The sequence below is a fragment of the Bicyclus anynana genome, chromosome 8 (genome assembly GCF_947172395.1).
Source record: "Bicyclus anynana chromosome 8, ilBicAnyn1.1, whole genome shotgun sequence".
In the NCBI taxonomy this organism is placed as follows: Eukaryota; Metazoa; Arthropoda; class Insecta; order Lepidoptera; family Nymphalidae; genus Bicyclus; species Bicyclus anynana.
Window position 1 is genome coordinate 14,589,156 of NC_069090.1, and position 72,089 is coordinate 14,661,244.

At 36.0% G+C, this 72,089-nt stretch overlaps 3 protein-coding genes across 3 annotated transcripts; all 3 read right to left on the minus strand.

The window, feature by feature from the left end:
• Positions 1–8,952: 8,952 nt before the first annotated feature.
• LOC112048922 (alpha-tocopherol transfer protein-like) lies at positions 8,953–27,939 on the minus strand. Its single transcript, XM_024086629.2, has 8 exons — positions 27,792–27,939; positions 20,626–20,777; positions 19,552–19,711; positions 17,431–17,489; positions 15,199–15,395; positions 12,996–13,106; positions 11,353–11,455; positions 8,953–9,917 (listed from the first exon to the last, which is right to left on the minus strand). The coding sequence occupies exons 2-8, from the start codon at positions 20,774–20,776 to the stop codon at positions 9,766–9,768; spliced, it is 933 nt and encodes a 310-aa protein (XP_023942397.1). The 5' UTR covers position 20,777; positions 27,792–27,939; the 3' UTR covers positions 8,953–9,765.
• A 3,320-nt stretch (positions 27,940–31,259) lies between these two features.
• LOC112048923 (alpha-tocopherol transfer protein-like) lies at positions 31,260–46,024 on the minus strand. The gene is made up of 8 exons (XM_024086630.2): positions 45,841–46,024; positions 36,575–36,727; positions 35,799–35,958; positions 35,277–35,335; positions 34,494–34,690; positions 33,689–33,799; positions 33,050–33,152; positions 31,260–31,650 (listed from the first exon to the last, which is right to left on the minus strand). The coding sequence occupies exons 2-8, from the start codon at positions 36,711–36,713 to the stop codon at positions 31,499–31,501; spliced, it is 921 nt and encodes a 306-aa protein (XP_023942398.1). The 5' UTR covers positions 36,714–36,727; positions 45,841–46,024; the 3' UTR covers positions 31,260–31,498.
• A 13,430-nt stretch (positions 46,025–59,454) lies between these two features.
• Positions 59,455–70,362, minus strand: LOC128198297 (alpha-tocopherol transfer protein-like). Its single transcript, XM_052882793.1, has 5 exons — positions 70,112–70,362; positions 69,219–69,356; positions 65,582–65,705; positions 63,213–63,441; positions 59,455–62,398 (listed from the first exon to the last, which is right to left on the minus strand). The coding sequence occupies exons 1-5, from the start codon at positions 70,345–70,347 to the stop codon at positions 62,124–62,126; spliced, it is 1,002 nt and encodes a 333-aa protein (XP_052738753.1). The 5' UTR covers positions 70,348–70,362; the 3' UTR covers positions 59,455–62,123.
• Positions 70,363–72,089: the final 1,727 nt, after the last annotated feature.

The following is a 72,089-nucleotide window of genomic DNA, read 5'->3' on the forward strand; positions in this document are numbered from 1 at the left end:
TATTATTTATATTAGATCCTATTAGAGCAGCTTTGAATACTCCTTCTAATATAGAACTAGCTGCACTTCTAGAGAAGCCAAGGTCTTTAAGCGAGTTATAGAGAGATTAGCTGGTAATCCTCTCGCACCTACTTCTACGGCGTACAGACGAACTACATAGCCATTTATAGTTTGTTCAATTGTTAGATCATAATATTTATTCACTTTTATACATTTATTATAAAATTGTATTATAAAATTCACAATGTAAGTGCATATGTGTGGGTGTTTGTGTTTGTGTATGAGTTAGTGGGTGTGTGAATGCCTGTGTGTCTGAGTGAGACAGTTAAGATTACGAGGATGGTTGGTGTTTGTTGATTTGAGCGTGTTTATGTGTAGGGTTCAGATGCTTTCTATGAGCTGTAACAATTTCTTTTTTCAATTGTCCTTTGGAAAGATGAAAGAGGTCTAAGTTAGAGAAATTCTTGTTGTAGGTTCGAGACAGTCGAAGTGATATTGAGTTCTGAGCGTAAAATGTATTGCAATGATGGACGCCCAAAAGACGAATGGTTTGAGGTTTAAAAGAGGACGCGTTTAGTGAAAAACCTGATAGCAAAAGAGGACAGTCGACACGGCATGTTTATGATAGCCTGCAACAAAGGCATAACACTTTGATTTCTCCTGTGCTCCTAGTATATAGGAGTCAGGCAGGAGATATATAATAGTCGTACAGGCAGACTTACGACGCAGATGATTCGTTAGTAAACAAAAACGTCTGTCTTAAAAGGCTTCTAATATTTTTTCTTGATTTTTTAAATTTGAGTGTACAAAAACTTCGAGTGTTCTCTGATGTATTTTCTGGCTTACCTGTTTTGCGGCTTTAAAAAAAGAAAAAAAGGGGAAAAGGTACAGACAGACTTACTTTTATAATTTACTTACAATTTATATTATTAGGATATGTTTGCTTATTTTGTCATTGTTGGTTCACTGCATTGTATATCTTTACCTATAAATTAATTTGTATGATGAAGCTATGGATAGATATGGTCGCGCTTTGCGAAGCAAAATAATCATATAGGAGTATGTAAACAAAATTACTACCTACTTACATTTAAAATCACGACACGTTTTTCTTTGAATTATCGTTTGCTATAGACATAATACTATGCTTGTTTGCAAAACAGACAAGACGGTAAATATGTGTGCAATAAACACAATAATAGAGAGCATGCAGCCAGTAAAGTGGTTACAATAACACAAAGTTGTTTTGTAGTAAATTCGAAATAACTGCAACATAATTTTATATTTACTACATAGCAGGTACATACATTCGTTCGTTCGTTATCAACCCATATTAGGATCACTGCTGAGCTCGAGTTCCTCTCAGAATGAGAGTGGTTAGGCCAATAGTCCACCACGCTGGCCCAATGCGGATTGGGACTTCACACACGCAGAGAATTAAGAAAATTCTCTGGTATGCAGGTTTCTTCACGACGTTTTCCTTCACCGTTTGAGACACGTGATATTTAATTTCTTAAAATGCACACAACTTAAAAGTTGGAGGTGCATGCCTCGGACCGGATTCGAACCCACATCCTCCATAATCAGAGGCAGAGGTGATGTCCACTGGGCTATCACGGCTCTCGGTACATATATTACGAACAAGCAAATGGTTCACCTGATTCAAAGGTCATATTTATGATGTTACACATGTAACAGGCATCGCAGAGATCAGTGTGCCTAGTGGGTGTTTTGAATATTTTCATACTGTTACTATCGCGTTGACGTAAACGCGAATTTATATGGAATTGAAACAGTTGTGTTATAGTGCCAATAGATGGCGCTGTCTCAATTCCTTAGAAATTCGCGTTTACGTCAACGCGATCGTCACAGTATCAAACTGCCACTAGGCCCTCTGCACTGCTACGTTTTCGATATTCCTTGGTCGCCAACTAAGGTTTAGTTCCCCTTTCCTGATACGCAATACAAAGAATGGAATGCTCTTCCAGCTTCCGTTTTCCCATCACCTACAATATGGGTATCTTCAAGTCAAGAGTGAATAGGCATCTTCTAAGCAAATGCGTTCCACTCTATGCTGCATGATCGCCTTACCATCAGGCATGATTGCGTTTGCTTTAATGAAAAAGGGTAGTAAAAACGTTAATAATAGTAAAAACATTTTGTAACAGACGTCATCCGGGGAAATACCTATTACCACCATGCTTATTTCCGGTAGGGTGGTAGCCACAGCCCAAACCTCCCACCAGTCTGACCTGGACCAATTAATAAAACCTCAATCGGCCCAGCCGAGGATCGAACCCAGGACCTCCATCTTGTAAATCCAGCCTGAATGCGCCACGGAGGCCGTCAAAGACCCTTTTGCTGTCTACTACCCAAATCAAAAACCACCAAGGTTTTAACTCTACACTTGCTTACTGTAGTTAAGTATGGTAGGAGCTGATTAACTTTGATGGCCGTGGCGCAGTGGTATACGCGGTGGAGTTCCTGGGTTCGATCCCCGACTTGGCAGATTGAGATTTTCTTAATTGGTCCAGGTCTGGTTGGCGGGAGGCTGCGGCCGTGGCTAGTTACCACCCTACCGGCAAAGACGTACCGCCAAGCGATTTAGCGTACCGTTCGTGTAGAAACTGAAAGGAGCGTGGATTTTCATCCTTCTTCTAACAAGTTAGCCCGCTTCCATCTTAGACTACATCATCACTTACCACCAGGTGAGATTGTAGTCAAAGGCTAACTTGTGAAGAATTGAAAAAAAGTCTTAGCTTTTATAAAATGACAAAGATCTAGCCATCACAGACATGTACATGATCACATTTTACACAAATTTAATAACACACATATGTAAGTAGAGAGACAAAAGAAAAAAAATAAGTAATTGTAAAAGTAGTTTATTGCAACTAGCAAGTTGTTGCAATGGTACATAAAATACTTATTTTATAATCCATCATCGATGAATATAAATAAGGGTTCGTATTCATTTTTAAACCTCAGGGTAAAGTATCTTTTCCATTACTATATTTTTCGCTTTTTAGTTTAGTAAAAACATTTTTATAATTTTGAAGACGGTTGTATTTTTTTAGTAAATACAAGTTGCTGACCGTTTTGGCATTAAATTACACAAACCAAAATTTTTAGGGAGCTCTTTACACGACGAAAACGATTACAACAATGAAACATCAATTCTATAAAAACAGTTATAAACACGTTAGATCATTGATTCTTGGTTTTTGACAGAGGGGTAACATAGAAGTGAAGAATAATCGAGTCAGGTTTGTAAGGCATTAGCTTGCCTGGATTTGTTGCCGCGGATACCTGCCTTTAAGCACTGACGTAAATAACACATAGTATACATCAATGTCTTTAGGTAGTTAATACGCGGCTTAACAGATAATGGTAAGAGATGGCATTACATTTCGAAACGTTCAGTGTCTTTGTTTGTTTGTTTGGCTTGTACTAAACGACCTTGTATGCAATTACCACTATGCTGTACTGTACACTATATTTGTGATACTTAATAGGAAATTAGGTTGTTCTGTGTATCTCATCATCATCAGCCGATGGACGTCCATTGCAGGACAATAATATTTTGTAGGGACTTCCAAACGTCACGATCTTGAGCGGATCTCCTCATTTCTGATTCGATCAAGCAGAGATACTCCTAGCATAGCTCGTTCCATCGCTCGCTGTGTGACTCTGAGCCTTCTTATGAGGCCCATAGTTAGCGACCAAGTCTCGGAATCATAGGTAGTCGGGGTTGGCAGCGGAATCTCTGCCGGAGATCCTTATCACCTCTTGCCCCGCCGTTACCGTAACCGCTGCCAACGCCAGGAATAGCGGGGCTGCCGGGGACTAAGGGCTGTGTTGTGTTTTTACGGTCCATGACGAAGTTTTGCCCAGTACTGACCACGCTGGGCATGCGGGTTGATCAGCGCAGAGCTAAACTACTCGCTAAATATAGATGTTACAATAATAAATTGCTTTACTAAGATAAAACAAAAATCCGTTAAAATAATGCATTTATTTGCGATGGGATGGATGGCTTTATTTGTGAATGGGGCTTTAAACAATAAGGATTTGTATTCATTAAGTAATAGCCAAAGTTTTATTACGAACTCATTGCAGTTTATGTTTGCCTGGTACCGTTTGTTATGATAAAGGTAATGGAAACAGCTACCTAAGCGACCTAAGTGACAGATGGCGCTGTCGGTATCAACACTAAGCTCCGTATAAAAACTAACTTAAAAATAGAATATTGATTACTTTTCGCATAAAAATAAGTGTATTGTGTGTAGAAGTGAGACTTACCCATGTGTGAACGTTATCTAAACTTAGTTATTGTGTTCAGTGAAAATAAACAGTAAAACATTTTCAAGCTTAACCGTTAACAATCAGTGTACAAATCAATAGACTTTGAAGACTAAAGCTGGACTATGTGAGTTTCCCGTGTTATAAACTTAAAAAAGGAAGGACAGTGAATAAAATCGTTATTTATAATAAAGTTTTTAAACAAATTAATGAAAAAGTCACTATTTGTTAAAACGGTACGAAAATAAAAATTTACTAGTTGCGACACCTACTGGAATGCCTTATAACTACGAGGACGCAATCAAAGACGTCAATCAAGTATTACAAGAACTTGTGAACAGATGTCGCTACTTGTATATTTAGAACTCACCAAGCACCATAAAATTATTAACAGCGAAATATAACTCTGCCAATATTGCATATTTTGGAAAGTAAACCGTTTGAAATTGATACAAACAAATTATATTTCACAACAATATACCTATATACAACATCGTTCAATTGGAAGATTATTTTCGACATAATATGTAACTGGATCTGTGGCGCAGCGGCTACCTACGTTGAATTACATACAGCTAGGTCGCTGGATCGAATCCTGGTCATAAAAAAGAAATCTTGTTTTTATAATTATTTAAGTAAAAAAAAAGTAAAAGTTACACTAGAGAAATAAACTTCGCTTAAAAACAACATCTACAACTGAAAAAAAAAAAAAAAAAAAAAAAAAAAATGAACAATTTAGAACAGCTACTTCGCGAACTTAGATGCGATATCAGGAAAGACTCAGAGAACTCGTTAAAAATAGTCGAAGAGCGCATCACAAAATCAATCAATGAAAATATAGATAAGAAATTCCAAAATATTCAGTCGCAGATTGATTTAATAAAGAAGAATAATGATGAGCAAAATGAAAGAATTCTCACATTAGAAAAAAAGATTAGAAGCAAAAATTTAGTCTTTTTCGGAGTCTCAGAAGGCGAGAAATCGTATGAAGATTTGGAAAATAAAATCTTAGACATTATTACAAAAGAAATGAAAGTAGACTGTTATAGAAATGAAATTGAATTAGTAATGAGAATGGGCAAACGAACGGAAAATAAAATAAGACCTATTGTGATAACATTTACTACATATGGAAAGAAACTTTCTGTCATGAGAAACAAAAGAAACCTCAAAAACAAAAACATCTATTTTAAGGAAGACTATCCACAGCAGGTTTTAGAAAAAAGAAAGTTACTCCAAGATCAATTGAAAAAAGCCCGTAGCGATGGTAAGATAGCATATCTTCGTCAGGATCGATTGGTGGTATATGAACCTAAAAAAGGCGATAACTATACGGTAGATGAAGCCAGAAACAGCCAAAATTTGAGAAAAAGGGAATTAGAATCTACCCCTCCAAGCAAAATGAGCAGCCCTTATCAGCACCAAACTCTACCAGCTCCAAATTACCACTTGGCGAAGAAAAACAAACCACATAAAAAAGGCCAAAGCTCCATGAATTGCTATCTACAGAAAAATAGCGATACTTTTCAAAAACACTCTACTTCCGCTGCTCTCTTGAGCGATAACGAAGACTAGCAGCTAGCATCGCCTCCCCAATATACCGAAAATAGCTCCGCTGTCACCGCACAGCAAAGCAAAACTGCCATTAAAAATTTCAATAAACCTTCCCCAGTACGGCTAGTCACCGCGGGGATAGTAGACTATAACCCTCCAAGTTGCAAAAAATACTACATTGCCACTTTTAACGCAAGATCAGTAGCAAACGAAGCAAGATTAATAGAATTAGAATACGCTATCTCATTTATTAACTGGGATATAATAGGTATTTCCGAAGTAAGAAGAGAAGGATTTAAAATTATTGACAGGGGCAACCATGTACTCTATCATTATGGTAAAATACAAGGTGAGAAAGGAGTTGGATTCTTAGTGAAAAAACAAAAGAATACTGTAATACATGACTTTGTCGCAATATCCGAAAGAGTTTGTCTATTGCAAGTTGAGATTCACAATAAACTGTACTATTTAATACAAGTTTACGCACCTACGGAAAGCTGTAACGAAGCTGAAATCACAGAGTTCTATGACGACCTACAAATAGCTATGGAGAAATGCACGGGCACAATAATTTTCATGGGGGACATGAATGCAAAAATAGGTCAACCTAAACCGGATGAGCATATAATTATGGGTCAATATGGATATGGTAAAAGAAACAGAAGAGGTCAAATGTTCCTAAATTTTTGTTTGCAGCACAAACTAAAAATCATTATTCATAAAACCTAATAAGCTAAGGTGGACATGGCTTTCGCCAGACGGCAAGACCAAAAACGAGATTGACTACTTGACCACAAATGCTCCGAAATATGTAGAAAACTATTCCACAATTAGCAAATTATTACATCCAAGCGACCACAGGTTGATAAGATTAACATTAAAAACAAATAGTGTAAAACGATCTCGGGCACTCTGTAGAACAAAACAATCAAATAAACATCTAGATCACACGACTCTTGAAAAAGAGATCTCTAATTTACCGAACGATCTAAACATACCTGTGGAGACATACTATAATTTATTTGAAAAGGCATTTTTAAAAAGCTTAAAACAATGCTCTTTATCAAAGAAGGATATACACATCATTACCGAAGACATACTTAACCTGAAACGCAAAATCATTCTCCTTAAAAATAAAAAAAATAGAACGAAAGAAGATAAGAAAAAACTAAGTTATACCTATAAAGAAATAAACAACAAAATTAAACAAAACATTAAAGACTATAGACAAAATACCCTAGAGCAATTTATTGTAAAAACAGGAGGCACAAAAAAGGCCTACAAACATTTAAATAGCAACTTTAGACAAAGAATGACGCAACTGCAAAACACTTCTGGTTCTGTTGTTACAAATAGAAAAGACATAATGAGAATAGCTACCCAATTTTATGAAGATCTATACAAAAGTACAGAACATGATGATATTTCTGAATCTACCCGATTAAACAATAGCGACCCAGTTCTACCATTTATAAAAGACGAAATAGAACTGTCAGTAAAGAACCTAAAAGTGGAAAAATGTCCAGGGCCTGATGGGGTTACAAATGATATGTTGAAAGCCGGTTTAAATATTTTAGTTGATCCACTTACTACATTATTCAACCTAATTTTAAGACAGAAATCGATTCCTGATCAGTGGACAACTTCAGAAATAATATTACTCTACAAGAAAGGAGACCCAAAACAAATATCAAATTACAGACCCATCAGCCTTATATCGTGTGTTTATAAAATCTTCGCAACAACTCTACTACGACGTATAACTAAGATTATTGACGAAAACCAACCAGTTGAGCAAGCAGGTTTTATGAAGAACTACTCAACGATCGACCACATCCACACTTTAAAAACTATTATAGAAAAATACACGGAATATCACAAACCATTATATATAGCTTTTATAGACTATTCAAAAGCCTTCGATTCCCTGTATCATAGTTCTATATGGCAATCACTCAACGAGCAGGGCTTGAATGAAGAGTATATAGAGCTTTTAAAAGAAATTTACAGAACTAGCAAAGCTCGAGTGAAGCTTGAAGAGCCAGGACCATACTTCAAAATAGCACGTGGTGTAAAACAAGGCGACCCGTTATCACCCAAATTATTTATCACTGTTCTAGAGAGCGTTTTCAGAAATCTACAATGGGAAAACAAGGGAATAATGATAAATGGCAAATATCTGTCGAACTTACGTTTTGCTGATGATTTAGTTATACTCTCTGAAGACCCAAATGAACTAGAAAGCATGCTACAGTCTCTCAATCAAGAAAGTACGGCTAGGGGTCTGGAAGTAAATGAAAACAAAACAAAGGTTATGACAAACAAAGTTGAAGTACCTATCTATATCACATCCTCTAGATTAGAATATGTCGAAGACTATGTATACCTCGGTCATTTAATTTCCTTCAAGTCTGGCACAGAAAAAGAAATAGATAGAAGAATAAAAAACACATGGAATAAATACTGGGCCATGAAGGAAGTTTTCAAGGGAAACTTACACACAAAATTAAAAACAAAAGCAATGGACATTTGCCTTACACCTTGTTTGACATACGCAGCCCAAACCTGGCCAATAAATAAAAACACCCTGGACAAAGTGAGCAAATGCCAAAGGGGCATGGAGCGTAGTTTTTTGAAACTAAAATTAAGGGACAGAGTTAAAAACGAAGTCATCAGGAAAAGAACCCAAGCTAAAGATGCTGCTCGACATGTTCTCCGCCTTAAATGGAAATGGGCAGGCCACATACAAAGAACATCAGACGATAGATGGTCCCAAATTGTTACAAACTGGTACCCACGAGACTCAAAACGCAAACGGGGTAGACCATTAAGAAGGTGGAGTGACGATATAGTCAGGGTTGCAGGTAAAACATGGCAACGAACAGCCAGAGACAGAATACAATGGCTACAATTGGAGGAGGCTTTCACTGCTTTATGCAGTCCTTACAAAAAAGAATAATGAAATGAAAAATTAACATTACTAACATAATATATAAAAATTAGATAATATCAACTAACCTACTAACAATCTATAAAACTTGTAAACCTTAATAATAATTTTCAAAAAATGTCTGTAATTGTAAGGAAATAAAGCTATTTTTATTTTTATTTATTTTATTTAATGGAAACAGCTGCAACATACACTGAATGAATTTCTGCTCTCCTAGTAAATATTATAATATGTTGCTACAAGTAAAATTCGTATTATTAATTACAAGACGAATTAAGTTTATTAATTAACACATTAAGTAATTTATAGTGCTAGTCAAAAGTGAACACAATAAATATCCTGTTTTTATTTCAGTTATGACGATCATCTCAACACCGATCAAGGGTTATTTTTTACCGACTTCCAAAAAGGGCCTCCCCCTTTTTACGTTCGGCTGTATGTATGTTTTTTTTTTATGTATGTAAGCCAGTGATGCTTTAATTCAAGCCGTTTAAATTACAAAATGTTTGTGGTTCTTTTAGAAACGGCTTTAATTAAAACACGACACTGGATTGGCACCGCCTTCAAACTGATCAGAAGGTAGGACATAGGAAAGAAGTTATTTCTTGCTTTTTAGTTTAGGTTATTTTTTGAGCTGGAAGTCGGTTGAATTTTTTTATTCAAATTTTTATAATAGTATTATATAATATTTTATATTATTAACAATGCTTTTGTATTAAATGAGAAACTATCACAAAGCATTTGTGTTACGTCAATATGGTCTTTATACAAGGTCAATATAGGAGAGAGACTAATTAAAATTAATAATCTAAGATTACCTATAACCAATTTATGCACATAAAGTTTACCTAATTTACAATTATCTTAATGTATAAGAGTTATGATCTAAAGATGGCTATACACATCCAAATAATATGTTCTGATGTTACAAATTGGATACTTAATACAAAGTGTTGTCATTAATCTATAGACAGCTGTCTAAAGGAGCCATCAATTCCGAAAAGTTCATCATAATTAGTTGGGTTGCCAGGTCTTAAAGCCTCGTTTGCCTTGATCGCCTCCTGTTGTTTGAACCACTCTGTGTAGTCATCTAATTTCTTCATCCAAGCACCTGCAATTTAAAAATATTTAAATCATCATTATTAACCCATATTCGGCTCACTGCTAAACTCGAGTCTCCTCTCAGAATGAGATGGGTTAGGCTTATAGTCCACCACGCTAGCCCAATGCGGATTGGCAGACTTCACACACGCAGAGAACTAAGGAAATTCTCTGGTATGCAGGTTTACTCACGATGTTTTCCTTCACCGTTTAAAATAACTAGCCGTGATAGCCCAGTGTATGACCCCTGCCTCCGATTCCGGAGGGTGTGGGTTCAAATCCGGTCCGGGGCATGCACCTCCAACTTTTTAATTGTGTGCATTTTAAGAAATTAAATATGACGTGTTTTAAACGGTGAAGGAATATTTAAATAATGGTATGAAATGCACTTTTGTTTTCATCTTGAAATCATGAGTAACTAAGCGCTTTCTAGACAAGCGCGTTCCATCTCAGTCTGCATAGTTATTTAGCCAAAGAAAATACATAGTAGAGTCCTTTTCATGAAAGAAGTCCCGCGGCTAAAACCTAAACTATAATAATTAACAGCGCCTTACATAAGTGACATTAATACCGACTTTACCAAATGACTATGAGCGCCATTAAGACATTAGCGTCGCGTCTGATAGCCCATTTATTGAGGAAGGCTATGATTATATTTTGGCTGGTGGGAGGCTTCGGCCGTGGCTAGTTACCACCCTATCGGCAAAGACGTACCGCCAAGCGATTTAGCGTTCCGGTACGATGCCGTGTAGAAACTGAAGGGGGTGTGGATTTTCATCCTCCTTCTAACAAGTTAGCCCGTTTCCATCTTAGACTGCATCATCACTTACCATCAGGTGAGATTGTAGTCAAGGGCTAACTTGTAAAGAATAAAAAAAAAAAAAAAATTTTATCTCCGTATTCCTACAGGAACAGGAACCACGCGGGTGGAACCGAGGGGCGTCAGCTAGTGTTCTTTTAATTTGTGATCTTAACTTAATAAGAACATTAAACAGCGGTTTGTGCTTGTCAATGCCGCAGTGCTACTTGAAACAATAATTGCAAAATAATTCCATCAGGCGTTTATTTTATCGTATTCTTTTCAATTGTCTAACTGCCTTATACCTACAAGTATTTTTGCATAATGCTAGGTGAAATATCATTCACTTGAGTTCTATTTTCTACTGCAAAGGCGTATTAAACGAATTCATCTTGATAATTTTAATTTGAAATTAATTTACAAAGCCACGAAAATCAAGTCCGACTGCAAACAGTGCTTAGCTTCCAACATATTTAACATGTGACACGTAGTGTAATAAACTTTATAAAATTATTCATCAAAATAAACTAAAGCACTTAAAACACAGTGAAATACGATCACAAAAGTATTGATATAAACCATAACTCTTTTGAATTCGCTAATTAAAACATGAAAAATCAGGGATATGCTAAGAAGAACCACTCACTGTTAACTTCATTCAAAGAGCAACCAGTACCACCAAAATCTTCTGGCAACATCTCTTCTGGAACGTAATTTTTTAGCGTATTCATGTCAGAGTGAATGAAAATCTGAAATAAAAAAAACATTTGTTTTCACACTAATATTTTATAATATAAAGGCGAAAGTTTGTGTGTATGTTTGTTCCTCCTTTACGCTGCGGTTACTGAAGCAATTTGTCTGAAATTTGGAATGGAAATAGATTTAGCTCTGGATTAACCACATAGGCTACTTTTCATCCCGGAAAAAATCCATGGTTCTCGCGGTATTGTGGCAAACTGAAGATCACACGGCCGAAGTCGCGGGCGTCCGCTAGTAAAAATATAAAATTAAGGTTTAACTTTGGCTAAACTAGATAGTGATTAGCTGATTTTACGTCATTTTCGGCAGTCGCGAATAATGATCATTAGCCGTGAATATAGAATTGGGTCGCAATTACTTAATACGCAAATATTGAAAACACGAATAAAGGAAGGAATAAGGAACTTTTACTTTAAACAAGTTTCCTTTAATTTGAATTTTGCTCTAAGTAGTGTAATTGTATGATATCCTAGTAAAACTGTTTATATTTACTACGATAGTAGATATTGCTATTTCATTAACCGTAAGTTTCGCGAGCCTCTCAAACTTTCGAGGAGGTAGGTACGAGTAGAAGTGGGATGAGGCAGCGAGAAAATGGGTGAAAACGGGGAGACTTGTTTATTCAGAACTCCTCCGTATCCATATTCGCCTAGTACTGATTGTTTTGATAGTGACACGTGATTTATGCTGACATTTTAAACGCGTTGTTCCCTCATACGCTGGTATTGATTTGTTCGAGATTTCTATACAAATTGCTTCGACTAAAGTATTGTTTCGTTTAAATTATTATGAGTGTGAGTAAAATTGTTCGATTTTTGAACAAGTATGGATTTTTAACATCCTAAAAGTAAGTCACACATCGATTCGCGCGTCATTAAAAATAATTTTGGGTTTTTTGAGCACAAAAAACGATATTTCTTTATTATTTATTTAATAATTTTTATTTATTATTTATTTAATAGGGTCAGTCGCCCTATTATTTTTGTTATACCACAGTTCTCAACATTTTATTATCTTGATTATATTGTCTCCAAAACATCAAATTAAGTAGGTTCTAAAATAATACTAAACTATTTATAAAAATAGAGAAAATGTATGGAAAATGCGTATGACACAAAACTGCATTATTACTGTGCAAAATGATGCGATTTATTTTAAAGCTTCTTTTACGGTTATGTTTAACTGGTAATAAATGTTTTCATTTTCATATTGCGTCACAGGGCAAAGAGGGCGGGAATTTTTGATTGGTGGATGGGTTTCATTCATCCTTCGTATGATTGGATCTATTTGTTTTGGGTACCTAGGTATTGTGTTTACACTACACAAAACAAAATATTGGCAGCATTGCGTGCTTGTGTACAAAGGGACGCTATAAAAGCGCTTTTACGCTATTATTTCAAAGCTCTTTTGCGATCCTGTTTGCCTGGTACCGAATGTTTTTGTTTGAAAAGGTTAGTAAGATTCTATTGGTGGATAAAAAAATAATTATGAGGAATTTTGGTTATTTAATTTTTTTGTTACGTTACTTACTCTGTTCTTAATCTTATCCTTGAGAAAAGGCTTGATGAAATTAATGAGGGTCTCAATAACTGGTGATGTATTCACGACGTGCACTTCTTTCAATTTAACTGGGTACGCCTCCTGAAATATACAGAGAACGAAGTTGATAAAAATTGCTATTATATTGTGTTAAATGAAGCTTTGATAGCCTCTAGATAGAATGGATAAGACCTCTGTCTCCAATACCGGAAGGTTCGATCCCCAGCTGGGCAGATTGAGATTTTCTTAATTGGTCCAGGTCTGGCTGGCTGGTGGGAGGCTTCGGCCGTGGCTAGTTACCACCCTACCGGCAAAGACGTACCGACAAGCGATTTAGCGTTCCAGTACGATGTCGTGTAGAAACCGGAAGGTGTGTGAATTTTCATCCTCCTCCTTAGCCCGCTTCCATCTTAGACTGCATCATCACTTACCATCAGGTGAGATTGTAGTCAAGGGCTAACTGGTCAAGAATATAAAATAAAAAAGAATATAAAAAAAAGGTGGTCAAATCCGGTCCGGGGAATGCACCTCCAAATTTTCAGTTATGTGCATTCTCATCATCATCATCAGCCGATGGACGTCCACTGTCCACTGTAGGACATAGTCCTTTTGTAGGGACTTCCAAACATCACGATACTGAGCCACCTGCATCCAACGCAGCCTGCGACTCGCTTGATGTCGTCAGTCCACCTGGTTGGGGGTCGACCAACACTACGTTTACTAATGCGGGGTCACCATTCCAGCACTTTGGGACTCCATCGTCCATCGCGGCTCTTCGAAGTATGTACCCCGCCCATTGCCTTTTCAGCTTCGTAACTCGTCGGTGACTTGAATAAAACAAACGAACTAAGTATTTCTCTAGCTGTCGAATTGTCACGTTTGAATTTGTAACGAAAATAATTAAATCACTTATCAATATTATCAGTATATTTCAATTGCCCACTACAGTGCTAATGATAATAATCAACAAGACAGTTAAATAAAAAATGCATTTTGTTTTTAAAAATTATCGTGAGAAATCGAAGAAATAGGTAGTCAACTTTGTATAAGTACTAAAAATGTTAAATCTAGGTATTTATTAAACACTAGCGGATGCCCGCGACTTCGCCCGCGTGGAAATTAGTTTTTTACAAATCCCTCGGGAACCATGATTTTTTTCGGTATAAAAAGTAGCCTATGTGTTAATCCATGCAATAATATATCTCAATACCAAATGTCAGCTAATTCGGTTAATTAGTCGAGGCGTGAAAGAGTAACAAACATTCATATCATTAAAATCATCAGTTTTCGCAAATCTCGGGAAACCATGGATTTTTTCGGAATAAAAAGTAGTATGTGTTAATCCAGAGTAAAATCCATTTCCATTGCAAATTTTAGCCAAATCGCTTCAGTAGTAGCGGCGTTAAAGAGTAACAAACATCTAAACATACATCCAAACATCCATATAAACTTTCGCGTTTTTAATATTAGTAGGATTTTTAGTACCTAAGAGTATGTTATAATTAATCGTGTACTCGTAGTTGTAATAGGTTAGGCTGCCATTGTCTCGGCTGTTAAATCTAATTTTAATTGCACTTTGCCGTCAAAATATCAAAGTAACAGCAACTCGAGCTACTATTTAAAGCCTGCATTGTTGTTTTTGTTAATATTCTGATTAACTGAAGTACATTAATCCAATTTGACAGGCAGTGTGCAATTAAAATACAGTCAAAAACACCAAACAGAAAAAAAAATAATAAGTAATTTGCATTTTATGTCTGCAATGTTATTCATACATATAAATAACTTCTTCTTCTTCTTCTTCTTCTTTAACAAAAAATGTAAAAATTCGTATTTTTTTATTGATTTATGACTTTCTATACAAACCAACCCCTATTTCACCCTCCTCTATTTTTTTAGGGTCAAAGAGTAGGTACCCTATGTTTTTCTCCAAGGTGCGAGCTTTATGCATGCAAAGTCTCAGCCCGATCTGTTTAAAATTGCCAAAGTTTCATACAAACTTTCATCCCCTATTTTATACCCTTGTGGGTAGAATTGATCAAAATCCTTTCTTAGCGGATGCCTACATCATAACATCTACCTGCATGCCAAATTTCAGACTCGAAGCTTTATACTCCTCTCCTATAAGTAAAGGATGCTTAGCCCAAAGGTGGACCGTGAAATTAACTGATATAAAACCAAAAAGTCAACCAACCTGTACACAAATCAGGAACTTCTTGATTGCCGAGGGTGATAATTTGGCTAAATGGCTAGGCGACACCACCGAAGCATCCAGGATGTATATATCCCCACCAACCCCTTCCAGTTCCTCCTTCAGACGAACATCCCCCATCATTAGCGCCAGCTTGAACACGTTGTTGAGCTGGTCTGCATCAATGTTCTTGTCCAGACCTTGAATTTAAATTTTAAAGTATAGGCGACATTTTAAAAAATGATCATTAAATACTCCCATTCTCTATGATCAGTCTATGTTAGGGATGGATACGAGTAGTCTTAATCGCCGGATCGGTGGACTTATCGGTGTTGAGTGCGATCCTTTTAATCGTGGACTATTCAGGTCTTCAATAGCTTCAAACAAAAAAAAACGTAAAATGTGATAAGTGAGTAGAAAGAAAGAAGAAAGAAAGTTTTTAATAAACTCACTCCTAACACCATTCATGACTAAATGTAGATATTTAAAAAATATGGATTAGTAACTAAACAAAAAATTTTTTGTAGATTTTTGAATCTCTATAGATTTTTTTTATTATGTTTAATCAAGCGCTTAGCTGCAATCACGCCTGATACCTATTCACTCTTGACTTGATGATACATTCAATATGAAGGCGGCGTGGAAAACGGATGCTGGAAGAGCGTTTCACATTTCACAGTGGGAAGAGGAACTAAACCGCTTAGTACGCGTCCGAGGAATATCGAGGAGCGTGCAGACCTCTGCAATACCTAGCAGTCCTGTGATACGACGGCGAAGGTGACACAAGATTATTCAGTTCCTGAGCGCTCTCCCCAAAATATATCTTGTAGAATACCGATAAACAGGCAACCTTTCAGCGATGCTCTAAACTTTTAGGCTTAGAGTTTGTTATTGCTTCATTTCCATTAAGCCTTTTGGCATGTTTATCCACTAAATCCAAAGCAGTGAGCTGCAGGCAAATTTGGCGGAACCATCCTACAAATGGGAGCACTACTCCATACACTCTCCACACCTCCTAGAGGAACCTGAGTCTGAGGATAGAAGCTTTTCTAGTTTGAAGTACCGTTACACTTCGTTAAGAAAGCCGAGTTTTGTGGCAGCTGTTTTGCTGTTTAGGCTCAATGAATCGCCCAAATCTTTATTGGTTAATCCATGGAATAATCTAACCAAAGATGTACAATAAACAAGATACTGTTGAAGTAGCATTCCGTAGAGATTCCGTAATCTGTATCTTAAAATCTCATGTAATGATATCCACTCCAGCGTAACGCCATTCAAGTATTAAGATAAGTCAGTATAAATAGTAACAGATATGGATATAGGTATAGCAGCTTCGTAGTAATCTATCGCTAGAGACCCTTAAAGTTCTCTTAAAAATCTTTAACGGTGTTTTTCGAAGGGTCGTGTTTTTTCCTATCGTGTAAGTGACTTAGGCTTCTAATGGGACCTCAGCGGCGTCACCGGGATACGCATAAGTATCGCCTGATGATGGTAACTAGTCAAAACTGCCTAGAAAAATACGTCTAACTGGAATGGTTAATAAATCGAATTCCAGATGTCAAAACAGGTCATAGGGATCGAAAATCATTTTCTGTTCATGTCTTGAACAGACAGTCAGTACGAGAAAATTGAATTATTCAAATTATCTTCACGGACGAGAGACGAGAGTTTCATTAAAATTCGTCGAGTAGTTTTCGTTTCTGTAACGAACATACAGACAGACAGACAGACAAAAATTTTACTGATTGCATTTATAACTAGTAGACGCCGCGCGGTTTCACCCGTGTGGTTCCCGTTCCCGTAGGGATACGGGGATAAAATATAGAATATAGCTTTCCTCTATGAATGGGCTATCTAACACTGCAAGAATTTTTCAAATCGGACCGGTTGTTTCTGAGTTTAGCGCACTCAAACAAACAAACAAACTCTTCAGCTTTATAATATAAGTATAGTTGAGAGGGTTTAGGCTAATAGTCCACTACTGGCCCAATGCGGATTAAAAGACAAATAAAGTATATAATATAATAATAAAATTAGTTGTATCAGATTCACGTTCGTACACGATCAAGATCTTTGTGTTTTTTTGAAAATTATGAACACTTAAACACACAAAAAGTTTTGTTAATGACTTGCCTCTAACTTAATTACTTGTAAGTCGTTACTTTAATGTCTCATTGTATACGAGTACTTTGGGTCTGAGAAGTTTTTGTGTTATTTTTCTTTACAGATAGTTACCTCGACATATAGTAACTCGACGACCGCTTGGAGTCAATCCGGGTAGAGGAGCACCTTGCCTAAAAAAAAAACATAAAAAAAAAATAAAAAAAATATATAAAAAAAGAAATATAAACTAGAACACTTAATATATACCATAACCCATATTATATACTCGTACCATGCGTATTTTTTTAACTGAAACAGTTTTAGGAGTTATCGCCTGTTTTATCCTGGATTAGGTTATACGAGACTCTGAGTTCACTTTTGGGCACGAGTCTCCTCTCAGAATGGCGGGAGTTAAGCTAATAGTCCACCACGCTGGCCCGATGCGGATTGGCAGAATTACGTTCATTTCTTATGAATAACGTAATTGAAAAGTTGGAGGCGTATGACCCGGATCGGTTTCGAACCTAGCCCACCGAAGGCAAAACTCTTATCCACTGAATTATCACGGGTAAAATAGCAGTAGTCATCTGTTATCGCCGCGTTGTAACGACTTGCGGTACAGACGTCCGTACGAGTTCGAGCCGTCCACATTTCTTGTTGTGTAATTCTTTATGGGTTACATGGAATAGGCTGGCAGAGTGACTTGAGTGGAAAAGGGGAGTGTTTGTTAACAGTCAAAGAAACCTTTAACCCTACACACAACGTTCACAAGTGCGTGACTTCACTCAAGGTCATTCTCTGCCATTTTAGGGTCTTATTTTGATTACAGTTTAATTTGTTAATTGAGTTGTCCTGACAAATGTTGTAGGTAAATAATAACCTTTGTTCGACAAAACAATAAACAGGAATATTAGATTGGATACACATTCCATTTCAGTTTCAATTACTCACGAACACACACACACACACACACACACACACACACACACACACACACACACACTCACACGCACATACACGCACACACGCACTTGTACGCATGCTCATGCAAACAATTTTATTCTTATTTCTCACTTATTTTGCATGTTAGAATTGTAAGAAAATTATGTATTATTTGATTTATGTTAAAATTATTGTTTTTGTTTTATAATTATAATAATATTATAGTTAAGGAAGAGCGGGGCTTTCTGATACAGGTCTAGTACTTAATAGAAGGTCCCAGCCCAATCAGCTATGTAAACTTGATAAAACAATAAATTTTCATTTCATTTCAATTTCATTTTCATTTCATTTCATTTCACATTAGTTCTCTTATTTTTGTAATCAGTTCTGAGTCTGCTAAAACAGCTAATCATAAATAAATGAAATAACATTGAATGCTATTTTGAAAGTAACGACAACTTACAAAATATATATGAATTAGATCTATCGAGATGCATTTGTCAATAGCTTTCAATGTAATCACGTCAGTAATGATGAAATCTTGAGTGCCGAATTTGTTAACGTTGAGATAAAATGAGGCTTCCGAATGGTTGATAAGAAAAATAAAAAATAAACAACTATTGCCCACGTTTCAAAAGTGTATTGAAAGACAAAAAAAAATTAAAAAAAAGTGTGTGTCAGCTCCAACGCACGAATGGAGTTTACTCTTTCAGATCGATCTGTCTAAATACGTGTATGGAATTGGACCACGTTGGTGGACTATAATTAGCCTTATCCTTGTCTTTGAGAGGAGACAACAGTGAGCCGAACTTACGTTGTCCTACTAATATAATAAAGGCGAAAGTTTGTGTAAGTGTAAAAGTATGTAAATATGTTTGTTCCTCTTTTACGCTGCGGCTACTGAAGCGATTTGGCTGAAATTTGGAATGGAAATAGATTTTACTCTGGATACATAGGCTACTTTTCATCTCGGAAAAATCCACAGATCGACGCCCCGATCCCGGACGAAGTCGACAGCCGATAGACGTCCACTGCTGGACATAGGCCTCATGCATGGACCTCCCAGCACAACCTCGAGCCGTCAGCATCCAGCGGCTCCCTGCAACCCGCTTGATATCCTCGGACCACCTAGTGGGGGGTCAACCAACACTGCCGGTGCGGGGTCGCCATTCCAGCACCTTGGGACCTCAAAATCCATCGGCTCTTCGAACTATGTGGCCTGCCCATTGCCACGTCAGCTTCGCGACTCGCTGAGCTATGTCAGTGAATTTGTCTATATGACGTAATTATAAAATTTCGAATTTGCCTTACACTTTGGTGACCAGTTCAGCTAGCTCTGGGCGGTTCACATCTCGATTAGTGAAAAACTCCGGACATGCTGCCCTCATAGTGAAGTACATGTCAAGTTTCCTTTTGCATTTTTCCAATGAGAAACTACAGCCTCGAAGGAATGTCATGATGCGACCGTCATCTGTTAAAAAAAAGAACTTTAGAACAAGAAATAATCTTTAATCCAACCTTTACAGTAGTATCGCTGTAAAAATGGAGTAACTTCTCCCGTTTTCCCAATATTTCCCTTCACTGCTCAGCTCCTATTGATCGTAGCGTGATGAAAAGTATACTATAACCTGCCCAGGAGTAGGTATGAAAAATAATTGTATCGAGTTTCGTTAAAATCTGTCGAGTAGTTTTTGTTTCTATTACGGACATACAGACAGACAGACAAAAATTTTACTGATTGCATTTTTGGCATCAGTATCGATCACTAATCACCCCTGATAGTTATTTTGGAAATATATTTTATGTACAGAATTAACCTCTCTACAGATTTATTATAAGTATTAGATAATGGATGCCGCCTTGTCCGTCTAGCGGTTTGTCTAGTGACTCTGAGCCCTCTTTTAAGGCACGTACGTATAATATGTTAGTTATTAACGACGGCCACAGACGGTCAAGTGTGTGTCAAGTGTGTCGAAATGTGGTTAAGTATATGTGAGGTTTCTATGTTTTTTCAGCAGGCGTCGAGGTTCCCGATATCTAACGTCACCCGGACGTGGGTTCTGAAACTAACATACTTGGTTGGGAGCGTCTGGACTGATTCACTCCAGGTCCCGGTTTATCCCTTCCCGAACGGCCTCCTAAGCCGAGGTACGAGTCTCATAGCAGACACCCTTAAAGAGTCGTTCCGCCTTCTATCTTTATTTTAGCCTTCGGGTCTCATCAGGTGATGCTTCTGCAACCCCCCGTCGATGTCGTCGTAGTGGTCCCGTAGGGAGCCAACGGCATTTACTCAACAAGAAAAAAAATCAGCAGGCAGTGCTACTAACTTGATCGTCAATGGCTAGCGTAAAGTATTATAAACTGCGATTGAGTCATGCCATTTACCCCATTGATCAGGAAGATGCGGTTGCTTCCGCAGCCACTCCTTGATCGCAGCAAGGTCGCGGTCCCGGGTGTTCACGTCCTCGTTCAGCTCCACCCGGATTTTCTTCCACATCTCTCCTGAAGGCTGGACTAGCGTCGCTGCCGATGCCATTCTGTTGAAACCAAATCTTTGTAACTAACTGAAGTCATTGATTATACAGATAGGTTACTATCACACTTGGTTACTCTCATTTATTTATTTCTCCTTTTTTTAATTTTTAACTATACAAAATAAACAAAAAACTTATAAAAAAATTAACCCTCCCGCTGCGGGACATTTGACTGCCCAAGCAACCGGTGGTCAGGGTGAGGAACCTTCTCACAATACGCGCCGTCTCAAGAATCACTACCTTCTGTATCCGACTCTTGATCCAACTGTTAAGCGAAAGCTTCTTAAGGTCACACTAATATTATTAAGGCGAAAGTTTGTGTGTAAGTGTGTATGTTTGTTCCTTCTTTACGCTGCGGCTACTGAAGCGACTTGGTTGAAATTTGGAATGGAAGTAGACTTTACTCTGGATTAACACATAAGCTACTTTTCATCCCGGAAAAATCTATGGTTCCCTCGGGATTTGTGAAAAACTGAATTCCATGCGGACGAAGTCCGATAGGATGCTATGGTAGTAGCTAGTTCGCTGTCCTGTTAGAATCTTATTGCACTGAATTAATAGTTATAAACTTACTTAATTAAACCCTCAATAGCTCAGTGGTAAAGGGGTCGGATTAATCCCCGAAAGAAAGATGGTGGTTCGTTCCCGGCCGCTGGTCTTTTGTCGTACCCACTTATAACATTGACTTTTCCGACTAACTGGAGGGGAATGACAATAATAGTCATATCTTATAATATATGGCATCTATTCTTTAAAAAAGGGTTCCTTGTGGAATACGGGACCCTAAAAAAGATATGAAAGCTTGATTTTATTAAACCAAATTTAAAAATAAATTGCCGGTGCTTGAACCATTTTCCTTCTCTGTTAATGTAATTACATTTTTAAACGAAACCGCAACCGCATGAACCGGATTACCTAATTTAGATTTTATTTGTTTGTTAAAATTTCAGTCAACATTACTCCATAAACCGCGGTGGTAACCACTATTGTATGAAACTCACTCGCGAATGTTTTGTGCTTATGATTTTGTAGAATATAAAGTTATAGTTAAGAAAAAAGTACAAGAGAGACGGAAGAATTCATCGTGCGGGTGCCGGTCCCATAGTGCGGTATAGACTAAAGAGAATACTGCAAGCAGATGCCCGGACTTGTAATCGATAGAGGTAGGGCTAAGAACTTCCTCTGCCTCCAACTCCGGAGGGCGTAGGTTCGAATCCGGCCCGGGGCATGCACGTCCAACTTTTCAGTTGTGTGCATTTTAAGAAATTAAATATCACGTTTCTCTAACGGTGAAGGAAAACATCGTGAGGAAACCTGCACATCAGATAATTTTCTTAATTCTCTGAGTGTGTGAAGTCTGCCAATCCGCATTGGGCCAGCGTGGTGGACTATTGGCCTAACCCCTCTCATTCTTAGAGGACACTCGAGCTCAGCAGTGAGCTGAATATAGGGGTTGATAATGATGATACTAATATTATAAAGCTGAAGAGTTTGTTTGTTTGAACGACTGGTCCGATTTGGAAAATTCTTTCAATGTTAGATAGCCTATTTATTTAAAAAGCTTATAGGCTATATATTATCCCCGTATTTCTACGGGAACGGGGACCACGCGGGTGAATCCGCGCGATGTCAGCTAGTAAAATATAAAATAACAATTTTGTGGTGAAGAACAGGTAGGTACATTACCATGAATCATAAACACTGGAACGAAATAACTTTTTTTTTAATTTGAACACACATAATATCACTAAGCAATCCTTTTTTAATGTTTTTATTTTATTTCTAACAGAATTATAACTTCACTTTTCTCTAATTTCGTACACTATTTACTACATCGATCAAATTTGAAATTCAATTGTTTTAGTACTTGTCACTGACAGCTCTATCTGCCGCCATGTTGGATTTTCACTCAGGTAATGATGAATGCTACACATGTTTGTACAAGCTTATCAGTACCACTTCACTTTATCAAAACCGTATGAGTGGATAGTTTAGATTATTCATTTCCTCTTTCACATACTAAATAGTTAAACATAACATCTAATATTATAAAGGCGTAAGTTTGTGTGTCAGTGTCTATCAGTATGTTTGTTTTATACACGAAACTGGGCGGATTTAGCTAGAAGAAGAAGAAATACTTTATTGCAGACAATCTAAAACAAATTAAAGAAGAATAATTAAAACTAAAACTAAGCTTATAATGGCGGCCTTTTAAGCAATCTCTAACAGGCAACCCCTGATGACAGGATTTACGAAGAAAGAACGGGAAGCTACTATTATCCCGGAAAAGTAAATTGCTCATAGTAAAAATCAATTTCTTAGTTTACGCATATGAAGTAATTAGTTAGTTGGTAATATAATTATTGAAAAGCACGCTATGGTTGTCTTAAATGTTTTATGGGTCTACGGTTAAAAGACCGAGAAGTCCTAGGTTCCCTGTTAGCTGAATTAATTTCAGCACAGATTTCAGTTTAATTGTAGAAGAAAGGCCAAGTTTAAAAGTCGTGGCAAATATAGTTCAAAACAATTTTGTTACCTACTCTAAAATATGTTTGTTCGTTTGAAAAAAGTTTTGTAGGACTCCGTTCTAAAGGTCTATATTAAAATGTTAAATTTTTTGCAGGGTTCCGTTCTAAAAGTAAAAAAGCAATACTCGAGGATCTCTGTTTTATCCGTCTGTTTGTCTGAGTTTTTAAATAAATGTTTTTTTAAATAAAATCTATATTCGACCATTCACTATATTTATTGATGTCAATAAAAACAGATAGTATTTACCTTACCTCAAATAATATTTATATGTATAATGCACTGTACAATAAAAAATATTGTTCATCATTCATAAACGCATATGTGCAATTGGGCTACTTTATAGGAAAATGTTATTAAATAAAAATCTTTATAAAAAATTCCCGAAATAAAAGGTAAGACAGACAGACGGACAACAAAGTGATCTTATGGGTTCCGTATTATCCTTTTGAGGTACTCTAAAAATGTATATCCTTTGCATACAGAGAGTCTAAACTTCCCAATATCACACCAATGCCTCGCACTGCCGATTTCCAATATTAAAGAATCCAATAACCTTGGAGGCAATTTCACACCGGCAAAGCGGTAGGCAAATATTTCCCAACCCAATATCGGTGCTCCTTTATTTGGTAAAAAACAACGCATACAAATGTATTTGTGCAAGTTTCTCAAGCAGGATGGTAGGTACTAGCTGGTACAAGGCAAGGTGGTATACATTGCCAATCGGTTCTAGCGCAATTGGATTTTGCAAGCAGCGGTCGACATTCCAGTATTTGGTGCAGCTAAACCTGCCTAAACGTTTATTAGGCCTTTTACTTTTTAAGTACCTTTGGGCTTTAAGAAGGATATAAGTATTTAACGTAGTTCAACTTTTAATAACTACCTCGTTGGTCAAGCTGTCAGTCTGTGGTAATCATTATTAACCCTTAGCTGTAGTGGTGGTAAAAATTTACACTTATACTCTATAGTCATGGGTCCACTGGACCCGCCTATTTTTCATGTTAAATAAAATAAAAATACATTACAATTTTTAAGTTTTTATTTTTACTAAATTTTACTTTGAAATGTTAACTGTTGTATTAAACAAAGTCAAGAACAGAAACTTCTACTATTATTCATAATGGTATTTCTTTAAAACAGACGTTATTTAAAACATGCTTTCGAAAAATAATCATATAAATAAAAAAACACATCAAGGTCTTCTCAAGATACTTTGGCATATTTTTGGAAGGTACCTAGGAGCGGGGGGTGTTGAGGCACAGGTCGTGATTTTTACACACGTTCAAAAATTCAACATGGGTCCAGTGGACCCACGACTATAGTTAAGGGTTAACAATCATATTCTCACTCTCAGAGTCTATTCTTAGAATGTGAGGGGTTAGGCTAATAGTCTACCACACTGGCCTAATGCAGATTAATTATCAGACTTCACACACGTAGAGAATCAAGAAAATTCTTAGGTATGCAGATTTTCTCTGCAGAAAAAAGATTCTAGGCTCCAGCCTACTTAACCTGCTGGCAAATCCGATACTGATAAAGTGTGTCCAATGTAACGAATGACACCCAGAATTGTATCACGTCCTTAATAGATTAAAAAAACGTGTGCGTCTCAGGACGCTCGACAGACTGCTATATCCACAAGAGAAAGGGAAGCCAGAGTGCCGCCGTAACGCGTTACGTTACGAAGCGGTTTGCCCTCCCATAAGAAGTTATCACTTCAAAAATTTCCACGCAGTATCCGACACTCATAGTTCAGATTTAGTAAACAAGAATTGAATCCGGATTTTGATTTCACAATGCGTCCGAATCGACGTCTTGAGTGTTTTTATAGAACAAGACGTGCGATGGTCAGACTTTTCTCATTTTATGTAATATAGAAAATAAATCTATACTAATATTATAAAGCTGAAGAGTTTGTTTGTTTGTTTGTTTGATTGAACGCGCTAATCTCAGGAACTACTGGTCCGATTTGAAAAATTCTTTCACTGTTAGATAGCCCATTTATCGAGGAAGGCTATATTTTATCCCCACATTCCCAAGGGAACGGGAACCACGCGGATGAAACCGTGCGCGGTCAGCTAGTCAGAGATATAAAAGTGGAGGCACAGCGGCTGGCGGGCAGAACGTTTCTTCCCGGTTTACAGCTTTCGGCGGACGCGGGGTGTGCCACTAATCAGATTTTTAGTATCTACATAGCACCCGTGCAAAGCCGGGGCAGGTCGCTAGTAGTAGACAATATAAAATCTTTTTTAAATCTACTTCAAAGGTGCATTCTTCTAAAAAGCGGAAAATAACATCGTACCTATGTCATTTTTATTGATCGGTTTGAAAGTGGTGCTATTTTACATGTGCATCGTACCTATGTCATTTCTATTGATCGGTTTGAAAGTGGTGCTATTCTAAATGTGCTTTTTATTTTACATGCATCTTTAAAGTCGGTATTTTTTTTTTTTGTAGAAAAGATTATATTTTTCTGTTTTTAGTATAACATAGTGACCGTAAACGTCACAGTATGGGAAATTTGGTTCACTTATTTCAGCGATTTTGGTTTTAACACAAAAATATTAAACCGATTTTCGTAAAAATTAAATGCGAGCAATCTGGAACTATACCTACTCTTTCAAACAAAATAGTAACTTTCAAAATTTATTAACAAATGACGATATTATGAGGTATCAAACATTTTAAGAAAACTAAACATACTCGTCGAAGAACCTCCTCCTTTTTTGGAAGTCGGTTATAAATTAATCGATACCTACCGGTTACGATACACACAATAACACAATGGACGCTGGTTATAATTGGTACTTGTACGTAAGTATAGACGTGGATGGAATAAATAAGTTGTGTTATTATACGAAGGCCCAAATTTAGTGCTTTTAAAATTAAGTACGCTACTTACGTCTATAAGAATCTTTAGCATTCAGTTTTGGTATAAACTCGTATACAATTATTTAGCAACAATGCTATAGAACATATTGCTAATCTTCACGCACACATGATATGAACAAAAACGATTTACAGCTCCTTATAAATCAACTAGCTGACGCCGCGCGGTTTTACCCTCGTGGTTCCCGTTTCCTTAAGAAAACGGGGATAATATATAGCCTGTAGCCTTCTTCGATAAATGGGGTATCTAACACTGAAAGAATTTTTCAAATCTGACCAGTAGTTCCTGAGATTAAGTTCAATCAAACAAGCAAACTCTTCAGCTTTATAAATTAGTATAGAGTTTATATGATTACTCTGAAATCTGAGTAATAAACAGTGATGTTGATTCTCCAATATTAAATTGATGAGGCAAAATATTTGCTAGGCAACCTAATGAAGAATATAATAAAAATAATTAAAATTAATTATATTAATCAATAAATATAATTAATTTTAATTAATATATTTAATACTATTAATTGATTAATAATGCAACATTTTCCGAGGATGATCCAGTTCCAAAGCCTACTTACTTATTACCAAAATTCAAGGGTTGACAGGTTTATTTGGTCAAAAGAAAAATAAGGTCATTATTAATATTAATAATAATCTTCCGCATAGAAACATCATCACCATCTATTCAAAATATCACTAATTAAAAATCGGTCCAGGCGTCTTTGAGTAATCGGTGTACATACATGAAAAAAATACCGACCGAATTGAGAACCTCCTTCTTTTTGAAGTCGGTTAAAAAACAAATCCATTTCGACTCCAAAACTGATTATTATCTAAATAAAATAAAATCGTACCACAGAATAAGTCGCATACCATCAAACCAGAATGATAGCTTGTTACGCTGCTTGTAAAAGTCGGTTAGCTAATTTTATAAGAAAAAAATAGAAATAGCTTTATTTCTGACACAACCGATAAACAACAAAGGTAAATGGATACAATCGGATATTTTACGACAGTATTATCTCAATCTTTGCCTAAATAATTCTTAATGATCTAAAAAAAACTAAATAGGTAATTTTTGTAAACAATCAAAATTGTAGATATAATGATGATTATTGCATGATGATTGCGTGTTGTATCGATATAATGATAATATTTTGAAGTCATCATTTTTCATGATATTTTCCTCAATTTTCCAAGGCTTATTATAATGCACTTAGCAGAAATAAGATGGTACCAAATTAATATTGAGCATTAACTTATTGTTAAGTTTCAAGCTCCGTTATTTCAAATCGCTAGGTGCATAGTTTTCAATATTTTAATTACGATAAAAAATGTCTTTATCGGAAGTTAGTAGAACTTAAAATATGAAAAAGTTGACCTATTTTGATTACCAGCTTACTTAGCCAACATTACGATAATTTGTGAAAAATCAAAAACTTGTAATAAATTTTTTTTTGTGATAATACTTAAGCATTTGTAGTATTTCATTTAAATATCAATAGAAATAATTTGTTAAATTATTACACTATCCTTCTCATAATTAATATTATTTATTTAATCAATAATTTAATTTATTTGATATAAGTTAAATTCAAAACTCACTTTGCGATTCCAAATTTGAAACTTCAATAAAACGAGTTATCACCGCACCGGTACCAAAACGTCTCGCGCTATAAGCCTCCCAACCTAACTGAGTACCTTCGACGGTTTAACTTCAGAATCCATGTTCTTTGAACCTTGCAAAGGTTGCGACATTGTTGTCTAGTCTCTACAGTGATCTCAAATTATTGTAGACGCTAGGTTTAGTTTTTCCTGTTCGTGAAAAGTTATGGTAAAACAAAGCTATGACGTTGGTACGTCATACGAGTAATTGTGTTTAATGGAAACTGTATGGGAAGATTGAAAACCAAGTATATAAATAAAAAAAATTGAAATGTCTTTTTGTTGTCCTTTATAATATCAACACTACTTTTAGGTATCATGCACAGAATAAAGAATGATACAGAATGAGTCTATACAAGCAACGCAGGCTGGTGAAACCCATAAAAAAACATCGCGTCTCGTTGACATCTGCATATACAATCTTTCTTCAAAATTTGTATTTCAAGATTTAAGAACAACAATTACGTAAATTGATATCATTATAGAAAAATAATCAACAATTAGCTTAAAAATACTCCATCTTATTTTTATTTGTTTTTGTGAACAGTTTTAAAAATATTTAAAAACGTAAGACGCCATTTTTCTTGAATACTATTGAAAATTACTAATGTGACGCTTCGTGCTGTACTAACTCGAGAATGTATTTGTTTTTGAATTTGTATTTGAAATGGCTGCATCTTTGCCGTGTTCCGTACGCTCATATTCTTTAATCTGTGGTATCAGCCGTGATATCCCAGTGGATATGACCTCTGCCTCCGATTCCGGAGGGTGTTGGTTCGAATACGGTCCGGGGCATGCACCTCCAAGTTTTCAGTTGTGTGCATTTCAAGAAATTAAATACCACGGTGAAGAAGAAGAAAAACATCGAGAGGAAACCTGCATACCAGAGAGAATTTTCTTAATTCTCTGCGTGTGTGAAGTCTGCCAAACCGCATTGGGCCAGCGTGGTGGACTAACCCTTCACATTCTGAGAGGAGACTTGAGCTTAGCAGTAAGCCAAATATGGGTTGATGAATGATGATGATGATCAGGTATCAGCGCTGTATGTCCAATATTCGCTAGCTGCGTGCAGCAGAATACTGAGTTGGAACCTTTTTCAAGGTTATGCCAAACATGACATAGTTTAATTACTGTGACATAGTGGGGTTTAGACTACTTTTGGTTTTTGTCTATTGCTCAAGGTATCAGGCACTACAATAGTTAAGGTGTTAAGTGTTGCACAATTTTAAAATAAATGCTTAAAACAGCGGTAACGTAACGTAACGCATTACAGTTGATGTTGGCACGTTTGCCACTTGCATTTGACAGAACGAACTTCGGACTGTTTTTACGACCACAGACTGTTGTAAAAGTTTCTGTGTTGTTGCTGTCATACAATCGTTTTAACAAAAAAATTTAACCGACTTCGAAATCACAAAATTTATCTAAAAAGCGAAAAATTACATCATATTTGCTACTTTCTGATCACTTTGAAGGCGGTGCCAAGCGGTGGCGTATTAGTTAAAGCCGTTTCTAAAAGGACCACGGTGTTTAAATCCTAATAGCTTATGATTTAATCGGCTTAAGTTAATGCATGCATCTGTGTTGGCACCGCCTTCAAAGTGATCAGAAGGTAGCACATATGATGTTATTTTTCGCTTTTTAGTTTATTTTTGAAGTCGGCTCAATTTATTTGTTGAAAAGATTTATTATTTAGGTTATTTTTCTGTTTTTAGTGCGTCCTAGCATTTAAGTAGCATGTAAGTACCTACACTTCACCAGAAACTATCTTTATTACAAAAAGCATTCGTTCTACTTAGCTATACAAAAGGCGAAAAAAAAATCGATTACAGTTACTTAACCTACTTCTTTTGTGTTGATTAGATAACAATACGCAAAAAGCAATTCGAAGCATAGAACCACGCAGCGATAATTAAAATCGATAAACTGGAAACAGTTCGATAAATCGATGTCATAATCGATTCGCAATACCATCTTGCACTTCGCCCCACTTCCTCGCTCTGATTCACTCGGTGCTGCAATATTATCCGTTTATATCTACGCCTGTTTTCTAACATATTCGTATGTAAGACAAGCGGACGCCCGCGACTTCGTCTGCGTGGAATTCAGTTTTTTACAAATCCCGCGGGAACTACGCATTTTTCTGGGATGAAAAGTAGCCTATATGTTAATTTAGAGTAAAATTAAAGGCGTTAAAGAGTAACAAACATCCTTACAAACTTTCGCGTTTATATTATTTGTAGGATTTGTATATAGGTATGGTATAAGGTATGGACGTTGTGGTCCCAAGGTGCTGGAATGGCGACCTCGCACCGGAAGGCGCAGTGTTGGTCGACCCCCCACTAAGTGGACCGAAGACATCAAGCGGGTTGCAGGGAACCGCTGGATGCTGGCGGCTCCAGCAGTGGACGTCCAGCAGTGGACGTCCATCGGCTGATAATGATGATGATGATGATAATGATGATGATGATGATGATGATGATGATGATGATGATGATGATGATGATGATGTATATAGGTGTACGTAAAAATAATAGTATTAATTAATATCTACTAATACTATAAATGTGAAAGTTTTGATGGATGTTTGTTACTCAATCATGCGAGAATGGCTGAAGGGAATTTGATGAAATTTGGTAGGTACGATCTTAGAGCTAGATCATTACAATCTGGAGCAAGCCAATAGCTAAGTTCCCGCGGGATGTTGTGCTGAAGTTCGATGACCTCTCTGGCGCAGTTGGTTTATCATCAGAAAGATCCTGGGTTCGATTAACAACTCGGGCTAGTGGTTAGGTCTAGCCGTAGAACGCTCGAAATGCTCGCTAAAAATTGTTCTCGTATTTTTTTAATATGTAACATTCGCACGAATGCTCATTACAAGTGAATGCTCAAGTCTGTCAGCACATTTATGTTCAAATTTAAAAATGCATCCTTGTAAATACCTTCACAAAACCACCGAAAAATTAAATGTTATTTTCTAAAATAATTGTATTATAATTGAAATTAAATTCGGCAGACGAACCAAAGTCACTGACATAGCTCAGCGAGTCGCGAAGCTGAAGTGGCAATGGGCGGGCCACATAGTTCGAAGAGCCGACGGACGTTGGGGCCCCAAGGTGCTGGAATGGCGACCCCGCACCGGAAAGCGCAGTGTTGGGCGACCCCCCACTAGGTGGACCGAGGATATCAAGCGGGTTGCAGGGAGCCGCTGGATGCTGGCAGCTCGAGATCGTTGTGCTTGGAGGTCCATGCAAGAGGCCTATGTCCAGCAGTGGACGTCTATCGGCTGATAAGGTAAGGTAAGGTAATTGAAATTAAAGTTTTTGTCCGAAAACGCTGTCTTAGGTTTTAAGTTAATTATTAAAATAAAAGACAATTTTTCTCAGAGGTCGTTGAAATAAAACGAAATTGTATAAAGATTAATATTTAATAAACGTGATAAACACGGTAATTACAACAAAAAAACATTAATGAGCAAATCAACTTTGGTTGAAAATACATTTTGAGTATTAAATACTTAGAGAAAAGTGTGAAGGCGACAGTGTAGAGATGCTAAAATCCGAACAAATTGAAAACAATAGTCTAACCACAAAAGGTTGTAAAAAGGTACCATTCAAACTTGGTCGGATATTTTTTATAAACTTAACTTAATCTATGACTAACTGACGGAAGGATCCATCAATTCCGAAGAGTTCATCATAGTTGGTAGGTTTGCCTGGCCTTAGGGCTTCATCTGCTTTGTATTGTTCCTGCTCGGTGAACCAGGGCGTGTACTCTTCGAGTTTTTTGACCCATTCATCTGTAATAGAACATGACAGTTTTCATAATAACTATTATGGTTAAAATTTGACTTAATAGTTGGATAACATGAACATGAATATACAAATGATAACATTTCGAAAACCAAAAACCACGTGACCTATCGATAACGAATGTCATCTCCGAAGCGTTAGTGTTTTTAGAATAAATGTATACGGTAATTTGGCTACCCGTCATGAAGAGAGAAGTGAAATATTATCAGAGTTATTTAAAGCAATGGTACACAATGTTTTTGAAAAAGAATTCCCGGCTCGACTAATAACATCTAAATTTTGATAACTTACAGAAAATCAACAACAATAGTGGGGTTCTTCAAGATAATCCCACAATGTGTCTTTAAAGTCAAAAGTGGCTTGATAATTTAATTTTAATTTTATATGATTGATGTTTAAATCAAAACGTAAACAAAGAAAAATAATAAACTTAAAAAATCAGTAGAAGAACAAAGATGAAAATCTTAATAAATCAATTAACTAATATTCCCAATATATCAAAATATTTAATTAATATTTTGATTTTATATATTATTATCTAAGTGTAATATATCTTCTACATCTCTTTTTATGTGTACACCCGTCATTATGCATTATTCCTTGTATTTTATTTTCTCTTTTTTCGATTGGTTGTCTGGAAGAGATCGCTCATTAGCGATAAGGCCGCCAATTGTACATTAGTTTTTAAGTTAATTTCTTGCCTGTTATTATTATTTTTGGTGTACAATAAAGTATATTTCATTCATTCATTCATTCATTATTCCCAAGTGTGATAAATATCCAACTTTAATTTAATTACCTAAGTAATTTATCATTACCAGAATTCATGTTAACTTTAGCAACGTCCACTTAAAGTTACATCTCACAAAATACAAATAATGGACTAATTTTATGATCAATCAAAAAAAATCAATCAATGTAAAATTTGACTAAATAAAGATTTTTGTTAATTTGAGTATTTTGCGATGATTTAAGAGGATCTTATACTTTGTCCAAAGTAGCTCATCACCATAACCACTAACATCAAACTTTTTACTGAATGAAAAATGTTTTTCATGACACACACTCGTAGGTGCATTTTAAAAGAATATCTCTCAGACAGATTTATAGAAGGTAAAACGACCATGGATTTAGTATATATCTTATACTAAACTAGAAGTTTTTGTCCGTTTTTTTCACCATTCAACTACACAAAAAGGTATTTTTACGGAGGTCTGTAACCAACAAACACGATTACAACTATTTAACATCGATTCTATAGAGACAGTTTTTATAGTTGCATTAGATCGTCGATCATATACTTTGACAGAAAAGTAACACCTAGCGAGGCAGGTCCTATACAATATTTGGTCTGAGAGAATATCCGGTCTTCAAATAGGAACTTACTGTGAATATCAGTCATGGGACCGGCTTTTCCTCCATATTCATTCGGCATCATTTCCTGTGGAACATGTTTATAAAGATCGCTGACATCACTGTGGATGAAGATCTGCAAATTAAAATGAATTACATTAAAATAACTCAAAAAATCTAGTAGCTTGAATTACAAAAGAGTTATTTTTGATGAGTCATTTTTACCAATATGGAAAACTAAAAACACCAACAAAAAATATCACAAAGGTAATGATCATATGGAATCGCCATTTTTCTTGTTGTGTGACGCAAATTAAAGTATGCTATGAAAGATCATTTGTTATTGAATGTTATTATTTATCTACAAGTGTTTTTGTATCCGTGAATGAGTTTTTGTAAAGAGCCAAATCATACGTCAGCAGTACTCTTAATTATTTTGACTATCTATACTAATATTATAAAGCTGAAGAGTTTGTTTGTTTGTTTGATTGAACGCGCTAATCTCAGGAACTACTGGTCCCATTGAAAAATTCTTTCAGTGTTAGATAGCCCTTTTATCGAGGAAGGCTATAGGCTATATATTATCCCCGTATTCCTACAGGAACGGGAACCACGCGGTTGAAACCGCGCCGCGTCAGCTAGTTTTAGTAATAAAACTAAAAAATTATTTACCCTTTCTCTGATCTTCTCTTTCAGGAATGGTTTGACGAAATTAACAATCTTGTCCACAAGTGGTGAAATGTTTATCACGTGAACTTGCTTCAGTTTAACTGGGTATGCCTCCTGTAAAAGATTTTGATTTCAATAAAATATTTTGCCTCACATATATTCATCATAATGAATAAATCAAATTTTTGAACTATCAACTATTTTTTAATATCTAAAGACAAGACAAGACTAACAATGTCAATCTATCACAATATTATAAGGCTGAAGAGTTTGTTTATTTGTTTGGCTGACCGCACTAATCTCAGCAGCAGTTCGATTTGAATTTTTGTTAGTTAGATGGTCCATTTTTAGAGAGGTTATATGTAACATCACGCTACAACCAATGAGAGCAGAGCCAATGAAAAATGTGTCAAAAACAAGAAAAATTCCGTTGCTTGCGCTGCGTAAACGACCAAAGTTACGCAAAAATTGACGGAATAGTTACTCCTTAAAAAGTTCTAAAAGTGTTTCCACATAGACGAAGTTGCAGATCTTCGCTGATTTTAGTTAGTAGTATTGAGAGAGGCTTTATTTTATAACCTCATGCTAAAACCAATGGGAGCGGAGCCAACGACAAATGTGCCAAAAACTAGAAAAATTCCGTTGCTTACTTAAACGATCAAAGTTACGCAAAAATCATGTAGGACGGGAATAGTTACTCCTTAAAAGTTCTAAAATTATTTCCACATAGACGAAGTTGCAGATCTCCACTAGTGGAAATATGGAAGCAGTGCTGCATTAAAGAAATTGTCACTAAATTATTCTTTACCTGAACACAGACTAAGAATTTCTTCACCAAAGTGGGTGTAAATTTGGCGAAGTGATTGGGAGTGGCTACAGAAGCGTCCAGAATGTAAATGTCTCCAGCCACGCCTTCCTTCTCCTCCTTGAGCCTGACATCTCCCAACATAAGTGCTAGCTTGAAAGCGTTTGCTACATTTGGTGTTTGCACTTCTTTTTCAATACCTGAAATCAAACATTTAGACATATAACTAATACACTTTATATAACTTTTTTGTTTCATCAATCAATTTAATATCCTTCATCATTTCTATCACAAAAGGCGGATGACAATAACAATAAAATAATAGCTTTTGATGATGGTGATGATGATGATAATGATGATGATGATGATGATGATGATGATGATGATGATGATGTTAATGTGAACAAATGATCGAATTTGAGAAGAGTTGAAAATTTTGTGACGGTGGTTGGAAGTTACAGCACCTGAAGCCGTTTGTTCCGGCCATTATCATAATTAACACCAGATAATGATTTTTAAACATTATCATCTTAAGCCGATCAACCCGCATGCAGCGTGGTGGTTCTAAGCTTCATATGTCCTCTCCTAAAAGGGAGGTCTGGGTCGGTAAAAAATGGCAGATAAGGAATTTAAAAAATGGGACTATCAAGGGATGTCCCCTTACTCTGGAACTGATTAAGCAGGTTTTTTTTCGATAAGGCCCGTAGCGTTTTAGAGGAGGAGCTTCATCAGGTGGAGCCTAAAGGCAGAAGTAGAAGAAATGGTAAGTAAGGTAGTCTGACATACCTCTCATAAGTACCACACGACGGCCATCAGGCGTTAGACCAGGAAGTGGCGGCATTTGACTGAAATAAAATGTTCTTATATTATTTTAAGTTCATTATCAACCCATATTCGGCTCACTGCTGAGCTCGATTCTCCTCTCAGAATGAGAGAGGTTAAGCCAATAGTCCACCACGCTGGCCCAATGCGGATTGGCAGACTTCACACACGCAGAGAATCAAGAAAATTCTCTGTTACACAGATTTCCTCACGAAGATTTCCTTCACCGTTTGAGACACGTGATATTTAATTTTTTAAAATGCACACAACAGTAAAGTTGGAGAGGCAAACCCTCCGGAATCGGAGGCAGAGGTCATTTCCGCTGGGCTATCACGGCTCTTAATTATTTAAAGCCTTTAAACAAAAGAATCAACCGTTGCTTTAATTATTTAACTGATGTTTTTTAATTCTTTTAAAATTAAGTAAGGATTTTTTGTCTCAGTTTTTTCGTAGAAACAGAGCAAGAAGAGGTAAAGTAAAACTTACACTATTTTAGTGATTTCTTGAAGCTCGGGGCGAGTGATGTCTCTGTCAGTGAAGAACTCGGGCACGGCGGAGCGCATGGTGAAGTACATGTCCAGCTTACGCTTGCACTTCTCTAGAGAGAACTTGCAACCGCGGAGGAAGGTCATGATACGTTGGTCATCTGAAATGGAAAAGTGTAATGAGTTAATAAATAGTTAGTTACCAGCATACATAATCTAATTATACTAAAAGAGAAAGGTCACAAACTTCCACGGTCGTCATCAACCCATATTCGGCTCACTGCTGAGCTCGAGTCTCCTCTCAGAATGAGAGGGATAAGGCCAATAGTCATTTACGGAGGTCATGGTATACCCACCCGCTGGACTATTGTCGTACCTACTCCTGACAGTAAAAAAGGAAGAGGAACAGGAATCTTCATCATTATTATCCCACATTCGGCTCACTGCGGAGCTCGAGTCTTCTTTCAGAATGAGGGGTTAGGCCAATAGTCCACCACGCTGGCCCAATGCGGATTGGCAGACTTCACACACGCAGAGAAAATTCTCTGGTAAATTTAATACTTACCAGAGCTAATTTAAATTTAATACTTGCATGCCCCGGACTAGATTCTAACCCACACCTTCCGAAATCAGAGGCAGAGGTCATATACACTGGGCTATCACGGCACTACATGAATCATGGTCACATTTAAAAGATACGGCAGATATAAAAGAACCTTCTGAAGTAAAATGGATTTCGAATCGCAGATAAAATGCTTGTTATAACGGGGTTCTCACCAAATTCGTCGGGTAGATGAGGTTCCTTCTTGAGCCACTCTTTGATGTGTGCCAGATCCTGGTCGCGGGTGTCAGGGTTCTCGTTCAGCTCCTCGCGGATCTTCTGCCACATCTCCCCAGCGGGCTGTTCTAGGGTCATCTTGGCTTCTGGTTCTGGAAGGAAAGCGTCGAATTGTCACAACAGGAAAAAGCATTTTACATTTCTCTTATTGTTGAAGAACATAATTTTTTGCGACTTTTCAGTAGATATATAACCAATACTGAGGAATGTGGATGAGGAAGGCGGAGGATTGTGTGTGGTGGCGCGCTCTAGGAAATGCCTATATCCACCAATGGACGGATACAAGCTGATGATGATGATGATATCCAATACTGAAGTAGTTTTTAAATTAATTAAGGGCTATCTAACATGAGGCTAATAAGTTTTTCTTTTATTCTTTACAAGTTAACCCTTGACTACAATCTTACCTGATGGTAAGTGATGATGCAATCTAAGATGGAAGCGGGCTAACTTGTTAGGAGGAGGATGAAACCGACCGACAGGGGTGTGGAACCCTTTTCGGTTTCTACACGACGTCGTACCGGAACGCTAAATCGCTTGACGGTACGTCTTTGACGGTAGGGTGGTTACTAGCCACGGCCAAAGCCTCCCACCAGTCAGACCTGGACCAATTAAGAAAACCTCAATCGGTCCAGCCGGGGATCGAACCCAGGACCTCCGTCTTGTAACTCCACTGCGCATACCACTGCGCCACGGAGGCCGTCAAAAGGCTAATAAGTGTAAAAAACAACTTACTCTTGTATTTAGGTATGTATCATTATGGTTACCAATCGAGGTCAAAGAAATCAGTCACCCTACTTATTAGGTTGTTTGCGTAACTATTTCTAAAATAGGTACTCATTGGTCCTTTAGGAACCTAATATGGGGTAATAAGAATATAATTATTGATCAACAGTCCTTGTTCCGTATCAGGAATAAAACATTGACAAATAATCTAATGAAACTTATTTAATATACGGTCTTTACTTTATTAATAATGAATAGACACAGTTTTCTGGTAAATACCTAATTAATGCGGAAATATAGGTGACTTTTCAGCGGATGACTTACACCCGTTTCCCATAACCTACCTTTAGTAAGCGATAGATAGCTTCTGACAGTTGTTATCTATCTATCTTCTAAAAGGTACAAGTAAAGGTATGAGCCGCAAAAGTACTAGTTTTGTTATTTTGGAACTTCCAGAAAAACCGTGAATTCATACGGACGGATTCGCAGGCGTCAGCTAACAACATTTTTTACATAGCCCTTGACTACAATCTCACCTGATGGTAAGTGATGATGCAATCTAACTTTAATCCCGGCAACTTGTTAGGAGTATACTTTGAAACTCCTAACACCCCTTTCGGTTCTACACGACATCGTATCGGAATTGAAGGCACGTCTTTCCCGGTATGGTGGTAACTAGCCACGGCCTCCCACCAGCCAAAAATATAATATATGGACGCTCTGAATAAACCACTTAACACTTGTAACACTTTCGTGAAAAAAAAAATACAAAATTCGCGGTTTATGCAGCGGAACGTTCGTGCAAAAACCGCTTTTCAACTTAGCTTTCACCGTTTGGTGTTAGGAAATTCCTCACTGCGGTCATGAGAAGCGCTCTGATAACCCACTAATTACTTGGTCGAGTTGGAACCAGCAAATGCCTTTTGGCCGTTTCTCTTTATGAACAGAGAGATTGCGATGACCAGACATACCTCAATTAAAAAAAAAAATTAACAATACACACAATATCACTACTTTGTCCAAAAGCAAGCGTGTTAAGGGTACTGAAATAACAGATTTTATAATATAAATAATTATCATCATTATCAACCTATATAATAAAATTCCGGAGGGTGTGGGTTCAAATCCGGTCCAGGGCATGCACCTCCAACTTTTCAGTTGTGTGTATTTTAAGAAATTAAATATCACGTGTCTCAATCGGTGAAGGAAAACATCGTGAGGAAACCTGCATACCAGAGAATTATCTTAATTCTCTGCGTCTGCCAATCCGCATTGGGCCAGCGTGGTGGACTATTGGCCTAACCCCTCTCATTCTGAGAGGAGACTCGAGCTCAGCAGTGAGCCGAATATGGGTTGATGACGAAGTACGGTAAACAATTATGGAGTCTAGACTGTGGTAGCTACAATATTTCCCGGTTTACGTACGTACGACCATGACTGATAGTTAGCGTTTTGACTCAATTTGTCAAGAAATTAAAAAAAATAAAAAATTGTATGTGTCTCTAAAAATATTTTTTTTTTAAAATAGTGTCAACAAGCCACCGCTATTGTACTTACCTATCGTATAGAAGCATGGGCTAACAGACTTTCGGGTTTTATAATATGTAGGTAGGTCTGGCTATTACACACTCTCGTCGTTGAAACCAGCAAATGCCTTTTGTCCGTTTCTCTTTACGAAGACGTCCATTATACGATTAATCATCAAATTAATCCATGACTGACCAAATGAAATGGCCGAATTCTCTAACGGTAGCATGGAACGCATAATCATATAAAATTACGTGCGAGATAATTACAAGCATTATTTTCGTATGCTGTTATATTTTTTAACTAACCGACGTCAGAGACTTTGTCTGCGTTTAGTTTTTCACAAACCCCGCGGGAACTATAGACTTTTCCGGGTAAAAAATAAAAGTAGTATGCGCGATCTTGGGTTTGTTCCCCGGTTGGGCCGTTTGAAATTCTCTTAACTGGTCCAGGTCTTCTGGTTTTTTTTTATTTCAATTGGTTCAGCTGGAGGCTTGTGTCGTGGCTACTACTACCCTACCGGCAAAGACGTACTGCAAATCGATTCAGCGTTCGATGTCGCGTAGAAACCGAAAGGGGTGTGAATTTTCTTCCCACCCCTAACAAGTTAGCCCGCTTCCATCTTAAATTGCATTATCACTTACCACCGAGATTGCAGTCAAGGGCTAACTTGGAAAAAAATCATTCTACAAAAACGGATCGTCTTCGACGCTTCGGAAGAATGCGGCCTATAGGGACATATAATTTATAATATTTACAACTTTACGAGATAGGGTCAATGTACATTAAAGTACAATGACCACTACAAAAATTTGTAAATAATACCCCTCAGCTCTGAGGAGATTTTTAGAACCAAATCAACAAATTCATTTAAACGCCGCGTACTTTTGCAATTCAAGGGAACACATCGATAGCTTCAAATTTTTCTGTGGTAGCGCCATCTAGTTCCAACCCCATAAAGTTACAACAGTTCTACATATCAAGAACTAAACTAGAAATTTTAGTTAATAAGGTTGTTGTGTGCTGTGTTTGTGGCGGCATCTGGTCAACGGTTCCAACTGAAAACCAGCGCTGCATGCTCTTTTTATTTAAAGAGTATGTAGCATTATGCTGAGTTGGATCCGTTTACTGGGTTGTGCCACACATCGCAGGATATTGTTCAAGAACAAATTGTGTTGTGTGGCATAATTCACTAATAAAGCTTTTTTCTTTCTTTCTTTCTTTCTTTCAAATTGATTCCCACGCATTAGATATATGTGTCGTACGTAATAATTTAGATAATAAAAAAGTCTTCTCTTTTTTAAAAGAAGAAAAAGCAATAACTAACTTTCGAAGACAGGGACTGTGACAGTTTCTGAATTGATTGCCTCGCTTTCCAGTTAGAAAGCCATTTTTTGAGAACATATTATCCAAAAACGGGAAGACCGTTAAGTAGTTAATAATGTTTTATCTATGCTCTAAGGTAACAGTTATAAGGATACAAAATTACAGGAAGATTCATTTGATAATATAAATAATAAGGCAAATTATTCAGAAACCCGCAATCATACTAAAAGCTAAATTTGTTTTCAGACGCTTTGCTGAATATGATCTAATTATTTTACAGTTTGAAATTAATTTGAAATTTAAATATGCCTTCAATTTCATAATATACTGAATATGAGCGCCATCTGGCCGTGTTTTAAACAACAAGGCACAGCCTCCGAGATTTTCACTAAAACTATATTCTGTGGTAAAACTACAGTAGGTTTCAAAAGACACATATAGGTGGCATTAGGTTAGCATCGCGGAAAAGTGTAGGTACTCGTATAATAAAATAATTATGATCCTTAACTTGAACCTTAAAAGTATTACATTGATATATATTGTATTACATTGATTCCATAGACCAAATAATTAATTCGATTCAATAAAAAGATAACTGGAAGTTTGTTCTGAATTATGATTAATTAAGTTAGGCTATTCTCCGCGAAAGACCAATTATTATCATTAATTGATCAAATCGTAAAATCAAGTAAAGATTGCAGAGTCGTAATCTCTTGTGGATTTACGCGTTTGGAATTTGAAATTAGATTAAAATTTGGCGTTGCTTTTTTGTATTGCTTTTCAAAGAATTGCAAAGAAAGTACTTAAAATGATTTACAAACTTTTTCAGTACCTATATTAAAATGAATCATTTCAAATTACTAGGATTGACATAAATAAAGGTGAAACAAACCAAAATGTTTTAAATTTGGAGCTAGTTTCCGAATAGCAATAAAATTGCCGATCGTCGATGCTAAGAGAAACAACATAGAACGTAGATAAATTACTAAAGCTATGGATAAAGCGTAATTTGCCAGCTTTTACGAAATTTACAAATATTTATTAATACTGATTTCATTAGAAGCAACTGTGAAAAACATTATGTAAGTTGTAACGAAACTGCACATACTCGTAACATAACACATGTAGAAATATTTCCGCATATAAATAAAGATTATGTGCGCGTATTATTTATACACAAAAATTGTAAGTCATGCCCATCTAGAACCGTTGCTTATTAAGAGAGAGTTACCAAGAAAGTGTTTCGAGAGAAAATTGCATTTAGAAAACAGAATGATCCATATCTTCTCTTTTCAGAATATCTATTCATCTATTATATTCACAAGCAAGTTAGATGATGTTAACCAAATCTAGTATTCATTTTCATTTAGACGGTTTTGCATGTTTAAATTTAAATATTTGATTTTTCACATTGCATTAACGAAATGTGAAAATTTATCATCAGCTTTTTATTAGGGACGTTGGGAATTGATTTTTACTTTTTTGAATTCCTTTATAAATATGCTTCGATAAAGAAATTTCAATCGTAACTAGCTACATTTCGATCAAAAACGACCGAAGTACCCAATTATTATAAAAACTAGTAATGCTGCATAAGTTTCCATAGTTACAGTCATTTGTCCACGGCCAAAAAGAGCAAAATTATCAAAAGCAATCCAGACAGCATTAGCGCAAAAACCATAATCATTTTATAAACGTTTGAGTCATTGGGTAGACTTTTTAAGACATCACGTTTTCAATTGCACTACCTATAATATTTCCTACCATGTATAGTGTACCGTTATGTACGGTGCACACATTTTCTTTAAAACCTCGTGGAATTTCTATCTTTATTTCTATTGTCATAGAGACTACAGTTAGAATGTTAGCCAGATTATTGTTGAAACAGAGGTGATCTGTACATCCTTTATTTAATGATAGGGGAGCACGGATGTAATGTCTGAGATACAGTTTTGTTTTTTAAGTGTTTGAATGTAAAATATTTTTTATTTGACTTTGATTCTTTACTTTTTCTTTGTGCACATGCCATTCTTTCACCATTTAAACGAGTTCGTATTCCAAATATTCAAGACTTGACTGCTGTTGGGATTTCCTGCCATAACCTAATGATTCAAGATTAGATATCCAGCTCGATTTAACTCAAGATTATATATTTTTTAAATTAGGCTTTCGTCCTTAATTAAAAGTTGATTTCATTGTCACTTAATAGCAGATGAATAAGCGGTCAAGCGTTAATTATATCCATGGTATAAATAAATTATAATAAACTTTAAAAAGATAAAAGTATTTAGATCTAACAATCACCACTTAGACATCATTGTGTTATAGTCTTCGTCTTTACACTTTCAGCAAAATCTTACTGTAAGGGCTCAGGATTTACTATCTTTAATTAAAGGAGCCAGAGATTTGGAATGTAGATTCACCACGCTGTTAACAAGTGGGATAGCGGTGTGGAATTCTATTTGATTGTGTCTAATTTGCTTGAATATTAATTCACAGTTCAAATTACACAGCGGGAACATTCATTTTGTGTTTTTAGTAGATTAGGGAAAGATACATTAAATATTATATTATGATCAGCGAATTTGTATTCCGGTTTTGTAATTTATATCATCGTTATCAAGGAAGATAAGTGAAGTTGTAAATTCAAATGTTAGTCCCCTGAGAGGGTTCTGTGAACAATAAAATTTCTAAGGGGTCGTTTAGAGACCGGAACGGGCCTTTACAATTCCCATACCCCTAATCTTTTTCAGTCTATAGTGTCATTTATCAAGTTAAGGAACGTGACTCTGGTTAATACATCACAAAGTAAAGACTTTTGGAGCTTTTTGTTCCATTTGTTAGGAATATCTAATAACTGAAAATTGATTTTGAATCGTCAGATATTTGGGCTGGGGTTATTAAGGCGTTAAGTGTAGTCAAAAACTTGAAAGTTACGAGGGTGGCAAATGCGTTTTAATTGTAATTTAACTACAAGTTTTTAACTGCAGTTAAATTTGGCAGATATGATTAAATGACCAGAGAATCTCCTTATCAAAACAAAGTTAGCCAATGTCATGTTAGATACGATTTAGATATAAAGTCAATGATATTAAATACTGTTAGATATGTTACTAGCGCATGAAAAATGAGGCGCTCAAAAGAGGAAATTTATACACAACTTAATGTTAGTTGTGGTCAACAATGAACGTTATTTAAACGAATACCTAAATATCGTCTATAATGTCGAATTGTGTGTTCAGGAAGTATAAAAACTATATACCTATACATAAATATAATATAATGGAATTAATGACAAAATTGTGCATGTGTGCGCTCAGTGTTGTAGCCTATTATTTAGATAAATTTTTGCGGTGATTTTGTAGGGACCTAACCGATCTAAAGTATAAAATTATCATTATAGAAAGTTATATTAAATTTAGTTAAAAAAAATATAATAAGCAAATCTAAAGCTTTCAATATTACAACCTGAGGATTATTAGGTTGTCTAAAAACCAATGTTCTAAAGATATTTTAGAATTATTGAAGCGGAAATACGACATATTATAATAATAAAAAATCGTGTAGAACGAAACGTGTTATGACCTTTCACCGACAAGGAAAATGATCGCCAGCATCTCAATTGTCATTAAAAAACAATTACCAAAAGTTTGGCTGTAAAATAAGTCGTGGCTCATAAAACGAGAATGATGGTTTTATCGTCGTGTGATTTTCTATTGTGCGTGACGTGTGTAGGAGCATTATGTTTTTCTTTGTTGTTTTTCGTAAGGTCCAGCAAGTATTTTTCGTTTTATTTCGTTAAGTAAATATTTTTCATGACATTGTTTGTATATTATTTTCAATAAATAGATCGTTCTATACCTACTATAAAAAAGTGATTATGATTCATATTTGCCTATTTTTTTTATTGAGTTTTGGGTTTTCTTGATTTGATTCGTATTTAAATGTAGCAATGATACAGGAAATATTATTCAAATCAATCTAACCCTGTAAATGTGGGGGTGGTTACAGACATGAGATGATTTTACTGTACATCAAGTCATCTGTGTGTTACATTAATTTTAATAATACTGTTTTAGTCTTAGCTGTTATTACTCAGAAAACTTGACAAAAAAGGAAAATCAATTTTAAAACATTAATTATACATATGTACTTATAAATAAATTCCGTACAACACTTAAATCTGTATCTTTTAATACTTAAAAGGTAAATGAAATCGATGTATTATAGCAGTACATATTAAAAAAAATAGTATCTTGGTGATCTTCTACTTTGGTATTAATCTTGAGATGACCAAGATTCAATTCTGAGTTTGTAGCACACTATGAGATGTTTATTTTTCTTTCAAAATGCAAATTTACGAAAACTTCACACCCAATCATGCAGATATTTCAATTTTCCAGAAAGCATCCCAGCATTTGCCTCACATTAAACTATGTTCTGGTTAACCGCAGGCAATAGTCATTATATAGCGCATACCGCATAGGCGCATAGTCTACGGTATCTTGCAGTTTCTCTGAGCGGGTTAACGACCACTGAGTCATCCCATCTTACCACCAAGAACGCGCGCTAATAAATATTTAATACTGAACATTCTTTTTCATACTTTCTTGCAGTTATCGCTAATCGTTCGATTGTTATGCGATGTAATTGTGTAAATGGTTCACTTAAGTACTCACGATTGTACATTTGCATGGCGAGTTTGTATTGTAATGTTTTTTAACAATTTTTTTTATTGTGTAAACATACTAAGTTGTTGATGTGAAAGTTTGTTTGCTTAATTGTTTGTTACGGTGGTGGTATCACAACCCCGTATCGAAAAAAGCGAAAAAACTTCAAAAAGTAATATTAGGAAAGCTATTTTTGGTATTTATTAGGTACTACTATTTTTCTGTGATACCTTCCTTACTATACCTGTCTTCCAAATCGGCAGTCTTTAAAAATAATAAAAATTAACTTTTCAAAAGTGCTTATAATTTAGAAGTACCTAAGCCTAGTTAAATTAATGGAATTTTGATTTTTTTTTATTTTGAAATAATTTTACATTCGAATTTATTTTTTTTATTTTGAAGTAATTTTACATTCAAATTGGGTTTCTTAATGGTACTTTTTTAATTACTTATTCGACTCATTATGTCTTATTTAAGACTAGCTAATTAACACAATTTTACCACTACCTACTACCACAGACGTCGTATATTAAAAATAATCTGATATCTCAAAACAACCAAATTTAATTACTATATATATTATAATAAAAATAGGTCGTACCTATTTTTGTTTGAAACTTTCGTAGAATTTCTCTATTTCAACTTTTAACTTATTTCAATTAAAACAATAAAACCTAAATTGATCAAGCAAACTAATGTAAAGCAATTGATTTTCAATTAATTGTATATAAATAAATTATTAATTTTAACTTAATTAATATTCCGTTTCCGAAGCAGTGCTGTATGAATAGTTATGTAAAAATATAAAAGCTAAATGCTTAAATGGACATTGGTTATTTATTTTCATTTATATAACACCCTTAAAGGTAATGTAAAAAATGCTAAATTAAAAATTTTCACCATACACTATTTCACAGCACTGCCACTCAGGGAAAATTAAAAAGAAAATCAGTCACCTTGGTAATGAAAAATCAAGTCGCAAGCCAAACTTTCAACGATGGAAACACTCTCACTTGAACGCAACGTGTTTGCAGTTTATTAAAAACTTTTTTGAAAAAAAAAAATATTTTTTTAAATTGATGCACTGTATGTGATGCGCGTTCACCGCGCCGCCTCAAATGCGAAGGCAAACTATGTGAGTCGCTTTTTATGATCTCGTTACGCGTTCTGAATGCAATTATTGTGTAGAGGGAGATATGGTTTTGGAAAATTTATAGGACAAAATAAGGATCGATTGACATTTTTTGATTTGATTTTTGATTGATCATTGATTGATCGACACGTACACAATCACATAGCCAAGTGCAGAAACGGCCCAGAAGAAAGAAGAAGAAGGGTCGATTGATAAATAGGTAAATCTCATTTGGGGTCAACAACCTTAGACTCGTGGCATTCAAGTCCATCAAATCCACCAGATGCAAATGCGGCTTAACGTGCTCTCCGAGGCACATGATAAAACAACCAATTTTCCAACTCCGGACTGAGACTTTTTATTGAAAATTTCTTAGAAGACACAAATGTTTTGAATTTCATTTATGCTATAAAAGAGGCTCAGAGTTCGAACTTAGGATCCCGTGATCCGAAGATAGATAAACTAACCACTGAATCAACGAGGTAGTTATTACCTGTTTATAGGCACATAAAGTGCGAAATTAAACTGTTAAATTGTGTGCTTTATAGTGATCAACATCTGGAACCGATGCACTTTCACGCCTGGACACTCTCGCACTTTACTTTTGTGATTTACTGTGTATTGATTTTGCTGTAGTAGATACCTTCATAGTTCCATTGTTGAGAAGAGCCAACAATAGTAGCCTCCATAGTCTTGGTCATCGCCGTAAGGTTGTTACTCTCTCGGTATTTTACAAAATATATCTAGTCGTACCACCGTCACCATTTTACCATCACACTTTATGACACAGGGACGGTTTCGATCCCTATGACATTATCATTGACATCCCCTGAACACGTACAAAGCGATTTGCTTTTTTGTTTCTTATTCGTATGGGTAGGGTATGGAACTCTCTCCCGAAGTCGTGTATCTTAATTCTTAAAATTTGTGTATCTAGATGAGAGTGAAGGGCAAAAAGGCATCGTCTAGACAAGCGCTTTTCACCTTTACTATACCATACCTTTTTTGACCATTTTTATTTTGTATTTTCTTTCCATTTATATTTTCGTTCCACGTAAAACTCTACCAACTGTAACGTATATTTTCGTTTAAGTAAGGCAGGCGAAAGTTAGTATCAAATGACTACAGTTAGCGGTGTAAAATTTCATTTTCAAATTGTCATTCGCTCATAATTTTGAATATAACTTTGAGTTTTTAAGCATATATTTATCGCACATAAAATTTTTAACGCTAATTTAAAAATTTGCAAAAACTTTAGAAAAGTCATTCCGAATAGAATAATATGAGATAGGCGTTAGTTTTGGCGATGGTTAGTTAAAATTCAGTAATTTAAAATTAGACGGGCATTAATTAAAATTTTGGTTAATTATAAAATGTTTTAAGCCTTGCGTGAAGTGATTGCATGAAATGTTTGTACTTTCTAACGAATTATCTACGCTAATTATTATCTTCCGAAACGAGTCAAATTAATAAATTATTTTTGCAAAGCATGTCTCATTATTCCGTTTTTATCATCTGTTATTACACATTCTTTATTATACATATTTGTATTTACAGTACTTTGTTAACTTCAATCTTATTTTCATTTATTTATTTATGTTTGTGTTTTGTGTACGGTGTATATCAGTTTGTTTCCCAATCATCATGATCATCTCTTTAACTTATCCCACTTAAGTAGGGTCGGCAAAATATGTCAATCTTTCTATTTGCATTGATCATTCGTCACCGTACCATCTACTCCTTTTACACACATGTCAAATTCAAATTCAAAATTAATTTATTTCAATTACTCGTAGGCTTAGTTTACAAGCACTTTTGAAACGTCTATTCATGGTTTAATGTAATGGCAAGTAAGTCGAAAACTTAAAATTAAAGTTACGAGGGTTCATCATTTATATAATAATTAACACTACAATAAGAATTTTCTATAAGCTTGCGTTTATACACTTTGAACTTTTTGAGAGACAGTGCCAGTTTTGCCAGTGGCTTCATGTGGTTTATTTTATTATAAAAATGTATGTCCTCTTTCACACGCTTCAACCATCTCTTTTTTAGCCTTCCTCTCTTCTTGTTTCCTTTCACTTGCAGTCACTGGAGCCTCTCATTCCTTATTTTACCCATTCTTATCATACCACACATCCATCACAGCATACGCATTTTGTTTGCATGCATTAATTATTCTACATCCTTTCTTTCCCAATCACTAACTTTTGTTATCTATTAAGAGAGAATTTAAAACTAACACATTCCTCTCTAGTTTGTTTCATTATTATGTATCATTTCATGTACTATCTATCTGTGATAGCCCAGTGGATATGACCTCTGCCTCCAATTTCAGGGGGTGTAGATTTGAACTGGAGGATAGTGGATTATCCAATTTACCATTCGTGTGCATTTTAAGAAATTAATTATCACGTGTCTCAAACGGTGAAGGAAAAACATCGTGAGGAAACCTGCATACCGGAGAATTTTCTGAATTCTCTACGTGTTTGAAGTCTGGCAATCCGTATTGGACTAGTGTGGTGGACTATTTGGTCTTACCCCTCTTTAATTCTGAGAGGAGACCCGAGCTCAGCAGTGAGCCGAATATGGGCTGATAATGAGGATGATGATGTATCATCATCGATTACAAATGCTTAAAATCCTGAATATGAAATGTAAAGCTGTATTTTAGATTTTTAATGGAACAACATTTTACATTATTTTAATTATTTTTCAGGCATATTTATTACACTTTTCATTATAACTATCCTACAATACTCTGCTTCATTGTCATGGTTTTCAACAGAGTTACTGATATTTATAAATAGTAGGTAAATGGAAATTGAATTTTAGTTACAACTAAAGTCAATATTTCTCATTCGTGAGGAAATTTTCACATAACCAGATTTCAACCAAATCTACAATTACAACCCATCTTGATGCTTGATTATCAAACTCTACCAAGTCGTCAATCCTCCAATAGTTGCGGTTATAGTCTTTATGGGTATATAAATAAGAGCTTTACTTTTCTTAAACTTAACATCACGTTTAGCAAACGCTAAAACAGTTAAATTTATGCAAAAATAGTTGTTATTCTTTAAGTGATAAGTGTTAGATTGGTGTACATTGTTTAATATGCAATGAGAATGGCATCAGCGGTAATACTTATGTTAGAAACTCGTAATGACTGTGAGTCATCGTGGATCACACCACCCGTGACTTACTGTGACCATTATACCACCGCAGCGCAAGGTAAAGGTGGTTACGTAGGTATACTAACAGTAGAATGTCAATATATGTATAACAGTATAGTATATGTAAGACAAAATATTAATTTGTACAAACGAAAAGGAGATTTAAACCCACGTCTTACTAGACACGGGCATAAGTTAGTTATTTCTGCATATCGTCTCCAAAGAGTAAAAAAATCTTTTGTAGGTTTGGGTGTACTCTTCTATATTAAGATCCCCAAGACTGTGATGGACCTGCCAATGCATAGCTTTAAGCAATGTATTAAAAACATTTACTTAGTCGAGGGTACTACAACATTGATGAGTTCCTTAATGATAAAGATGCTTGGAGGCCGTTGGATCAGCTTCCACCTTCACACAGAAAGTAAAACTATAAGAAATGTAAACAGTAATTGTTATCAATTGTAAATTATAAGTATGACTTTTTCAAAAGAGCAACTGTTGAGTTTCTTGCCGGTATCTTCTCAGCAGAACCTGCCTTCCGAACCGGTGGTAGAATCTTTACAAATAGTCAACTGACGTGTCAAAAGTGCTTGTAAACTGAGCCTACTTGAAATAAATGATTTTTGATTTGATTTGAGTTAGGACCTGTGATGTGACCTTTGTCATGTCTTCATTTGAAAGTTAAGTCTGGTTCGTAAGATTAAGAAGTTCGTTGATGACACTCCCATGATATGCGGGCGACGAGGGGAAATACTGCGCGGGTGTGAAATCGTGCGTGCGAGGAAGTGAGGTGCATCAGTCGGCGGTTTTTCAATCATCGCTACCCCCTCCCGGCCCGCGCGACCCATCGGGAGTGTTTCGAACGAAGTTGGCAAGCTATAGCTCCACAGTAAAAGGGCCGGACTCACTTCGAGAGGTCCAATTTTAAAACAGTCTTGGAGGGACGGTTTTAGTCATATTCAAAAAAATATATAGCAAATATTCTTTAAAAGTCCAAGTACGATAGGATAGATAATTATTAAGTCCGTAGAGACTTTGGTAGGTAGTTAGTAGGCAGGTTTCAAGGGTCGTCGTTATCAACCCATATTCGGCTAACTGCTGAGCTGGAGTCTCCTCCCAGAATGAGAGGGGTTAGGCCAATAGTCCACCACGCTGGTCCAATGCGGATTGGCAGACTTCACACACACAAAGAATTATGAAAATTCTCTGGTATGCAGGTTTCCTCACGATGCTTTCCTTCACCGTTTGAGACACGTGATATTTAATTTCCTAAAATGCTAAGTTGGATGTGCATGCACCGGACCGGATTCGAACCCACACCCTCCGGAATCGGAGGCAGAGGTCATATCCATAGGGCTATCACGGCTCTTTAAGGGTACCAAGAGTTTCATGTCTCGGTTTGTCGCAACCCTTTGCTAGACTCTTAAAGTTTGAATGTGAACGTCTTTAGGTAGCAGGTAGGTATAGAATTGGATAAGACAGTAGTCCGACGGACGGTTATTGAGTCAAAACTCTTGAAGAAACTCTTGAGGTTAGATCGACCGTTTTAAAAATGTAAAACTATATAAATTAACAAATATGCCTTGAAAACTTGAATCCCATTACTTGACAACAATTATTTTTTCATTTCATTAATCTTAATTTTTCATTTAATTTAATTAAGAAGAACATTTCATTAACCTTTTTTGTTCTGTAATACAAGTGCGGTACTTTGTAAAAAGTTTTTACGAAGCGAAAAAAACAGAAAATAACTCAAAAAAATGGGAAATTTCAGAAATAAATGACTATTTTTTTGCGCTCATCAACTCAACCAATCTGGATTAATTTTGAGACAGTGACAGGTTAAAATATAGGTTAACCAGTATTCCCAGAAATGGAATCTAGTAAAACCGTGGAGCTAGTGCTACGATCTTTTTTCCAAGTCGGTTAGAAATAAAGCAATGAATAGTAAAGCTTGACCGTAAATCTCTGCCTCAAGTAATTCAAAGACTCTAGTAAAATGAAATTACTTCGCATTATCTCTTTCAACACGGCATGGTTCGTGCGGTTGGTGGAATCGTTACGATTTTTTCTCTATTTTTTCATTTTGCGCGTGCTCTTTATAAGTTCTGAACGTAGAGCCGCAACACGCAACGTTATGGACTAGGAGCCTGCGGTGGCCACACATACCTCATTGTATGAATGCTATCAACCTACTCGTATACTACTATAGGTAAGTACGGAAGCTTATGGAGTTTGGAATGAATTAATGTATGATATTTTATTCAACAAAATGTAGGTTAGATACAATATTGAGCCTTTTACCATAATTGGAATATGAATATTTTTTGAGGGCCTCCGTGGCGCAGTGGTATGCGCGGTGGATTTACAAAACGGAGGTCCTGGGTTCGATCCCCGGCTGGGCAGATTGAGATTTTCTTAATTTCTCCAGGTCTTGCTAGTGGGAGGCTTCGGCCGTGGCTAGTTACCACCCTACTGGCAAAGACGTACCGCCAAGCGATTTCGCGTTCCGGTACGATGCCGTGTAGAAACCGAAAGGGGTGCGGATTTTCATCCTCCTCCTAACAAGTTAGCCCGCTTCCATCTTAGACTGCATCATCACTTACCATCAGGTGAGATTGTAGTCAAGGGCTAACTTGTAAAGAATAAAAAAAAAAGAATATTACAATTAAAATGAAAATAATTGGAATGACTAACAATTGAATGAAAATGACTGAAATGTTCATTAAAGGAATTTTTACATAAATAAAATGAAAAAAAAAATTACAGTTTATTACTGAGACAAAAAAACTGTAGAGACTAACAGAAAAACTGTATTCATGACATTGATAAATTATTATCAGCAAATAACAGACAATGTTTATATTATTGTATAGACAGTTTAGTATATTATATTATATAGTTTGTTAGATGGAACTCGTAGGCCTTCGTAACAAGTTTTGATCTGTGGTTGCACTTTAGGTTTAAGTACGGAAGCCAATTATGGAGTTTGGACTATAGTAGCTTTGGAAGGTAGCAGGTTTCGAGGATCAACAACCTCCATGCTAGCATTTAAAAGCATCTTTAAAATATTTTCCTTGTCATAGTTATGATGAGAAATCATGTCCTCAGTTAGCTTTGCAGCAGGCCTTCAAAAAACATTATAACATTAAAGAGTTAGCATTAAGTTTAGAGTCAGGCGACGGGAGACATGATTTCTCATGATATCCCGTTGTGATGTTCGCGCACACTCTGGTGATCAGTTTGATCACTCGGTTAATCACTTAATCACTTGGTTGAACACTAGTACTATCGTGGTACGTACTACTGTAACACCCAATTGGAACTGACCCCCTCTTATCAGAGGCGTGTATTTGTAGACTAGTTGACAGTCTAGGCTGTTGACTTACAGTCATGTATACTAACACCCGTAAATGTAAAAAAATACGTTTTATATAAGGACTAAAAAGGATCTAGAGTTTTAGACTTTTGAAACCTAACTTAACGTAACCTTTCACAGCCACTACGATTCAAAAACACCATTATTGACTATGCATGCTATGGGCTGGCAAACTTGTTATTATAGCCTTCATACAATAAAGTACGTCTGACACTCGCAGGCTCTTTTTCTATTACGAAAACGTAATACTCACAACACGGTAAGGGAGGTGTAAAAGTCGGTTAAGTTGTAGTTCCACGTATGCTGTGGATAAAAACTGTCTTTAAAAAGAGTGTTATAAATTTTACCGCTGTGTGGCTTTGTGTCTCCTTATCATTGACAACCCATGGTCGGCTCACTGTTGAGCATGAGTCTACACTCAGAATGAGAGGGGTTAAGCCAATATTCCACCACGCTGGCCCAATGCGGATTGGTAGACTTCATATTTTTATTTATTTAAACACAATATATTTATTTAAACAATTTCTTAAAATGCTCATAACTGAAAAGTTAGAGGTGCAAGCCCCGGACCGGATTCGACCCTATGCCCTCCGAATCGAAAGCCAAAGTCATATTCGCTGGGCTATCACGGCTCTTGTTGGCTTCATGTCTACGGAATTAAAATTTACTAGTTAAATATACTCGTACTATCCTCTGGGAAAGGTGTATCCAACTACATAGTTTCTGACTACTTTACATAGCTACTAAATGATACGTGATACGATTCCATATGATACGTAGGCTGTATAGGGTAGGGATACATTGGTTGGTCAGCCTCTTCCCAAGGTTACGCGGTACCATCATAACTAAATGAATGAATACATATGGTAACTTCACAGTTTTACGTAGTCTGTGTAAAAAAAATAAGATTATATTAAGATAAAAAAATATATAAAAAGCTGGGCTGGTGATACCTTATCTGATAAGTGTCCAATAGCTTACTTTTATCAAAGAAAGAAAGTGACTAAACCTAAGGTTAGACCAACTGACACTAACAGTAGGTAAAACCTAACGTACTCGTAATAATTGTTGACACCCAATGTTACTCGCGCTGCCGCGATATTGCCCTGTCAACCCACGCACAGGTTTACACTCGCAAATTATTGCTATGCCCTGCACAAATCCTTCGACTCACGCTCAATAGCCGACAAAATAGGGAGCGGTGGGCAGGACGAGCGGCATGAAATACGGTAGGACAATTAAAGTGGCCAGACGTCTCTACCCACTGCCCTCGCTACTTCCCACACCACTAGTGCAGTGTTTTGCGGGCCCGTTAAACTGCTTTACTATCACGCTCTGGTGGAGAGTCACCCTAATGGATATGTAAAAGTTTAATAGTATTTTTTGTTAAAATACTGAACGGTTAACGTGAGTCTCGCAAAATTTTATATAACTGGCAAAAAACAACAGAAATATGATAGTCGAAATCGCGGACCGAAGCCGTCGAAATTTAATGCAAAGTAAATATTAAATAGCGGAAGTTATTGGTGTATAACTAGCAGTATATAGTATATACTTCATCCGCTATGGAATTTACTTTTTCACAAATCCCGCAGAAACTATGGATTTTTCTAGGAATGACTAATCTTTGTGTTGTTAAATAACCTCTATATACTACTGAAAATCCTATTTAAATCGGTCCAAAATCAAACAAACAGACAGGTTGACTTGATTTTATTTTTTTTAATGATATTTGCCTATGAAGTAGGTAAATGATAATAATTCATCACGAAATATACAAAAACTGCTTGACGTACAATGATGAAAGGCAGGGAGGTAGGTTACAGCATACTCGTAGATTTAAGAGTCCGTACAAGTTATAGTTAACTAACTATAAAATACCTCCCTACCTTCGATGTTAAAAGTTATAGAGATTAAATAAATATATTGCGGTTGCATAATAAACTCCTGGCCAAACTATTATTAATAAAATGGTTAGGTTAGATAAAACAATAAGTAGATTTTTGAATGCCATTCGTTTATTGTATCTATCTACTAATTGTTGGCATCCAGGTTACTAGTATTAAACGTTTCGTCTCAAAGTTTTTATGTTCTACGTTCTCGTTCCCAGGACAATACGGGGATAAAATATATCCTATGACACTCACAAATAACGTGACTTTCTAGTGCTAAAAGTACTTTTATAATCGGTTCAGCAGATCTAAAGATAACGACCTACAACTTTATCTCTTTATAATATTAGTATAATATAGATTGGATATAATGCAACATTGAAATAATAGTTTTAAACAACTAAATAGTGAAATACCCTTTCGGCGTCTGTGTTTCCTATCTACCTTGCTTCAATATCGACTTCATCATTTCCATTATCCACGATTGTAAGCAAGCGAAAGCTTATTCACCATTAAAAGCTCACTGTTAATTAGAAATATAACGTCAATGAAGTCGCTGACAAAAACCCAATAAAAAATCCATTGGCAATTGCCCAATAGATTGGCGTTGGTAGCAATTTTATTTGATAAACTCTTTTCGTATTTTCAAAGCAATTTCACTTCAATTTCGTTCGCTATCACTTTATCGGATTTGTGTGTTTCATGTTTTATTTGTACAGCTATTTTTCCATTTTCCACTTCTGTTTGCGCTCGGGAACTATTTTCCCTAGCACTCTGCTTGCTTTCCATTTCTTTTCTATACTAGTTTGTTGGCTAGTTTTCTGTTTGGGTGGTTGTTAAGTATTTTTTAGAATTAATAAAAAATATGACCATCTGTAGAATAGAGAAATAAAGAAAGTCTGAGAATATTCAAGGGGGATAATTTCTATCAGACATTAATTTAAATTCAGTAAATTAGATTCTTTAAAATTCATATTTAAACAAATTATACGCACGATATGCAGCTATTTGTAATTTATATTTTGTTGAAACTAATTAATTATACTTTAGGAAATTTATTCATAAATAATACAATTTCGAAATTACTAGTTTAAATGTTTTATATACGAGTTAGTAGGTACTAGGTAATTCGAAATAATTCCATATCCTAGATCATAACTGAAATAAATTATTTTGCTAAATTAGGGTGACCACGCTTGATTTCAAATATATTTTTAAGAAAGGCTTACTTCAACATCAACTATAAAGTCAAAAACCTGTAAAAACATTCAAAAGTTAGATTTTTAATCCTACCTCCAGTGAATACGGAAGACGTAAGTACCAGGTACAAAATCTTAATATCCCTTCTTCTACTAAGAGGGAGATCTCTTTGTGAACCGTTAAAATAGGCTGGTGATGATGATAAGTGATGAAACTTCCGAATTCTTAACAGAAAAGTGCACTGAGCTGAAGATCGTCAAAAGATCGATTTTAGCTATTTCCTATACTTTATACTTGCCTAGTCAATAAGAAATATTGACCCTCGGACCTTGGCTTAGAGGGTCGTTTTGATCCGATCCGAGGTGTGATACTGTTCTAGACAATGGTTTACAACTTGACTTGGTTTAATGTAAGAAAGTTAAAAATGCATGAATTTTGATCAAATTACGATAAAAGAATTTTAGCAGAATTTGAAATTTTTTAATCTTATTTATTTTGCAAACATCCATTCAATCATTGCTTTTTACATATGAATTACTTAATATTGACCTTATTTACCAGAATATCTCATAATAACCAATATATTCAATCCTGGTCATCATCCCCATTGTAGTTGAGCGCATGCCTCATGTCATTAATAGCTCAACGGTAAGAGCTGTCGGAGTCGTCACCGAGGGGTGGTGGTTCGATCCCCGCCCCGTTTTCTTTTCCGAGTAATTCCCGAGTAAGATATGGCAAATATTCTTTAAAAAAAATTACTGTTACTATAAAAAAGTCTTAGGAACCCAAAAATCGTGGTTACCATTAATTTACTAGTGCGTATCGGATTGCATGCACCCATATGAATCGGAGTTGCTATTCGCCGCTCCCATTGTTGATATTTTCCAATTTCCAAATTAGCCTTTATTCCTATTGTCTTAAGATATCGTTTAAATACACGAAAACCCAACATTTATAACAATAAATACTTTGATACTATTATGATAAGGTATATTTTTGTTTGTAACTGTATTTAGATATAATGGTAAGGATCGTTGCGTTTCGTCAAGCCCTTCTTCGTTTTGTTATGTAATTGTTTTGGTAGGCTAGTTTATAATTGAAAGTTTGTCTCTGGTTATTATTATGATCACCTTCTTTGGCCTCGTTACCCATGAGGTACTTGTGTAACCTACATGCATGAATCATTCTGTATTGTCTCTGCTTTCAAAACTGTCTATGGACACGCACAGCCGCTAGTGTAGTTGGTCGCCTATATGATTATTTGTTCACTACCTTATTGGTCGAGAATGAGGTCCAGAGTTCAAATCCCAGGTAGGGCCAACAGAAACAAATACGTTATTGGAATTTTTCTTTCTAGAATTTTCTTAATAGCAGCCTAGAGATGGGAAGTTGGCGGTGTTGGTACAATCTCGTGCCTCAAAGAGCAAGTAAAGCTGTCGGTCCTTCGCCTGATCATACTTCTGTCTTGTCGGTCTGCCGTCCCATCGGACTATGAGAGTGTGGGAATAGAGAGTTCACCTGTGCTTGCGCACACACTTGTGCACTATAATATCAGCTCCTGCGTGTATGGTTAATCTCACCAAGAGATTGGTCACCGTGACCGACAAAAAAAAAATAACTATTCGGGAGCATATTATTATTATGTTATTTGACACTAGCCAAACGATATGGAGCTTAGACCACGCCTCTCGAATTCAGTTTGGTGGAATTAAGATACCTACCCACGACTTAACGTGCTCTCCGAGGCACGGAGACTCACCACACCACCACCACCAACTTTTACCAACTCCGAGCTGAGAATTTTTAGTAAAAATATCTTTAGAATCAAGAAAAGGTAAGTAACTACTTTTTGACCCGAACAAGGATTCGAACCCAGAACCTCGTTATCCTGTGCCGACCAACGATGTCAGTGATCAGTCGATGCAGAAACGTTTAGTTTAGCGAATTTTATTCTTACGTAACCTTCACATGCCATATTAATCGCTATCCCTAAAGACCTATTGTTCTAACGCATTGCACGGTTTGTGACTCCTGACTTCTTTATAGGACGGAATAACGTTCACCGTCCACATAAAGATATATCGCACGTGATGATTATGTCAAAATGTTATGAGCCCTCCACAATCTATTTGAAACGTTATTACTTTAGAATTAAAGTTCAAAATTCAGTGCGTGTTTTTAAATATAACTTGAAACTCTCGAGGGTGTAACACCGTTAGGGAGGTTATTGTTACTGCTTCTGAGGCGCCAGGTTGACGCCGATATTAGACCTTGTCAGGAGTAGTTTAGACGGGTTAGTTAATTCACTAGTTACGAGTATTACCCAACTATCAAATAACTTCAAAGCACATGAGATGCTACTGAAAACCTAAGGTTTCATCTTTGTGAAAATACGCTGTTTCAGATCGCTCTTTAATCCTTATCTAAAATGAGAATTTGAGTCTGTGTCTTTGATTTCACGTCAATTAAAAAAAATGTTTACTAATCGAAACTACAGTATTAACAAGCAACACATAGGCAATGGTGCATCCTTATATCCGCGGAGCGTTCGCTATAGTAGATATATGACAACCTACGTCCGACCGTTCAGAAATGGCATTTCTGGCAGGTCGTGATCGAATGGGCGATGTAACTTACTGGCGTACAAGGTATGCCAATTGTTTGTCTTTGTATTGATATCACAAAATAACGAGGTAATTCTAATTGAATATGTTTTTCGATCACGACCTATCAGAAAAGCAAACTCTGAGCAGCTGGACTTTAGATATGTTGGAAGTGCGTGCCGTGGACCGGATTCGAAACTACGCCCTCTGAATCGGAGGTCATATCCACTGGACTATCACGGCTCAGTAATATGAATTTTAGGAAATGAAATAGGTATCACGTCTCTTATTCTGTGAAGGAAAAACATCGTGAGGAAACCTGCATACCAGAGAATTTTTGATTTAGATTTTTTAGACCAACCCTCTCACTCAACTTATACTCAACAGTGAGCCGAATAAAGGTTGTTAAAGATGAAGCTTATTCTACCTCCTGAACTGCCTGAAAGTGGCATATGAACGTATTTAGTAACTAACTTAAACATCGGATGCTGACTCTAAAACAAATAATTTCAATTGCGAAGTCTTTGCAAATTGGCCTGGTTTTTGCGCATAATTAAATTAAACTTGTTGTTCATTATGGCGTGTCTGAAAAGTTGCGATTTGTGTTGCTTCTTATCAGATTGTACAGTTACAGTAGTACAGTGAGCGGGTCCAGCGCGAAAATTAATGCAATGTTGTAAGGAAACGGTAAAGAAGAGGCAAGACCAGGATTTGTTCGCTCGGGTATCAACTTTGACAAGTTCGCGCATTGGTGGCACGAGAGGTGGAGAGTCCTGGTACGATGACCATTGGACGTACGTGATGCTGGATCAGGCAAGGAGCGCGATGTTGTAGTCGGACCTCATAGTTATGTGTCGTCCAGCCCCAGAAGGGGGAAAGTGAGCAAGGGACAAGGAGCGAAAAACATGACCATCAGACTAGGTGAGGATCAGGCAAGAATCACGGTGGTGCAGTTGGATCTTGTCGTTATGTGTGTGTCATCTAGCCCTAGAAGGGGGAAAGTGGGCATTAAGGGACAAGGAGCGAAAACGATGACCATCGGACGTAGGTGAGGATCAGGCAAGGATCGCGGTGGTGCAGTCACAGGACGGATGAAGAATTCCGTCAAAAGAGTGCAACGTAGGTACCGTTGTTACTTATTGGTGATTTTCTAAAATGAAAATACGAATAAAAATAAAAAAAAACAAGTATTTTATGTCATTAATTTTATTTTAACAATAACAAAACATATTCGATTGAGAATATAGGTAAAAAGTATTTCAATATATAATACTTAGTGAAAGGCATTCATTGCATTTTTTTTCACAACAAAATAGTACATTACTAATTCCTATCTTACTTCTTTTGCTTTATGGTTTTTTTGGAGCCAAACAAAACACGCTTCAACAATATCGAATAGCATAAGTGAAGGACGAACTATTTTTTTTTATCCTTTGAAGGCTAACAATCATCAGTGTCAGCCTTTAAAGGCACACACAGCAATGTCTACAGAGAATTTGGAGCTTACACCCACCACGTTCCAATGCTGGTTGACAGACCGCTATCCGATGTTACTGCGAATGATTGGGACCAACGTCTTATGGTGTTCTCCGTGGCACAGAGGTTGTACATCACAAGTATAACAAGATACCCAAGTTATGGACCTGCCAATGCATAGCTTTAAGCAATGTGTTAAAAAACATTTACTTAGTCGAGGTTACTGCACCATTGCTGAGTTCCTTAAAGATAAAGATGCTTGGAAGCCGTTGGATCAGCTTCCACCTTCACATAGGAAGTAAAACTATAAGAAATTGTAATGTTGTCAACAATTGTAAATTATAATGTTGTATGATTTGTTTTATAAAACAGCAACTGTTGAGTTTCTTGCCGGTTTCTTCTCAGCAGAATCTGCCTTCGGAACCGGTTGTAGAATCTTTACAAATAGTCAACTGAAGTATCAAAAGTGCTTGTAAACTGAGCCTACTTGAACCTACCTACCTACTTTTCAAGCTTCTTGGCAGGCTGGTACTTAGAACTTTTGAAGCTCAATATTTTATAGCCCAACTCAGATCTCGAACACATGACCTCATAACTACCCACAAAAAAATCATACAGGTTGCGACCTGTTGAGTTGTGTGTATGTACGCCCTAAATTATTGCTATTAAATGTGACAACACTGTTTATTTTTCCACTCTGGCAACTCTCTGTCGAGATGTCATTCTCTTCTTTTACCTTTAAGTCATCGCCATGTAGCTCTTATATTTTTTCTCCAAATTATAAATTACATTACCTAATTGTTGTATCTTATAAATGTTAAATATTATTACATAAATGTGATTCAAGCTCAAGTAGAAGTTTTATTGTCTATCTGCCCCCGTACCAAATCAGAACACGACCAACACAAGACCTGTAGCCATGTGGCACGCTACAAACGCTAACGCTTCGAAAATTAAAAAAAATATATCATGGCAATGACATTCACTAGGTGTCGACAGGTCACGTGATCAAGTTGTCGATCGGATCTGTCATTCCCATACATTTTGTTTGTTTCCAAAGCGTTAGCGTTTGTAGAAAGAGAACCGAAGGGTCACATAACTATAGGCTCAGATCAGTTTTATTGGATGCCAAACCGTTAGCGCTGCAAGCATGTTGGATGGTGGGTGGCTAGCATAATTAAGCCACTTAGGCTAACCACTGTATTAAAAAAGTGAAAAATTACGTCAATATATTTATTACAAGTAGGTAAATTGTCATGGATTTAAGGACAAGTAGATATTCGTAAAATACATCGTAAATGAAATGAAGTTTTTTTAACTTTTAAATTACCTACAATTGGTTTAAAAATGCATATTATTTACACTTAGGTATAAAGATATATAAAGAGAGGTTCATTTAATTTTAAGACCTACTCGGTACAAACTGCTTTGCGAAAATTTCGGTCTAACAATTAATGTCAATATTTTTGTTGCATTAACCACATTAACTTTTTTTAAAAGTTTAACTGATTGGTAACTGTAAAATTTATATCAATTTAATCAATTCAGTTTAGTTTATAATTTTTACATTTGTGTTTTTATCATAATTACTTAAAATGAGCATTATTTCAATGTATTAAATTTTGGTTGTATTTTCACTTTCACAACCATACTATAAATGATTAGGTATTCAGAATTTTGAAAGTTTTGATACTTAATAAAGTTTGGAATATCATCACAGATTGACACAAAATTAAAACTTTCTTAGAAATTTAATCATAATATACTAATAAATATGTATGTAAATGTATTTACACCTTTGTGTCAAATTATTCTAATAGGTTGGTAGGTATAAAAAATCTCGTGTCACGGTATTCTGGAACTGCTTGACCGATTTAATGATTTTTGTCTATTGCCATCAAATGATCATAAAAAATAAGTCATTAGAATTTTGAGTCAAGATTTGAGTTTTATATGGCAAAACCATCGATCCTAGATCGTTAAATGGGCCCCAAAGCGTCACGGAATTGTCATTGGTTTCACAAAATTTACGAATGAAAGTAACAACTTTCTCATTATATTGGTGTAGCGGCTTGTGTTTTTATACTTCCAAAATGATCACAAAGGCACAATTAAGGGATTAAACAACAAAAAACAGTAAAATATTTTTTAAATCACAGCATGCGCTTGTTGCATACTAAGTTAAGTTGTGCGTGCACGTCTTTGAGTAAGGACATAATATTGTGTGTTCTTTAATATGTAGGGGCCTATCTAACGATTTATATCGACGGGCAAAACAACATTTGCCGGGTCAGCTAGCTATTAATGTAATTAGCAACATATTAATGTCCCTATTGTAACTACATACGAGTAAGTTTCAAATCAACTAGTTTTATAAAATCTCAAACATGGAAGTGTCGATCTGTCACTTTCAAAGTCCTATATGCACCATGTGTTCCTTCTTCCATGTCCTCCTTCTTGTATAAAGATCGGCATGAATGTGTGCGTGTCAGCATGTCGTACGATGCGTTTGTGTTGCAAATGTTGCGTACTGCGCTTTTGCGGCGTGCACGCTTTATCTGTGGCTTCAACTTCAACTTCAACTCCGTATCGTAGAACTTTTGATTCTCCATTGCCAGCCATTTTGAGTTGAGTAAGAGTTTCTTCGTCCATTCATCTGAAAATGACGATACGTAATTTAATTTTCTATATACAACTATTTATTTCTACTTTTATAACTTCTAGATTTGTCTTTCATTTAATTGATGGACTTGTTAATTTTAATTTTTAAATTTACTACGGGATCGGCTGTTTGTGAAATATGTATGTTTTCTGTTTAATAAATATTACCTACAATTTGAATACTTACAATTTGATTGATGAAAGTTATATAAAAAGACTAATTATTTGGAGGATGCAAATTTTGTCTCGAAAGTTTTACAAGTCACGAATGAATGTTCTTAGATATGAAAGCTTGCAAAAATATGTTTCTTGGAAATATTTCTTTACCTCTAATAGCAATTGCATCAAATATTAATGTTAATAAAAACAGTAAAATTCTCTACAAATTATGTTTTTGATAATTTCTTATTTATTAATTAGTTTTTGGGATAAAGCGCGTGAAGTATGGAAACCCCTTAATGACTTGACTAATAACATCCACGTATATACGAGTAGACAGAACTTTCTATTCTGGGAACATTGTTACACAATGATTCTCTTTTTACACTTCTCCGAATATAATATAATAATAATGTATGGGGATGATATAACTGATTGATAGTTTGACAACGAGGCCTTTCTAAAGCGAATACCATCTCCGTACATTCCTTATTTTTCGAAGCGTTAGCATTTGTAGCAAGAGAATTTATGTAACTTGGCTAAAGCCATTTCATTTGCTATAGCAATGTATGTTTATCAAAAATATTCTTATTGTGCTCTGCTCATAGAGCTACTATATCAATGGTTCCGCTTAAAAATGTGCAACTAACCATTGAGATCCTTCATAGCGCCAGCCTTCCCACCATACTCATATGGTAATCCTTCAATGGGGAAGTGGTCTACCGCCATAGCGTTATTGATCTGCTCCCCATTGGCGTGTATGTGAACGATCTTGCGTCGCCATGGATACAGCCCGATGTGAAGCAACAGCAATGACATAGTCTTCAAGCGTTGTGTGTTGATTATGTGCACTTCGGAGAACCGGATAGGGTATACGGACTGGAAAATACAAAGAAATAGTAGATTGTTATACAAGGGGCTAAAAAGACCCATTATATACGAGGTATTTTTAGGTCTAAATAGAAACCGAGTTTATAATGGGTTTAACCCCACGTGTTACACTCTGCTTTTCACTACGATTGCGAGAAAATAAAATAGTTTAGTACAATATTCAATGATTTATTTTAATTGAAAATTAAATGTACAAAGTCTACAATTTTGGATATTAAGGGAGATGCTTTTACCCGGTAACATAATTTCCGACTGCCGTGAAGATGAATAATGAGTATGTGAGGTAAACGTGGGATATAATAGTTTTAAAAACACCTTTCGTAAGTGAATCCATTCGTTGTTGTTTTCTCCAGTTTACCTAGGTAGGTTATAATATAAATAATATTTAAGTAAATGCGTCTCGACTTTGATGGTAACACATTGAAAATTTCATCCATCTCCAAATTAGTATCACCATTCTCACTAGATGAAGACAACAACAACAATGCTTGTTTAGCCCCGCTGTGGAGTGGTAATATGACAGTGTTTTTGAGCAAATAGTAGTGAAACTATACATATATATTAGCCTGTTTCCATTCGGAAGCTTAAAAACAATACCAATATACATGTTTTAGAATTTAAACTATCGTGAGTGCTATTCAGAGTCATGGTAGCCCAGTGGATGTGACCTCCGATTCCGGAGGGTGTGGGTTCGAATCCGCTCCGGGACATGCACCAACTTTTCAGTTGTGTGCATTTTAGGAACTTAAATATCACGTGTCTCAATCGGTGAAGGAAAACATCGTGAGGAAACCGCATTGGGCGTGGTGGACTATTGGCCTAACCCCTCTCATTCTTAGAGGAGACTCGAGCTCAGTAGTGAGCCGTATATGGGTTGATAACGACGATTGATTTCATTATGATAAGTTGTAAGTCCTAATTTACGGAGGGGTTCGAATCCGGTCCGTGGCCCAATGCGGATTGACAGACTTCAAACACGCAGAGAATGGGGATGATGACTAGGTTTGAATATATTGATTTTTATGATACATTCGTGTAAATAAGGTCAATGTTAACTAATTTATACATAAATAGCAAAGATTGTCCGGATATTTGCAAAGTAATTAAGATTATAAAATTTAAAAAACCATTAAAAATCTTTTATCGTAAATAAATGAAAATTCATACAGTTTTAGCTTCCTTACATTAAATGTGACATTTTTTAACATTTGAACTACAAACATAAACGCACATATAACTAAGATATTAGTAATTTTGTTTGAACGCCCATACAAATCTAATGATCATTATGTACCTACGACGTCATTAGTTCGTACTATTTTGTATGGGGCGTTTTTCAGGAATCCGCGGCAGCACCGCAAATCTAACCCTTTAAATCCATGTAGCTCCGAAAGTAATGATCGCAGATACCCTGTTACTGTTACAAAATTGCTTTACTATTAGCATACTCTTAATTAATATACAATTTAAAAAACTGTCATCATCCCTATTAAGAAAATTCTCTGGTATGCAGGTTTCCTCACGATGTTTTCCTTCACCGTTTGAGACACGTGATATTTAATTTCTTAAAATGCACACAACTGAAAAGTTGCAGGTGCATGTCCCGAACCGGATTCGAACCCACACCATCCGGAATCGCAGGCAGAGGTCACACCCACTGGGCTATCACGGCTCTCGTGTGTTGCATGGATAGTCGGATTTATTTGAATTACTTTGTATGAAAACGTAAAATTATTTTTTTTAGTTAAAAAAAAGATTGTTAGGCAGTTCGGCAAGTGGACTTGTCAACACCTTGAAGTTATGGAATGTACTCCGCAACATCCTGTTTATATATCCGCGTGGTTCCCGTTCCCGTAAGAATACAGGGATAATATATAGCCTATAGCCTTTCTCGATAAATGGGCTATCTAACAGTGAAAGAATTTTTCAAATCAGACCAGTAGTTCCTGAGAGTAGCGCGTTCAATCAAACAAACAAACAAACTCTTTAGCTTTATAATATTAGCATAGATTACGATATATTATTTTATTTTTCCAACCTAACCTAACCTAACCACTCTCATTCTGAGAGGATACTTGTGCTTCACAGTGAGCCGAACATGAGCTGTTTTAATGATGTTACATGTTACCTTCATACACCACACGAAGTCCTTCCAAAAGGAGCCTCTGAAATGGTTCTTGAGATGCGAAGGTTGTAAGTCACACACATCTATGAAGACAACTTCTTCGCCGGGTGTTGGGTCTTCACGTAATCTGTAATGATCATAAATACACGTACAAAATACATCTAATATTTGTAGTTGTGCTTCCGTTGAGACGGTCTCCAGTCAACGATACCTAGGATTAATTATCGATGATCGTCTTCAATGGAAAGAACACATTAATTATGTGTGCGATAAGCTTCGTGCTCTCCTGGCTAAACTATCATTGATCAATAACAAAGTTCCATTTTCCACCTTACTAATGATGTACAAAGCACTAGGTGAATCAATAATATCATATGGATTGAGTAGTTATGGTCTTACGTATAAAAGTAATATTAATCAAATATATCAACTTCAACTACGCCTTTTAAAAACCATTGTACCGAAAAAAATAAAACAACAATATAGAAATGATTATCATGTCTTATTTAATTACTGTAAATTAATGCCAATAGACGTAAAAACAAAATATTCCATAATAACAGAGCAGTACCTTCAAATAAAACCTAAACTGAAGGAAATTACATACAATAAACAACTAAGAAGTTCAAAAAAATGTAAATTGTATGTACCGAACTTCATAAATGGGTATGGTAAGAGAAGGCTGGAATATATTGTTCCGACAATCTTTAACGATTTTCCGGATGCGGTAAAGAATCTTCTAAAAGATACCAATATACTCACGAACGTACATAAGCGGAAACTAAAGAATTATTTTTTGGGACAGCCTGTGTAGCGTCGCAGCACCGGTTCACTCACACTTTTTTTCAACTACCCTATAATCATTATTCTTGGTATTTATCCTCTTCTGTTTGTTAATCTGTTTATTTATCCTCTTCTGTTTGTTAATAATGTTCTGTTTGTTCCTAAATATTGTATTTATTGTATGCAATAATAACCAGTGCACAGTAAAACTAACTGTGGTTTGTGTTGCACTATGGTTAGGCTTAATTTCAATGTGTTGTTTGTTAAATAATAATAAATAAATAAATAAATAAATAAAAAAAAATCAAATACAAAAATCATTTATTTCAAGTAGGCTCAGTTTACAAGCACTTTTGACACGTCAGTTGACTATTTGTAAAGATTCTACCACCGGTTCGGAAGGCAGGTTCTGCTGAGAAGATACCGGCAAGAAACTCAAAAGTTGCTCTTTTGAAAAAGTCATACAGTATTATAATTTACAATTGATAACAATTACTGTTTACATTTCTTATAGTTTTACTTCCTGTGTGAAGGTGGAAGCTGATCCAACGGCCTCCGAACATCTTTATCATTAAGGAACTCATGCATAAATGTACATAAATGTAGATACGTGTAAACTTATTCGTATATCCGAGAATGTATTAAACAGCCTTTGGACTTGGGCTCTCTACCCACAAAAGAAGAAATTCTCCCTATGTAAAACGCCAGAAAACTAAGAAAAAATATTCATTTTGTGATCAGATTATTAAAATAATAAAAAAAAAATATTTCGTTTCTTTACGGTCGTTCTTAATTCGGTCACCGCGCTCAAAGCCCGCGATAAAAGCTAAAGCTATGCTATGCCATGCTATGATAATAGCTTAAAAATATTTATTAAATAAAAAATCTTAAAATTAACTAAAAGTGCAACATAAATAATATTATGAACGATTAGTACAAAAAAATAAGTTAAAAATAAAACAGTAACACATGGACTTTAAGTGGAATTATCGTTTATATAGTATATTTATATATAAGAAATGTTCAAAAAAAATTTTATACATATGTATAATATGTACACACGAGAAAAAATCTAAATAATTTATTTGTTACTTAGACAAACCTTTGTTTCAATAAACATAAACTTCACCTAGACTGTACCATTAGAATTTAAATTTGGAAAAGTTATATTTCTCACCCAAGCTCATCTGGTTTAAAGTTTTAAGGACCATTTTAAAAGCACTCAGCCTTTATAGCTACGTGTTCAAAGACTCTTTAAACTTTCGCTATTAAAAGTTCCACTTCGTCGAGTGGAATTGGCACTTAATGCGTCAATTGTGTACGTAATATTCATAACTGTATTACCTTTTCAGATTTATTTAAAATGAAATCTTTGGTTTCTTTTTTCAGACAATAGGATAAAGGATTTTTTTTTATATGGTATTAAATTGTTCATTATCGTTATATTTAGATTGAAAAAAAATATTATATTTTTTTGAGACGTGATTAAATGAAAATTTCAATTTTTAAATATTTTTTGACAATACGAGCCAAAACGACTGTCGGCCATGATGGTCTACGAGTATATTGTTTCATGACGTCACTATAACAAATCCCTTACAAACGGAGCGTTTAACAAAAAATATTAGTTAACAATATCAGTTTGACGTTTAGTATATCAAGTAATATTGTGACGTCACAAAATGACAGCGTTTTTGACGTTTGGAAAATTAAAAAAATACATGATTTTTAAACTAAATGATTTTAAAAATACGTGAATAACCTTATTCCATGTACTACACGAAATTAATATTGTTTATATTAAATTTGATATGAGTCAACTACCCTATTGTGTTTAATATAATATCAGCACCTTTCAAGCTATCTGGTAAGAAGATTTAGATTAGATTTCTAATAGGTGCATTAGTAAAGAAAACAGACAAGCCATACAATTACAATCATATAATAAATTCCCCCCCCCCCCCCCTCATTCGCACGAGCTTTTCATTAACGGGCTTTAAAAAGGCGTTCAAAATATATAGTATGAAATAAGTCTATTTCCAACGCCCAAAATTGAAAATGCAACACTGCTCGGAAAAAAGCGTCGCGTATTTAAAATGCTAACGTGTGAACGTATAACGTACGTTAAAAAATCGCTCGTGCGAATGGAGGCTTGCAAATATGAGTCATCATCATCATCGTCATCATTATCAGCCGATGGACATCCACTGCTGGACATAGGCCTCCAGCGGTTTCCTGCAATCCGCTTGATGTCCACGGTCCACCTAGTGTGGGGTCGACCAACACTGCGCTTTCCGGTGCGGGGTCGCCATTCCAGCAAATTGGGTTCCCAACGTTCATCGGCTCTTCGAACTATGTGGCCTGCCCACTTCAGCTTCGCGACTCGCTGAGCTATGTCGGTGACTTTGGTTGCGTCTGTGGATCTCCTCATTGTTCGATCACGCAGATAAACTAAAAGCATAGATCGCTCCATCACTGAGTGATTTTGAGCCCATAGTTAGCGAGTTTAAAATATATATACATACTAGTGGACCCGGGCAAGCTTCGCTTTGATTTATGTGCACTTCTTCCCTATCTCTACTCTACCCCTGCCCTACCCCTCTCTATCCCTACCCTACCCCTACCCCTTCACTCTTAAACGTTTGTATGGGAAATAGAAAACAGTTGTTTCTATGGTTTTCCCGGCAATTATTCTGATTTTTCTTACCTTTTAAACCTTCTCTATACCTCCACGAACATTTCAAGACCAAGATAAGATAAATCTGTTCAGCCGTTCTCGAGTTTTAGCGAGACTAACGAACAGCAATTAATTTTTATATATATAGAAAAATAATAGGTTAAAATATGAGTGGTTTACCTCAAATCCAATATCATGAGCCACCTAGAGAGCAAGGCGTGGGCGCACAGCGGTCGGTCCAGGGCGGTGGGCGCGGGCAGGCGCACCAGTGTCACGCGCCGCCCGCCCACGCTCCTGACGCGTAGTGGGACGATGTAACTGGAAACATTATAAGTAAAAAGTATTAAATATGTCTCTTGAATGTTTTCACATTCACAGATTAATCAGTAATACGCAGATAGAGCGCACGGAACACGACGGCGTCGTAGCCGCTTCGAGTACAAAACTCAAAAACGAATACATTCTCGAATCAGTACGACATGAACCGTCGCATCAGTAACTTTCAATATTATTCAAAAAAAATATCGGTAAATATATACAAAAATGCCTTTAATTTTTTTTTAAACTAAGGGCATGAGGTAAGAATATTAAGTATTTTTTATTGGTAATTATTGATTATTAGCTGACGCCTCGCGGTTTCACCCGCGTGGTTCTCGTTCCCGTAGAAATACGGGGATAATATATATTGCCTTCCTCGATAAATGGGCTATCTAACACTGAAAGAATTTCTCAAATCGGACCAGTAGTTCCTGAGATTAGCACGTTTAATCAAACAAACAAACTCTTCATCTTTATTATATTAGTAGATATAGATTATATTAATTTAAGCGTGTTAATGAAAATATCCGCAGAAGAATCAAAGTAGTCGGTGAATTTGGTTTTTCTGTAGATCTCCTAGCTAGTCGCGTCTGATATTTTATACAGAATTAGACACAACCCTAAGCTCGCCAACCCAAATCAGAGCAACGTGGTGACTTCGAGCTCCAAATCCCCTCTCCTATAAGAAGGGGCCCGGTTGGTGGTCCATTAAAATGGGCTTTGACAAACTGAATAGAAAGTTACTGTTTACGTACGCATCTTGACAGCTCGAGAGTATGTCTTCATCATCGGGATGGCTTCTATGCCACAGCTCTGTCAAACCGCTGGCTCCTCTTGCGGTGTAGTACCTCCTCGCCCTCTTGGCTGCCTCTGCCAGATCTCCTCCACAAGTGACAGGAAACAAGTCGAGGGTCTGGATCTCTTCTGGTGAAGTTTCTCTGTCCAGGTTGTCGCGGGCCCATCGTTCCCCAAACGACGCTGCCGGAGACATCCTTGAACTGAATGAATATGCTTTTGAATCGACTTAAAAAAAAATAGGAGGTTCTCAATCCGACGCATATGTTTTTTTTTTCTTTTTTTTTGTGTTTGTATAATATCTTCGTCATTTCTTAACTAGTTTTGAAAATTCTTTTTTTTTAAAGAGTATGCTTCCAGATTGGTCCCGTTTAGTTTTAGTGAAAATCGGTTCAGTAATTTTAAGTTAAAATGAAAAAATAACGAAATCGCCTGTACTGTGGCGTTTTCGTTCCTTATGCTAGGACACACCAAAAACAGAAAAATAAAATCCGGTGCTAAGCCAGTGGCATATTAAAGGTGTTTCTGAAAGAATTACTGTCCGAAAATCCTACAACTTCATGATTTAAACGGATTGAGGTCATGCATCACTGTGTTGGCACCGCCTTCAAAATGATCAGAAGGTAGCAAATGCGATGTTATTTTTCGCTTTTTAGTTTATATTTGTGATTTTGAATTCAGTTAATTTTTTTTGTAAATATATTTTATTATCACTATGGTGTGGCTATTTTATGGTATGTAATACAAAAATACTTGATGTAACAACTGAAAATCAGCGCTGCATGGTCCAAATTTTTGCTCGGTTCATGCATGCAGTACAATGCTAAGCAGGTACCTTTTTAATTAACTACAAAAAAAGAGAAGGTTCTCAATTGGACGCGTATTTTTTTGTTTGTTACCTCATAACTTCGTAATTTATTAATCAGTTTTGAAAATTCTTTTTTGTTATAAAAATATATATCAGGTTGGTCCCATTTCACTTTTATGAAAATCGGTTTGATAATTTTATGTCAAAATCAAAATAACTTTAATAACCTGTTCCATTTTAATGTTAAAATTCAAGGTTGTGTTTTACTTTTATTTCAAAGGTAACTGAAATGAACAAACCAAAGGAAAGTAAAACAGCAAAATTCCACGGTTTACCTACACAATATTTTCAGAAAACAGAATATTTATAACTTAGCACTTAAGCACACAGTTCAGACGGAAGCGCCATACAATATTCAACGCTGATATTGTTGCAGTACATTTTTGCGGAACAATTTCGCGTAGTAAAATGTTTTTCATGTTCGCCCTGCTAATGGAATCTAGAAATGGGGCGTGTGGTACAACTTGCACTGTTGAGCGGTTTCGCAGTTGAGTTTATTTATGTATTAGCGGGCGCCTGCGACTTTATTAGCGTAAAACTCTGTGTTCTACAAACCCTGCGGGACCCACCGGATATTATTGTGACACGTCGGGTAGCGGTTGTGATTGCACCATTATTTTGTGGTAGAGGAAACACCTCGAGCAGGTCCCAGGACTTGTGACCTTGAGTAGGTTTAAAGGATCCTTTCAGAAAAACACTCACCTTCCCTGCCCGACATGTTCTCCATGTCCACACTAAACAATAATTACAACACAAAACATTATTGCACAAAACCACTACGTGACTGTCAGCGTGACGGTGTCTACGCTGCCTAACAAACAACTGAGCTTTAGTCATCAAATACCCTCTTATTTATACCAACTGATACCCCCCTCCACAATAACTTAAATAATAAATGCTAATACTAACTGTAATCGAGAACTTGTAATAATTTATGTACCTTATGATCTGCTACAAGGTCCATTTTATGTCTATACCAAATTTCAACAATCAGTTACGCAGTTAAGCTGCACTAGACAGACAGACGGACAAATAGACATAATATAGACCTTAGCATTTATAATATTAGT

What these genes read in the sequence shown, in the direction of transcription:
- LOC112048922 (XM_024086629.2), bottom strand. Translation starts at nt 20,776, where the DNA reads ATGGCATCGGCAGCGACGCTAGTCCAGCCTTCAGGAGAGATGTGGAAG. An exon ending in AGTTCCTGATTTGTGTACAG is followed by an intron (nt 13,107 to 15,198) that starts GTTGGTTGACTT and finishes TGTATATTTCAG; the next exon opens with GAGGCGTACCCAGTTAAATT. An exon ending in AGGATAAGATTAAGAACAGA is followed by an intron (nt 11,456 to 12,995) that starts GTAAGTAACGTA and finishes TTTTTATTTCAG; the next exon opens with ATTTTCATTCACTCTGACAT.
- LOC128198297 (XM_052882793.1), bottom strand. Translation starts at nt 70,347, where the DNA reads ATGTCTCCGGCAGCGTCGTTTGGGGAACGATGGGCCCGCGACAACCTG. An exon ending in CTCATGATATTGGATTTGAG is followed by an intron (nt 65,706 to 69,218) that starts GTAAACCACTCA and finishes TGATCATTACAG; the next exon opens with ATTACGTGAAGACCCAACAC. An exon ending in ACTTCGTGTGGTGTATGAAG is followed by an intron (nt 63,442 to 65,581) that starts GTAACATGTAAC and finishes TGTATTTTCCAG; the next exon opens with TCCGTATACCCTATCCGGTT.
- LOC112048923 (XM_024086630.2), bottom strand. Translation starts at nt 36,713, where the DNA reads ATGACCCTAGAACAGCCCGCTGGGGAGATGTGGCAGAAGATCCGCGAG. An exon ending in CAAGAAATCACTAAAATAGT is followed by an intron (nt 35,336 to 35,798) that starts GTAAGTTTTACT and finishes ATTTTATTTCAG; the next exon opens with TCAAATGCCGCCACTTCCTG. An exon ending in TCGTGTGGTACTTATGAGAG is followed by an intron (nt 34,691 to 35,276) that starts GTATGTCAGACT and finishes GTTTGATTTCAG; the next exon opens with GTATTGAAAAAGAAGTGCAA.